At 42.7% G+C, this 68,164-nt stretch overlaps 9 protein-coding genes and 1 non-coding gene across 13 annotated transcripts in view; 4 read left to right on the forward strand and 6 right to left on the reverse strand.

Moving 5' to 3' along the window:
• Positions 1–1,916: 1,916 nt before the first annotated feature.
• LOC127778724 (transcription factor WRKY45-2-like) lies at positions 1,917–5,667 on the reverse strand. The gene is made up of 3 exons (XM_052305343.1): positions 3,825–5,667; positions 3,278–3,385; positions 1,917–2,790 (listed from the first exon to the last, which is right to left on the reverse strand). Exons 1-3 carry the CDS (start codon positions 4,145–4,147, stop codon positions 2,217–2,219), a joined length of 1,005 nt encoding a protein of 334 aa, XP_052161303.1. The 5' UTR covers positions 4,148–5,667; the 3' UTR covers positions 1,917–2,216.
• Positions 5,668–5,792: 125 nt separating this feature from the next.
• LOC127778723 (uncharacterized) lies at positions 5,793–17,989 on the reverse strand. 2 transcript variants are annotated; one of them, XM_052305341.1, is made up of 19 exons: positions 16,878–17,989; positions 16,353–16,559; positions 15,713–15,774; positions 15,131–15,620; positions 14,343–14,543; positions 13,921–14,176; positions 13,116–13,359; positions 12,609–12,769; positions 11,913–12,512; positions 11,535–11,701; positions 11,180–11,393; positions 10,906–11,097; positions 10,303–10,419; positions 9,436–9,681; positions 8,957–9,161; positions 8,464–8,660; positions 7,504–7,655; positions 6,512–6,773; positions 5,793–6,432 (listed from the first exon to the last, which is right to left on the reverse strand). In XM_052305341.1, exons 1-19 carry the CDS (start codon positions 17,684–17,686, stop codon positions 6,154–6,156), a joined length of 5,061 nt encoding a protein of 1,686 aa, XP_052161301.1. In that variant the 5' UTR covers positions 17,687–17,989; the 3' UTR covers positions 5,793–6,153. The 2 variants fall into 2 exon arrangements, with proteins under 2 accessions (XP_052161301.1, XP_052161302.1); XM_052305342.1 differs by lacking the exons at positions 5,793–6,432; positions 6,512–6,773; positions 7,504–7,655 and having other exon boundaries at positions 8,504–8,642.
• Positions 17,990–22,035: 4,046 nt separating this feature from the next.
• LOC127780838 (protein ENHANCED DISEASE RESISTANCE 4-like) lies at positions 22,036–25,575 on the reverse strand. Its single transcript, XM_052307809.1, has 3 exons — positions 25,114–25,575; positions 24,190–24,389; positions 22,036–24,089 (listed from the first exon to the last, which is right to left on the reverse strand). The coding sequence occupies exons 2-3, from the start codon at positions 24,308–24,310 to the stop codon at positions 22,285–22,287; spliced, it is 1,926 nt and encodes a 641-aa protein (XP_052163769.1). The 5' UTR covers positions 24,311–24,389; positions 25,114–25,575; the 3' UTR covers positions 22,036–22,284.
• A 3,471-nt stretch (positions 25,576–29,046) lies between these two features.
• Positions 29,047–32,648, forward strand: LOC127780750 (serine/threonine-protein kinase AtPK2/AtPK19-like). The gene is made up of 7 exons (XM_052307700.1): positions 29,047–29,154; positions 30,311–31,253; positions 31,343–31,425; positions 31,509–31,629; positions 31,711–31,884; positions 31,973–32,077; positions 32,167–32,648. The coding sequence occupies exons 2-7, from the start codon at positions 30,606–30,608 to the stop codon at positions 32,491–32,493; spliced, it is 1,458 nt and encodes a 485-aa protein (XP_052163660.1). The 5' UTR covers positions 29,047–29,154; positions 30,311–30,605; the 3' UTR covers positions 32,494–32,648.
• Positions 32,649–36,316, reverse strand: LOC127780751 (eukaryotic translation initiation factor 2 subunit beta-like). Its single transcript, XM_052307701.1, has 10 exons — positions 36,200–36,316; positions 36,002–36,106; positions 35,341–35,446; positions 35,208–35,263; positions 35,039–35,090; positions 34,867–34,967; positions 34,295–34,440; positions 34,049–34,191; positions 33,797–33,882; positions 32,649–32,958 (listed from the first exon to the last, which is right to left on the reverse strand). Exons 2-10 carry the CDS (start codon positions 36,044–36,046, stop codon positions 32,887–32,889), a joined length of 807 nt encoding a protein of 268 aa, XP_052163661.1. The 5' UTR covers positions 36,047–36,106; positions 36,200–36,316; the 3' UTR covers positions 32,649–32,886.
• Positions 33,573–33,656, reverse strand: LOC127780992 (small nucleolar RNA SNORD34). The gene has a single exon (XR_008018882.1). It is a non-coding gene; the product is annotated as a small nucleolar RNA SNORD34 (small nucleolar RNA).
• Positions 36,317–36,712: 396 nt separating the features above from the next.
• Positions 36,713–41,752, reverse strand: LOC127780749 (probable inactive receptor kinase At5g58300). 3 transcript variants are annotated; one of them, XM_052307699.1, is made up of 4 exons: positions 41,365–41,447; positions 41,206–41,287; positions 38,012–39,374; positions 36,713–37,564 (listed from the first exon to the last, which is right to left on the reverse strand). In XM_052307699.1, exons 3-4 carry the CDS (start codon positions 39,300–39,302, stop codon positions 36,933–36,935), a joined length of 1,923 nt encoding a protein of 640 aa, XP_052163659.1. In that variant the 5' UTR covers positions 39,303–39,374; positions 41,206–41,287; positions 41,365–41,447; the 3' UTR covers positions 36,713–36,932. The 3 variants fall into 3 exon arrangements, with proteins under 3 accessions (XP_052163659.1, XP_052163657.1, XP_052163658.1); XM_052307697.1 differs by lacking the exons at positions 41,206–41,287; positions 41,365–41,447 and adding an exon at positions 41,487–41,752; XM_052307698.1 differs by lacking the exons at positions 41,206–41,287; positions 41,365–41,447 and adding an exon at positions 40,832–41,149.
• A 13,933-nt stretch (positions 41,753–55,685) lies between these two features.
• On the forward strand, positions 55,686–57,563 carry LOC127780609 (acid phosphatase 1-like). The gene is made up of 3 exons (XM_052307538.1): positions 55,686–56,078; positions 56,352–56,558; positions 57,247–57,563. The coding sequence occupies exons 1-3, from the start codon at positions 55,726–55,728 to the stop codon at positions 57,422–57,424; spliced, it is 738 nt and encodes a 245-aa protein (XP_052163498.1). The 5' UTR covers positions 55,686–55,725; the 3' UTR covers positions 57,425–57,563.
• A 2,336-nt stretch (positions 57,564–59,899) lies between these two features.
• LOC127780608 (cytochrome P450 714B1) lies at positions 59,900–65,014 on the forward strand. The gene is made up of 4 exons (XM_052307537.1): positions 59,900–60,385; positions 63,277–63,503; positions 63,656–64,285; positions 64,360–65,014. The coding sequence occupies exons 1-4, from the start codon at positions 60,091–60,093 to the stop codon at positions 64,804–64,806; spliced, it is 1,599 nt and encodes a 532-aa protein (XP_052163497.1). The 5' UTR covers positions 59,900–60,090; the 3' UTR covers positions 64,807–65,014.
• A 1,916-nt stretch (positions 65,015–66,930) lies between these two features.
• Positions 66,931–68,164, forward strand: part of LOC127780610 (probable calcium-binding protein CML24) — a 1,360-nt gene continuing 126 nt past the window's right edge. Inside the window, exons 1-2 of the mRNA XM_052307539.1 lie at positions 66,931–67,744; positions 67,981–68,164. The exon at positions 67,981–68,164 is cut by the window's right edge and continues 126 nt beyond it. Of these exons, the coding sequence (XP_052163499.1) occupies positions 67,100–67,696 (597 nt within the window). The 5' untranslated portion in view covers positions 66,931–67,099 and the 3' untranslated portion in view covers positions 67,697–67,744; positions 67,981–68,164. The remainder of the gene's footprint in view (positions 67,745–67,980) is intronic.

The raw sequence follows: 68,164 nt of genomic DNA on the forward strand, positions 1-68,164 counted from the left end.
AATAAAGTTTGACTGAAAAATAAGTTAAAACGATTTATAATATAAAACGAAAACAAACTGAAGGAGTAATTTTAAGTAGGATGTAAGTCAATAGTCTAAGTCTTCGGGGTGAAAGACTTTGATAGGTGGAAATGGACTTGGATGGATCGGAGGGAGTAGTGGGCCGCTAATACGAAAGTTTGTTGTGACAGCAACTTCTGAATTCTGAAAAAACTAAAAAGCTTTTCCAAACTTTTGTTGTCACGGGGGGGCAACGTGGATATCCATGGGTCCAGGCAAGCATCTATTCAGAGAAAGGCCTTTTAGAGCTTGCAAGAGGTTAGTGGCATGAGTGCACAATCTAAACAAAGCCACATATAAAAAATATTATGTGTAGTTCAAGAAAATTATAAATTATGTGCAGTAGCTTAAAGGGCATAAATTAAAGGCTAACCACGAACTGGATTGATACCAGCCGGCAAAACCATGTACAATAAATAACTACTTCATCAAATAGTTGTTAACTAAACTATGCTTTAAATTAAACTATGCTTTCAAATTAATCTTATCAAAATCTTGCCATTTCCTCTAAGATATAGAAAGGCGTTGTCATTGGCATGATACTAAATCTGTTAAGATTCGATTCACACATGTGCAATAATGCTAATCTAATTCTGCAAATTCAGCAGCAAGCTATACTATGCATACATGATCGTAACTAATTGACAGAGCAGCAACATTCTTGTTCCATATGCCATGCATATGGTAGATTTTTCCCTCGAATCCAAGGAGGAATGACACATATAGAGTTAATTACACTGTGGTCCACCTTTTGTTACTAAAGTTTTATTTTGGGCTATCCTCTAACTCATATTTTCACTTTGGACCTTTGGTGCACTTTTAACCACCCCAAGTCATTTTATGTAGCTGCATCTACTCTATAATGTTGTAAAGAATTGCCCGTGTAAGTTGGAAAAGATTACTGGTTTACAGGTTGCTGATGTGTTTAAAGTTGGAAAAGTCATTTATGTATTCCTAAAAAGTTTATGGGGTGGTCCAAAGTGAAAGAAAGGTAAAGTAACCTAGCCCAAAGTGAAAAAATGTGTTAAAGGGTGGTCCAAAGTGAAACTTTGGTAATAAAAGGTGGCCCTAAACGTAATTTACTCACACATATATATACCATGAAACTTTTCACCATACATCTATGGTGTCACATATGCACATTAATTTATCACTAAGAAAATTCAAACCCACGAAATAAAAAAAAGATAAATTTAGCTGTAAATTCTTTTCCACAACTTTTAAAATCTGTTTGAATAACATTATATTTTGGGGGGTGAGGAACATATGCATGCAAGGGACATCTGGCTCCCTATAAAATGACCACTCTGAACAAAAAAAAAAAGTAACAGCATGAGTTTATTGGAGTTTTTATCTAGACATAAATTTGTTGTCAAGTAATCCCTCCATACTTGTAAAGAAAGTCGTTTTGAACAGCGATACGGTCTCTAAAACATAACTTTGACTTCTTGTTTCTATAAAAGTATTTATTGAAAAGGTGATATACGTATATTTTTATGAAAGTATTTTTCAAGACAAATCTATTCATATAATTTTTACATTTTCAAACTCAACAACTTGAGAGTTATTCATGATTTATATTCCCAAAGTTTGACTTTAAACATTGTTCTAAACGACTTCTTTTATAAGTACAGACGGAGTGTACGTTGAGCACACACACTTCAATTTAAAGTTGGTTTATGCGTAAAATTTCCCCGCTAGCTAGCTAGATTCTTTCTTGCATTTTATATATTGATTGTTATGTTCCAAATCCAATTGGACAAACTAAATTAAATTAGATTAGATCTTTCATCTAGTTATTTTTGGAGCATACCTATATATAGGTAGCGCAAAAGGTAACACGGAGTATATATTACTTTCACTACTATATATTAATTTCATATTATGTTTCAATACTTACAAAATCACATACACACAACTCACTAGTACAGCGATCAACTAATACACATATTTACTACGTACCGTATATATATTGGATTTCCTCCAATAGCAGTACACACATGTACTACAAGTATTGCTAATTTGCTATAGCCTCACAGCAATAGTATTATGCATGCATGCATACAGTTCTGCATGCAAATAGCGGACTTGTTTTTCTTGAATATTAGTAGTAGCAATAATTAGCATGGCAAGAATGTATGCATGCACAGCCCTTGTTAAGGATCGAAGCCAAACATGTCGTCGTCATCCCCAGGAAGATTCCCAAAGGAGCCAGTCATGAACCCGAGGCTGCTGGGAGAGGACGGGAAGCTGCCGGCCATGTCACCTCCGGCGAGCCCTGACGGCCAGTCGTAATCCGCAGGCGCTGAACCCACGATCGACGTCGACGGCGTTGTCACCGCCGATCCCACCACGGCGGAGAGCGGCAGGCTGCTGCTGAGCGCCGCCGCCTCGCTGGCGCACTCCGGGGACAGTACCGGAGAGTGGCAGTTGGCGAAGCTGCAGGACGGCGTCGGATCAACGGCTTCTGCCATCAAACGATGGCGGCTCTGACGAAGAGGGTCGACTCTGCTTGTGCTCGCGCCGCCGCTGGATCCGAAGCTGATGAGGTTCGCGTAGTCTGCAGCGGGAGCTTCGGCCTCGACGACGAACGGGATGGTGGAAGGGTCCCTGCAGGTGTGCTCACCGTAGTAGCTGATGACGAACTCCGACGAGTTAGACTCGGAGGTCTGTACTTGCTTTGTGGCCATACAACCTTGGTCTGGCCTATGCGTGCACCTGTAGTAGCTCCTGCAGAGAGATCAACAACTAGATCTTTAATTAAGGAATGTAAGCTGCAAAATTGCATCGTATGATGCTCCTGAATAGATAACATGTTACAGCAACGATTTGGTGCTAACTATGCTATGTTGCTATCTAATAATAAATACACAGTTCAAGTTGAGCAGTATTTTCCTACTCTTTTTAGTAATTGCAACAACTAACTAATACAGTTCAATTGAATTAAGCACATGTGTATTGGAGTAGTATATATCTAACTATGTGAAGCTAACCATGATCCGGCCGGAACCGGAAGATCGGAACACTATTCTCCAATTAACTGGAGTAGCTAAGCGAGTTGTCCAGTTGCATTGGCAAGTGTTCGATCGGCCGGTACAAGGGCCTTTAATTTCTTGCTGGGTTAATCATCATTAGGTACTAGCTAACTACCATGCACAAGGGCGAAGAATCTGGTCATGTTACTGCAGAATTAGTTGAATAATCTATACGTACATACCTTGGATTATTTGGGGAGTCCTGTATATGTTTCTGCCCGTACTTTCGCCATTGCCTGCCGTCCTCCAGCTCCTTGGTCGTGACCATCCTGACAAAAGGACTTTTCGATCTGCCACATGTTACAGCAGATAGGAGCAACTATCATATCCAGAGACACACACCCAAATCTCCACTAGCATGCTCGGCAGACCACGGTATGTACGTATACAAGAGTGTCATATATATATATAGCTAGTTGCTCATAGCTTTTGGTCTTTTCAATATAAGAAACAGGAAATGATCTTTTGTGAGAGAAGAAAGCTACTGGTAGTAAAAATTCCCCCCTGATCATTGGCACGTAAAGTTAAGATTAAACCCCACTGCTAGACAAGGCAATATACTCCCAACGTACTCTCCAAGTTGCATAAAGGAGGTAGCTAGCATGATGTGTGAATCGCTATCATATATATGGGTAATAGTATTACTACCGCATGTGGTAAGCATAGCTAGCTAGTTGCGCATCCAGTTGCAGATGATTATTGAGAAAAAAGGGTTTTAACTTTCTTCACCTTCTTCTACCGGAGCTGCTCCGCCTGTGCGGCCCGGCCACGGCCTTGGCGCCTTTCTTCTTCCTCCCGCCCGATCCTCTTCTTCCTCCTCCTCCTCCTCCAGGCGACATCACCGACAGCGAGCTGGACTGCAGCCTGCTCATCACCCCGTCTATCAGCTGATTCAGCTGCCTGGTGCTCGCCGCCGCCGCACAGCTCGACGGCGATGTCCCATGTAGCATGCTGTGGAGCATCGCCGCTTGCACGCGCATCTCGAGCAGGTCGTCCATAACTTCATGTGGCTCCGCGCCGCCGTCTCCAACGCCACCATCAGGAGACGCCATGGGAGGAGCCGCTACTATAGCTAATTGCTGCTGCTAGCAGTCTAGTATTACTAGGAAAGCTAGCAAAGTAGGAACTAGATATTCTCAGCTTTGCTACTCTTGTATTGACACCTGCTCATCAGCCGTAGCTAGACTGCTAGAGTAGATAGGTTATTGGGCAGCAGCTGCAGTTTTTATTGGTGTGCTCGGTGGGAAGTTGAGAGGAAAAGTAGACGACGAGGGCGATCGGGAGGGGGGGAAGAGGAAGAACAACTCACCAAAGGTAATGGCTTGGAACATGGAAGGAGGGGCCCAGCTGGATGTGTGTCGCCTGTACGTCATCGCCGTGACGAGGCCGTGAGCTCATGGACGGTCGGTTCATGCTCCATGCACGGCCCGGCTGGTGCTAGTGAACCCCTGAGAAAAAAAATGGCAGTACTGGAAATCGTATATAATTAAGATGATTGTTTAATCACTGGGAAAATGTGGAATGGTCCTAGCTAGCTCCCAACTGTGGTGGAGAAATTCATGCTTGGTTCTTTTCATTTATATATGGTATATGGAATGCATAGTTATATTGCAAGTGCAGCAGTTGTTTAATTTCAAGCCATTGCATGCGTTAGATGCCTATCTTCTTGTAGATCTGATGGCAGACAATTTTTCACTACTACTTGCCTAGTGATGATGCTAGCACTACAGCTGTTATTAGTTGATGTATAGTTGTCACTCATACATTTTCTAAGTGGCATGTTGGCACTTGAATATTAGAAGTTTTCACTTAGCATGCAGTGCAAGCTAACTGAAGGACAAGTAGAAGATATACACGTGTTACCTTTGCTCCTTCACTGGTCATGCATACAAGTCATCACACATCCGGTACAGGACGTTGAGGGATAAGCAATATATCGATCATAGCAACTATAAATCTCTCTCCCCTGCTCCCTGAAAATAATGTTTCTCCATCCATTTTGTGCACTGTACGTGCACACAGCAGCAAATTGTCCAAGTGGAGAGCATCTGCTATCTGCCAAAACAACAACTGCTCAAAGCAATTTTCTTACGAAAACATTTCCATCTAGGTAGGATGACTGGAAACAAGGATAACGGAAACACCCATGGAGACCACCCCACATTAGTTTATTCTAGGGCAAAAGCCCCTGCCTGTAGTTTCATTTCTTATTATATGTGTGGGAAACACTTTCTCCCACGTACTTTTTCGTTCCAAAAAGAATCGGTTTTTAGATGCTTGTAAGACTACTGTAAGTACATATTCAAGGAGAAGCTCTGAACTTAAAAAAAAACGGGGGAAACAATGAAGCAGGAGAAGAGAAAATATTGCCCAGCTGCCTGTCAACTTGCATAGCCGAATAGCACTCGACGCAAGCCGACATGGGAAACACAGGCTTACCACAGGCATAGAAGAATAAATAGGACCCCAACCACTTCCTAAATAATGAAAGTAAATACCCCCCATCGGTAACAGAAACAGTATATGTGTCCATAAATCTATGTATGAAGACAAAGATATAGTGGACCACAAATGACAAAAGAAATGGCACTTCTCGGCATGTGAGTATGTGACAACTGTCTTCCAGTAAGAACAATAGCTTGACCAAAAATGATCTGAACTGATCTTTCATTTACTAAAGCAATGTTCATAAACATGTACACATGTTAAGGATATTTATTACCTATCAAAAATCAAAAGGAAAATAAGACGGCGGGTTTTATACAATGATACACATGCTTCTGTCAGGCTAACTAACTAAATTTCACAGCATCTCCTTAAGTACATACCCGATGCTCGGGGGTGTCCTAAACATTCTATCACTGATGCCAGATTCTAATATAATGATCCGAGAAGCTCCAGACCATGGTATATCCCTACCTTCTGTAATTTTAACATAATTTAGAACTAAGAAGGCAATCGATAAATCCAATTAACTAAAATATCTACAGCATCAATTATTTCAACCTCTTTCATTGCCTCTCCGAGTTCCAGTTGAAAGAATAAGTCAGCTGATAACTTAATGCTGGTTGTCATGTTGCTCCAATAACCTCCTTTCAGCAGCTAAGCCAGCTGCAACAGATGGAGGTAAACTTCTCATATGCCCACCGGCCCCACCGTAATTCTTATTCTCCTGTTCTGAAGGCTGATCAAGTGTTGCCACAGGAAATAAAGACTCAATATCCTTCAGTGTCAAAACAAGCTCATCTTTGAAATTTTTTGATTTACGGTGTATCGTGGAGCAAACAGCTCTGCCCCTGTTTAATTTGTAGATGCTCTCTTCAATAGTATTCTTCACCTAAAAACAATATAATGCTTTAGGAATTTCTCCATGGATGGTTTAAATGAGATGAAGTAGCTCAGGATTTGGTGCTTACAATAAAACGGTGGATAAACGTGCTTTTGTCTTGCCCAACTCTATGGATCCTGCTGATAGCTTGCGCCTCAGCTGCAGGGTTTAACAACGGCTCCACTAATATTACATGTTGTGCTTCCAAAAGATTAAGACCATTTGCACCATGCTGGATAAGCATTAGCAATACTTGAGCAGGTTGCATCTTGGAAAATGACTTCTTTGCTTTCTCTCCACTTATACTACTTGCCAGACCTTTGAACTGGGCAAGCGCTGTTTGCGATTTTCTGTGAAAAGTAACACACTTTCAGTAACCCCATTGTCATTGTCCACAAGATTCAAGCATATAGAAGAGGACCCTCCTTGGTGATAATCATCTAGCAATAGGACTAGAAGCAGAGTAGGGGGAAAAAATCAAGTTTTAACTTAAAGAAATACTCCCACCGTTCAGAAATATAAGGCATATTATGTTTCATCAGGATAAGGCTTTGACTAACAATTGCTTTACTAATATACTCCCTCCATCCCAAAATATATTAACTTCTTGCATTCAAAATTTGTCCCAAAATAAAATAACTCCTCCACCTACTTCTTCTCAACCAATCAAAACCTTCCCCATTGAATTTCTCCACTTACTCCATCTTCTTAACTAATCACGGCATTCTCCCATTTAATTCCACCTATTTCTTAATATATGTGCCCAACCCCAAAATTTCTTATGGGACGGAAGGGAACATTATTTATGCGACACAAAAGCATAATCATAAGTAAGTCTGAATACGAATCTAACAACATCAATTTTGTCACAAAAATTATATCCTAATAGAGTAATTGTTGATCAAATCCTTGTCCTAACAAAACAAAGGAACAAAATACAATTTATATTTTTGAATGGAGAGGAGTATAATCTTGTATGCACTTTGCACTACCTTCAAAAAATGTGTATAAACAGATATACAATATCATTACTCAGCTCAGCATAGTGAGAAAACTCAGCCTTGGTTACGAGTATCTCACCTTCCTCCTTTCATCCGAACATAAGAGATATTGTTAGCGGCAAGGGAGTGCTCTAGCACATCAAGAACATCATTCCAGCTTGAAAAAACAAGTATTTTGGCTGCTCCGTCAGTTGAAGTGATCCTCAAAATCCTTCTTGTCACAGCTTCAATCTTAATTACAATAAATCACCAAAATAAATTAATCAGTTATTGCACCCAACCTGAAGATAGAACTACTAAGGAGCATGAGTTTGGTAGTTTGGTCAGTGATTGCACATGCATTCACATTGCACCAACTTTTATGCTCTGTAGAAAAATTGTGACAATATAGGCAGGTCTGTGCCTATCTTATCAGGGATAAAAAAGCAATTGTATAATTAGGAACTTACTTTGTGTTATGAGCATGGGTCAGAATTTCTTTGGCAGTGGTTTTGTTCACGCTGAACAGTACCACACAGTACGCCATTAATTTAGGTATCAGGATAAATGGTTTTTATATTGTATATTCCCATTAAATTTTTATGGATATACTTGTTTCTATATTTGATAATTGCAAGTACCAAGCAATTTAAGATGACATGAAATCTATCGTATACATGTTATTATATTAAAATAGGGTAAAAATGGATTAATATAATGATGTTGATTGATTTGATTCTGCTATGATTGTATGAGAAATAAACCTAAGAGTTGTATATTAAATACAATTGTACTTTCAATGCAATTTTATTTAGCTCCGCGCAAACGCATGGGAAATTCACCTGGTTAGTTAATTCAAAAGGCAATTACTTGCTTTATGCAAAACAGTAACTATAGCCTTCTATGCAAAACCAGTACAAATAGACATGTGAAGTCTAAACAAAGTTGCTATGCAGTATCTGCCTTCTAAATGTAATATAGCAGGTTGTAACTCAATAAGCAGTAATCAGATATTTGAAATGCAGGACATATAAACAATTACAAGGAAATTAAATAAAACCTTTGTTCCATATGAACCTTGGACAGAAATAGCGCTTTCTGCCAAATCCTCAATTTCTCTATCAGCATTTCCTCTCTGGTTTTCAACTACAAAAGCAACATTTTCAAGATCTGTACGTTGACGGCAAGTAGGGCACATAATCCATTTTTTGCTCCTCCCAAAGTGGGCTGCAGCTTGTTCTGTCATGTAAAGACAACCTGAGAGCAGTGAATAGATAAATTCAGTAAAGATCAAGAGTTTAGTATACATCAGATGAATAAAATTGTCATGGATAGATCAGCATGGAACTTGGAGTTGGAAAATTGAAAGATCAACAGAACCAATCTATAATACAAAACATAGGCACATGTGTTGCATGCTTACAACAGAACAGAAACAGTAGAAACATTAACTACGTGACAAGTTGTTTTTCTTCCACTGAAATAAATTTAAGAAAAATAGCATAAAAGTATAAGTTGTAAATAAAATAGAAGACAACTCTTGGGATACTCACACTTGCAGCAAACGAAATGGCCACATTGGAAAACCATTTTCTGGTCAAAGATCTTCTCCTGACAAATTGGGCATGGTTCATTGATAATATCAGAAGCAGTTTGCCCTGTGGCAGGGATGGAAGTTGCTATAGCAACACTGTTGCCTGACTCGGGCAGTGATTCACCATGCTTGCCCAGTGGTTTCTTGTTGGATAGCACCAATCCCTAAAAGTAAATAAAATACAATGAGAATTTCTAAAATAACAGCTAAGATGGGTTATGGATTCTTATGGGAAAATTAAGAAAGATAATGCCTGATAATAAAGTAGATTCTGTATCGAAAGGAGGCAGTTATATACTTTTATCCAAGTAAATGATGAGAGCTGTCCAGGTGGAAATTATACAGTTGAGCAGTGTTTAGAAATAAATGGAATGTAGAATATGTAAAATAGAATATCAAATTCACGGCAGAGTGCAACCCATGATAGCAAGTATTGACCTTTAAGTATCTGAGTTGGCCTCTTATACGAGCTAAAGATGACAAAGACAAGAATTTTTCACTTGTAAACTGCACATTGTATGGTATAAGCTCTTCTCTAGTAACAATATTGACTGCACTGGGTTCATCATCCTTCTCCTTGAGCTGCAGGCGTGAGAGAGACATCTTGATCTCATCATGGGCACGCAGTAACTGGGTCTGTGCTATTGATAGATTCCTTGCTTGAGAGAATTCCTTGCGCATAGCCTACATTAGCACATAATGGTCAGACAATATCCTATCTCGTGGTATTTTTGAACCTTCACATTTTAGACTAAAACATATGGATCACTTAGTAAACAAAGATTATAAGGTTTGACATGTGGAAAGGTTCCTAATTAGATTCACCTCCATCTTTCCATATGTTCTCTAGACATTACAAATGCAAGTGATCTAACAAGACAATAGTAAATTTTACATTGATGCAGGTTAATGATAACAAAAAGAAGTTCTGCTGCAGGGGGGAAAATACCAAGACACAGTAAAATAGAGATAAGATACTCATGTTTTATCATTCCGACTCAATAATAATGTTTTGTTTGCTTTTAATTTACTACAAAAATCAAGACACAGCAAAATAGAGATAAGATGCTCATGTTTTATCATTCCAACTCAAATAATAATGTTTTATTTGCTTTTAATTTACTACAAAAATCAAGACACAGCAAAATAGAGATAAGATACTCATGTTTTATCATTCCAACTCAAATAATAATGTTTTATCTGCTTTTAATATACTACGGTGATAAAATTTATTTCAGCAACTGCAATTACCAGCTAAAACATGTAAAGAAGAGAAGGCAGTGACATTAAAAATATTTTCTGTACCTCAAAAAGCAGCAAATTCTTTTTAGCAATTTTAGCAGATTGCTCTCCCATTATTGTCTTTGAGTGGGTTAGAATAACCCTTAAGGAAGTCTCAATTCGAGAAGGATGCCTGTAGACCTGTAAACAGCAACCATATAAAAACATAAAAATGGTAGATAAAACATAAATGGATCACTATATATGCACTTTTAATTGCCATAGAAAATCCAAGAAATTTATAAACCATTTCAAAGTAATTTCCGACAAATGAAAAGTTGAACGAAATCATATCTGACACTTGATAATATACAAAAGCGAGTTGATCTATACAGGCAGTAGTGCAGTACAGTCTTTTTTGACAGAAATAAGTCATTAACCATTTCAATTTGATAAATAGAAATAACCTAGTTACAGGAACAGAGTGGTGGGGGCGAAAGTCCAGGAACCAGAAGCAAATAAGATGTGGTCTAACTACCAGATCTCTAGTAGTTTAGACTAAGAAGGGAAGTTTAAGAAACAAAAATATAAGACCCCCAGGCACAGGTATGGATTAGTCAAATGAAAGCCTGAAAGGTGACATCTGCTTAGCTATATTTCAATATAAAAGACATGACAAGATGATACCAGAAAACCTTCTCGAGCAGATCTTGGATTCTTATTGTCGTCACCAGGTTCAGATCCCTCGTTAGTTTTAGTATTACGAAAAAACTGATTCAGCTCATATTTTCGCCTTTGCAAGTCCCTTGCTTCCTCTACTGAGGCAATAACAGAATCATTATTTGATTTCTTAACAAGAAACAGACGTGCTTCATACCCCTACAAGAATTGATGAAATAAATGCATGATCAACAAGCAGAAGTAGGGAGGTACCTCAAAAAACATTAGCATATAAAACTACCTGAAACAGATCATCCAATTCACATTGAATGCATAAAGAACCATTACCATCATAGCAATTTGGACAATATCGCTGACACTCAATGTCTTCATCCTTTGGGCTATCCATTGTTTTGTCAAGTTCTAAAAGTCTGTCCATCACTTGTTGCCTTGAACTTTGCAGAGAATCAATACCAGTTTGAATGGTATACTTCAACCCAGCAATGGTTTGAACCCTAAGCAGAGAACAAGACAACCAAGTTATCCATCAATTGCCATAAAAGGTTTTAATTTATACAACCTCTAAACAATTAAATCACTGCAAACAGGAAGGACAACAAATTGAATGGACAAACTGAACATAATTTTCTGCTGACCTGGAAGACATCCCTGTTGAACCCAAGCCAGTGGTGCTTTTATTGGAAGAAATATCAATCTTCCTAATGAGCTCATCAGCAGAATCCTTGTTCTGTTCAATGCAATCCAAAGCATACAGCCACCAATTCATATTTTGATTCTGTAACTCCATACTGAGAGTTGAGACCTAGAAGCAGAACAGCAGAATTTCATTATATAAATAGTGATGACTTCTACATTCTACAACACTGAAAATACTTAGGTGGAGAGATTATTGTTATAGAGCATTACAAAGGAGACATAGAACATTCCAAAGGGGGAAGCATGGAATAGGAGACGAGAAAATAAATAAGTTAAAATCGCTAGGTGCAACTAAAATATAGCAGTAAAAAAACAACCTCTGTGAATGATGCACTGAAATCTTTCTGTGCTATTAGTAGCTTTGAAGTAAAAACTGACAGATACTTTTCTCTGATTGAATTGCAAGTATTTTTCAAACAACCATCAGCTAAGCATACAGATGACGTGTGGCATCCAGAATCATTCTCTACATCCATCTCTTCACTTCCACATACTTGTGTATTGATGTTTTTGTCTTCCTTGGATGTTTCTGGATTATCAGTCATCAAACTTGACCTGCTATTCTCACAAATTTTCTTTCGCTTTATGCCACACAGACCTGAGTCAGCGGGACTAGTTTCCTTTCTTTTTCGCGCACCATGGACTTCAGAGGTTTGTCCTTTTAGTGGGCATTCTTGCAAATACTCAGAACTAGCTCTGAGCAGCTCCGCAAGATTGTGGTTGATATGAAGATTCAACAAAGGGTCAACACGGAAATCATCAAAATTTTCACAGGCCAAAGCTAGTGCTTCTTTATACAGAGAGATGGCCTCTTGATTATTTTGTTCAATGACAGCAAGTCCAGCAAGACCATTCAGGGCGACAACAATTTTCCTGAGCTCTTCCTCCCCTTCGACTTTTGCTTTCCCAATAAGAACCTGCATAAAAAGGATAAACTAACAACCTTGAGCACATTATCATGTAATTACACTGAAAATTATATGGTAAGGTACATAAAATCATTAGTTGTTTACCTGTAAAATTTCACCCATTGATAAAGGAGTACGCTGCAGGGAGCAGAGACCGAAACTCCCCACTTGCGGGTGGCAACAAGCTTGTCGAAGTTTGAGCAGTGGGACTAGGAGTTTGGCAATGTCATCATTGGAGAGGTACAAATTTGATACAACATTCGAGTCTGAGAGAGAAAGGGAGTGGCGTTAAAGCAGTTTCAGATTTTTTTAAATAAAGGAAATACAGGGTGGTATTGTGGTAACTGTTCAGCAACTAAACCACATGTTTAGCTGTATTTTGATTTTGTATCCAAATAAAATCTTTAAGGAGTTTAAGAGCATTGTAGACATTATTACTTTGTTAGAAAGCAAAGCGTAAATAAAGATGAAAATTTCAGACAGCACATTTTTTTCATTGGCTGGTCATATGAGAGAAAACTAAAACAAGAAAGACAAAGGCAGACACAAAAGTAATGGATGAACATCTTGTCCCCACGGTATCAATCTAGCAAGCAGTAATGTGTGAAGTACCTGATATTGGCTCGCTTTTGTTGGCATCATCTCTGATACGTCTTATAATTTCATGTGCATGGTCCATGCAAGTGGCATGCTGCTTCTGATAGAAATATTCTTCAATTGATGAAAAGATGAGCCACGAAAAGCACTCTTCTTGTGGAGGCAGCTGTAACTCCCGTGAAACATGAATTTTAGAGGAGCGCCACATGATTTCCTTGAAGAACTTGTGTGCATAATTCATAGCTACCATGTCCCCCTTCTGCAGGTCAATTTGATGAAAACACAAGAGAGGGATTAATCAATCCAACCATCAAGAAGAGAATGTTATCAAAGCCCACAATGGCGTAACACAGACAACACAGAAAAAAAATTGGTGCACTAAGCAACGAATTTGCAGTGTCTTTGTTTTTTCAGGGTTTTAAGTTCTTAGTATATGCCCTGTCACATCCTCATTTTAGCCATCCAACCATTAGTACTCCCTTCTCCTCCTCGTTCTCTCTGCATTAATGGAGGCATGATAGTTGTTTAGCCTCTTGTTTGATATGCCTTTGATTTCTAAAACAACAGTCTTTTTGGGATGGAGAGAGTAGTAATTAGCCAAACAGTAAGATCTATAGTAATCCAGAATTAGATTATGTAAATCCATCATTACTACTATGTATATAATATTCAAGTTCTGTTACTATAGATAAAGTGATCAATATTTACACAAGTGGTGAACAACGCAGCGTGACAATCTTCCATTTTCAATAGGTGGCGCAACCTCTAAATTAGGTAGCATGTAATAAATGCCCATAGTTACTGGTAGTAGTCAAGGTACCTCATATGGGTCCCTAATAATATCCACCCACCATCTATATGTGTCAAAAGGATGAGTTTTGAGAAAGCGAAGAAGCCCAAAAAGATCATCAAGCCGGCGTTGTATTGGAGTTCCCGTGATACACCAGCGGTGTTGAGCATTTAGCCTCATTGCCATCTCAGTCACAGAAGTTTTGCTGGACTCTACCATCTGAGCTTCATCCAAACATAGCCGCCACCAGTGGACCCTTGTTAGGACAGTTGGAGTGACAGGGTACCTAGAGAGTTGAAGACAGTTCAGCAGGAGTTAAGACAGCTATTTTCACACTGATGCATCAATGGTATATCTAATGGGCTAACAATGGGCATGATGGGGTACCCGGAACAAATATGTTAGTTTGCCTATCTCAGTTTATACAAACTAGAATAATCAGTAAATGATACCTCTTTTGATATCTCAAAAAACGGCGATCACCATCATGCCGATCAGAATCATGTGATAGATCTTCTTTCAGGACATCATAAGTTGTCAAAACAATGTCAGCTGTGCTTATCTCAGCCATATCACTTTTTTGGGTAGATGTTAAGTCCGTGTTCTTTGCACCTTCATAAATGCAAACTTTCAGAGATCCTGGTCTTGTGTGTCTAAGAGCAAAAGGAGAAACCGGTGAGCATTACAATCATCATTTGCAGAGAGTCATATTAAGTAAGAGTAAATGCCGAACATTTGAAAAAAAAAATCAAGTTTTGCAATTAGCATTCAATAAAAAGCTGGGTGATCATGCTGCCGATATATTGAGGATAATGACCTAGCATTACCTGCTTAAACAAGTCTAGTGAACTAGATTACAAGTTTGGTAACATGCACCACGATTTGCTCAAAATTGGACTTATTCTAGATAAAAGGCATTTTATCACGAGTGTCCTTAATTCTTATAGAAGCATGAGAAGAACTTGAATTCAAGTTTGCTAAACTCTCCAATGCTCAGAATCAAGCAGAGGTAAAGAGGACATTATGTGGCTTACACAGAGAAATCAAAACAAGGAAAATATGTGGCTTACACAGAAATCAAAAGTTCAAAACTATCTTTCTACGTTCTAATTTGGGAGAAATAGGAGCATAAAGAATGGTAATGCAAGAAGTTTCTGATATAGTAATGTGTATATTTAAAACATAGAAAATACTATATCACAATACTGTTCAACTACTGTACAGGTAAAAGAAATCATACCGGATTATCTCAGAGTGCCACTGTGCCAATATTGGTGATGGGCATACTATCAGCGTAGCATTACTAGATATATTAGTTTGGGCGGCTTCAATAAGCTCCAAGCACAATGTGCAAATATATTTTTCTTCTGTCTCTGCAATGCAATACCTGTCTTTCTTCTTCCTTCTATTTTTTGACTTTAGGGTTCCTTTTTCATTGTTTGATGCTTCATCACCATCATCATCATTAACATGCATTTCCTCCTTTGGTGAGTAACCAACACAACTAGCGTGTTGCCAAGCGTCACATATGTCACACTGGATCCATATCCCCTGGTATGCAGAGGTTACACTTGCAGCTCCACAAATGCACTCAACTCTTTCTCTTTTATGCCTCTTTATCTGATCTGCTCCTTTTATATTCGAAGAGACAGAACAGTCTGCTGAATATGGCCTGCGATGTGCAAAAATGCAAGCCAAAAGCTCAACAGTTTTCCCTAAGCCCATTTCATCTGTATTTAATTAAGCACACCAAAAGCATCCTCATTAGTGACAAAAAAATAAATGCATTTGATTTATCTTAACAAACTTAATATCAACATACCAGCCAAAATGCCCCCAGAGACATAAGGTGGAGAAGGTTCTGGATGCATCGAGACATTTCCACTGTGAAGAAACAGATTTGATGAAATTTGAGGATACTCATACAAAGAACGATTTAAAATTCAGATAAATGAAAAGAAAGTGTTTAAGACACATTACATTCTGGATGCAAAAGACACTTCCACTGTGAAGTAACAGATTTGATAAAAATTGAGGATGCTCATAAGAAGATTACAAAATCCCAGTAATGGAAACATTGTATTTAGATAAAAGGATATACAGAGTAAGAAAATAAAATGCAAAACAAACAAAAAATGTGTCTAGGGTAGGTATATAATGTGTTTCCAATTGTCTGAAAAGAACCAAATAGAACCTTGACATCAACTAAGCATAACTGACAACAAACACAAAGCCAACACCATCATACATGAAACCAAATTATCATTTATTTCCTTGCATCCATGATGGCAAAAGCTGATAGATAGTTAACATAATATTGTCTTCATATCAGTCATTATAATTAAATGAAGCAGTGAAAAGGATGGTCAATATAGTGTCACACATAGTAGGGTCTTTACTAGCATTTAAGGAAAACGTAGCAAAATCATGGGAAGTGTATGTGATATGTATTAAACTCTTACTTGAATGGATTGTAGAACATCCTAGATTTCTTGTGCATAAAATCTATGGGAACACAATAAGGTGCAGAATGAACATAATGTTGATTTGGTGATGAAATCATTGTGTTTCCCTTTTCACGTTGAACCATCCAATTCGCTGCACGAAGTTGATAGGTTCTGAGATGAGGAAGCAAATCGGGAAGCTCCTCTTCCAACAGTCCAGCCTCCCTGTCAACAAGTAAAAGAAAAGAAAATCATAAGGTAACAGCAATAAATAGTAGCTACATGTTTTGTACAACTTAAGATAATAGAAAATCATATGCATTTGCCTGAAGACAGAATATGTTTGTAATAAAAATAAAGCATTTATCTCATGTTGGTATAAATGCTTCACACACAACGTCAAAAAAAATGCTTCACACACAACGTCAAAAAAAATGCTTCACACACTTCTTGAAGTGCGCAATTGTGGTTTTAGACCACCCACAACAATTTATTCCTAATAACTTGTGAGATAATGAGATGTATAAATGTAAGGGAACATACATTGAGGGCTTAACGGCTTCGTAGAAAGCAGCAAGATCAAACTGAGAATCCTTCTTTGGGGTAAAATCACCATTAGCACCTCCATTTATAGGCCGGGCAAGACCATCCATCCCATATATTGCAGCCGAGGTCATGACCTCAGGACGAACCCAAGCCATCATATTCATGAAACTCTTCCTCCACGGATGCCTTGTCACCTCCAACAATGATTCGCATGTAGCAAAAGCCTGCTCCATCAACCCCAATCTAACTCTAAATGATGCAACCGACACGGAATCAGCAGACCGAGATACAGCAAAGGCATGAACACGCAATGTCACGAATCTCAATCTAACCAAATGGGCGAGGCCTGATACACCTTCATCGGGACCATCAAAACATCCAGAGAAAACCATACCGGCGATGGCATACTCCAGGATCACACAATCTGAAGGTACCACAGGCCACTGGCCAAGCCGGAAACCCTCCTCCGGCGCGTCGCGCACCCGCAGGCGCAACGAGCACCTCTTCTCCCTCTCTGCCTCGTGCAGAGCCGCTACGTCCAACGCCCCCTCTCCCTCGCCGGAGATCCTCACGTCGCGCATGACCAACTCCGCGAGGTCCCGGCGGTCGCCATCGCTCAAACACCACGTGCTATCATCCACCTCGAAGCACACATCCTCTCTCCTCCTAGCCTCGCCCTTCGCCGCGCGCCTCGATTTGGAGGCGCCGCCGCTGCCGCTAGGGCTCGGCGCGTCGGGCTCCGCGGCAGCGGCAGCGCCGGGGCCTAGGCCTACCGCCCGGGCCGGCCGCGATTTCCTCCTCCCCATGCGCGATCCCAGCAGATTAATCGAGCATCCGATCCGGGTTTTAGCTCTCCGGAAGTAGAATTGGGGGGAGCCTCACGCCCTCACCAAATCAAACCAAAAAAAATCTCCAAAACCTAGCAATAATTCGTGGATTGGAGCTCGCGAGGTCGAGCAGGAATGGTATTCGAGGGATGAGATGATGGGTGGATGAGGCGTCGCTCGAGAGATTGGATGGGGGCGGAGGATTGGAGGAGCTCGCCGCTGTTATCTTCTCGCGAGGGGTTTTAGGACGAACTGAAGAGGAAGGGGGAATGGGGACGAAGGGTAGTCCCGGTAAATTTTTGAAAGTGTCAAGGTTTTTTAGTCTCGATGGTGTTATGTTGTGAAAATGCAAAATTATTAGTGCTAAAAGTGTTAAAGGAAAGAAGGTGGCCTTAAATTGGTGAATAATAATCCTCTAAATACCAAGAATGCCCTTCGCTAATTAAATCAAGAAGCAATCAGCAAGGTTTCGGAGTGCGAGCGGGTTCTAGGGTTCTAGCACTGCAACGGCAGCGGGAGAGAGATGAAAAATCAAATGGATAAAAGTTGTGCACTATTAGCAAGGAAAATAACATTGCCTTGTCTATAATATACATTTGATTCTAATAAAATCTATCACTTCACAACACTTGATTTTGTAAACCCCGGATGTGATACCGGTTTAAAACAGCAGTATATGCATAAATAGACGTCATATACTTTCTTTACAAAATAAAAAAAATGATTTTCTCGCATATCATCTACTTCCTACCTCCGTCTCCCTTCTCCCTTAATGTTATATCTCATCTTTTCATTGAGAAGGTTTTCAATCCATTTTCAACAAAAAAAATCTTAGATGCACAACCTAAAATCAACTTAACACCCTCTTTTCTATTACAAAACATGGTCCTCGTATATTGCCTTGTTTTAGCGGTGATGGTATACTATGAGTCTATCCCAAAAAAACTGAGTCTACAACAAATAACAAAAGAAAGAAGAAAATCACCTTCTTCTCGAACAGAGTATTTGAGAGTCATCTGACTTCAGTGTTTACCCAATAGCTTGAAAATAGGAGAAAGACATAGAGTAAAGAAGGAGAAGTTATAGAGGAGTCGTGATGACGTACATGTTAAGAAAAGGATAAGCAATAAGGTTGTGTTTAGATCCAGGGGTGAAAAGTTTTGGCATGTCACATAGGTGTTGACAAAAAACACGTGGCCTGGGAGATCTGCTTAACTCTAGTGCAGGTCCAAAGCTCGCCTTTGGATGTATTAGCGTGCCAGTTGATTTGATCCTGTAATCAACAAGAAATAGAAGCAAAGAAACCGTAGTTAAATCTATAAATGATAGCCGATCGGCTAGATGCCGATGACATATCATTTATCTTTGGGCCGATGTCATCCATGTATCGATCGGCAGTCATGAATAAGTAAAGAAGAACTAAATCTACTCGATCAGCTGTAGATATTAACAATATATAATCCTTATATCGATATATACTTAAATCAAGTGATTGGGATAGATCGGTCGCCATACCGAGACAGTATAAATCACTTAGATCGAAATATATATTAATAATTGGACTATATACGTTCATAGCATAGCCGATCAGGTAGATCTAGCATGTATCGGCTAATACTCCGATACCACTCTATGTTAAGATGTTAAAGCAAGTAGAATATACTAAACAAAAGCCTAATATACTTAAATGCAGCAAGATCTTAACGCAAAGGGCAGATTTAACATGTCAATCAAGCATATAGGATAAAGAGTAGTTAAATCAGATACGATCGGCTGAAACTCCGATGCTATTCTAATCGGCAACTAGAAGGCAGTCTAGGGATAGATATTCTAAGCACGACTTAATAGATCAAACTTAACTGATGCAGCATTACATATGAAAAGAAGAACAATATCTAGACAATCAAGCCGCTAGAAGTCTCATAGAACGGTAGATGTCTCATATAATCTAGACCAATATCAATATTTAACCTAATCGGCTACCCTCTATTGACAGATATTAACCGACGGTAGGTTAGATGATGATATTGCTAGAGATTATGTAAAACATATGATAACTCGACGAATTACATAAACAAGATTAGAATGTCATAAAGATGGAAGCACTAATCCCGAGAACGCAAGCCGCCATAACAAGTTTACCTCTTGTTGAAGATCGAAACCAATGCAGCTCAACCCGAAAGCAAGAACTCATCGAAATAAAACGAAAGTAAAAAGGGTGGCGATGCGCCGAGATTGTATTAAACGTGTGTGTTTTATTACATAGGGCTCAGGGTCCATTTATACCCGAGGATTACAAGATATGCCCATATCGGACACAACCATTATCTCTAACAAACTCTAAGATACCACAAGTCTTTGCGGTAGACTTTTGCCCACACTTATCTATAAGGAATTCACATAAAATATCCTAGTTAATAGATACAATTGCCTTCCCAGGACTCTATCCATGAGTGGCAATCATCTTGAAGTACATTAACTTGAACCCGATGTCGCGCACAAGTCGTATTGTCGGAATCGGCTATATCGGCTTATTTAGCTCGACTCAGACTCAGCCGATCTTGTCGTAGCCGATCTGGACTTCAGCCGATTCCTGCCCTGTTTTCAAACTCGATCTCCGCTTCCGACTTTGCTTCGATCTAATCTTCTCTCCGATGCTGATGTTACCAAATTTGGTTGTCAACAATAGGATATACGGACACATGTTTGAAGTATTAAACATAGACTAATAACAAAACAAATTACAGATTCCGCCTGTAAACTGCGAGACGAACTTATTAAGCCTAATTAATCTGTCGTTAGCAAATGTCTACTGTAGCACCACATTGTTAAATCATGGAGCAATTGGGCTTAAAAGATTCATCTCGCAATTTACACGTAATTTGTGTAATTAGTTTTTTTACTATATTTAATACTCCATGCATATTTTCAAACATTCGATGTGACGGGGTGAAAAATTTTTGCGTGGGAACTAAACATGGCCTAACACTAGCCTTCTCCCCTGTCCTCTACTGACATTGAGGAGGCGGAGAGTAGTAGAGAGAAAAAAGAAGGCGGAGAGTGGGCTGTGTTTGAGGGTGAGGGGATTGAGAAGATTGGGAAGATACGCAAAACGAGGTGAGCCATTAGCGCATGATTAATTGAGTATTAACTATTTTAAATTTCAAAAATGGACTAATATGAATTTTTAAAGCAACTTTCATATAGAAATTTTTTGCAAAAAAATACACTGTTTAGTAGTTTGGGAAGCGTGCGCGCGGAAAACGAGTGACAATCTCCCCAATCTCTCCCCAATCTTCTTTGAAAGAACGCAGCCTTAAGGGTTTGTTTGAGGAGGAGGGGATTGAGGAGATTGGGAAGATACGCAAAACGAGGTGAGCCATTAGCTCATGATTAATTGATTATTAACTATTTTAAATTTTAAAAATGGATTAATGTGATTTTTTAAAAGAACTTTCCTATAGAAAATTTTTGCAAAAAACGCACCATTTAGTTGTTTGGGAAGCTTGCACACGGAAAACGATGTGCTTTCTCCCTCAAACTCACTGGAACGAACGCTGGCTAAGTACATAGGAGGAAGAGGGATTGGCAGGAGTTTCTATTACTACAGGGATAAATTTCTACTATTACATGTGTCACATGACTCACATGTAGGGTTTAAAAAAAAGTAGATGTAACTCATCCATTTTTTTAAAAAAAAGAGTTGAAGGACATTAAATGTCTAGGTTTGAAGTTCATGATAAATTCCATCATACATCATTTTTTTCCCTCTACTGAGCAGCATTTAAATTATAAAAGCTATTAAACTATATTTATATCCATGTTTTCTAAACCTTTTAAAGAAATTCTCTTTCGCCATAATGACAATGCTGAGTATTCACACTTGAAACACAAACAAACAAATAAACAAGAGTGGTGATGGCGGACAAGATTAAGAAATGGCATCTATAATGGCACTCCTTAACTTACTTATCATATCCATTGCCATCAAGGAGTTGGAGAGAGGTAGAGAGGAAAGTGGAGTGGGAGAAAATATATTCTAGGAAGAATATGGATGTGCTTAGTTATTTAGAAGCCAACGCTAAAAAACAAAATTGCGATGAAAAAAATATCATAAAATCAAATTTTAAAATTTAAATTCTGGTATCTGTTTATAAGCTATGAGGCAAACGATGTAACCTTAGAGTTTTAAAGAGAACGATGATAATTTGTCCGATTAAATATTCCTATCTAGGTTTAGAGTTCGTAATAAATTTGTCCATAAATCAAACTTTCCCCTTCCTGTAGCATCACTGGAGTTCAAATTGTAACGCAGATATTTAACCATATTTATGTTGTGTACTTAAAGTTTTACCAAAAGAAAGTTCCTTTTCACCGGGATCGTAAAGTGTTGTATTTACATTTAGATGCAGCACCATTACACCCGAAAATGAACAAAACAAACAACCTGTTGATCCACCAATATGGAACCTACCTAAATGAATCCGAATGAAATTCACTCTACCTATAAGAATTCCAACGACTGAAAATTCTGTCAAAATTCCAGCACCTGAATCTATCTCTAGTTCTCTACACTACTATGACTTGATCCTGATTGCTCCCATTCCAGTCGTCCCCTTGCTGTTGAGTATCCCCGGCAATGGCCAACCGGACCCTCTCAGCCTCGACCTCTTCAGCGCGCCGCTGCAATCCTCGTCTGAGTCATCGTCGCCGCCGTCGTCGTCGAGGTCGACGCAGACGCCTTTCCCTTTCCGGTCGTACAGCGCGGCGGCCTCCGGCGTCGTCCTCTCGGAGAAGCTCTCGTACAGGTCAGGCGAGTGCTGCCGGAACAGCAGGTCTCTCGCCGAGCCGTACCCCATCAGCCGGTGCAGGCTGGAGCCATGCTGCTGCGTCGCCGCCGCCGCCATCTCGTCGACGGTGTTGAACGACGAGTTCCTCGACACGTGCAGCGGCTGCTCGTCCTCCGTGGAGTAGCTCACGTCGACGTGGCCGAAGTCGTCCAGGAACGCGAACTTGTCGCCTCGCCGCCCGTGGCCGCGCGGCGCCGCCGGTGAGCCGTCGGCGCTGTACTGATCGCCGTGCTTCTTCCTGTCGGGGTCCCGGTAGGAGTAGCTGAGGACGGCGGAGCACGAGCCGCAACGCAGCTTGCGCACCGTCTTGGTCGAGACGGCGAAGTCGGCGGGCACCTGGACCAGCTTGAAGCAGCTGGAGCAGATGATGAACGGCGCGCCCTTGAGCACCGGCCGGCAATGGTTCCTGGGTGGCGCCCGCCGCTTGACGACCTCCTTTGCCGCCGCCGCCGCCGGCCGCCGCGGCGCAGGAGATTCTTGCGTTCTTGGCCTGCAGCAATGTTGTCCCCGGCAGCTGGTGCACGCTTGCTTGCCATGGTGAGGGGGGCAGCAACCGTGATGGCATGACGGCCCATGGCGCGCGTCGTGGCAGCACGGGTGATCAGCCCTGCACCGGCGGTAGCGCCGCGACGGCAAGCCACGTGGTGGAGGTGGAGCAGCGAGCTGACCAGGCTTGCCTGCACGAGCTATGTAGCCGGGACGGTGGACAGCTGCGTGACGCGCTCTGATGGCTTGGATGCTCGCCGCCGCCGCCATGGCCGCGTCGCGAGGAGCGTAGCCTTCTTGCCTGGGAAGACGAGGAGGGCGCGCGGGCGTCCTCGGCTTGTTCAGTTCAGGAGATTTACTGAAAAGTTCAGAGAGGTCGTCTTTCAGGTTGTCCACTGTCTTCAGGATCCTCTTCTGAAGCGGCGCCAAGCTTTCTGGTGATCGACGCGCATGGCCATGAGGAGGACTCGTCGCCGGATCATCCTCCCGTTTCAACACAGCCGGTGCAGGTTGTGAGTCTGGGGTTTGAACTGAACTTGGTGGAAGCTCGACGACATCGCGGCGTGGAGATTGGGATGTTTCCTCTGAACTTTTCTTGCCTTCAGCATCAGATTCAGTCTGGTCGCTTCGTTGAACATCTTGCAGTTCGGTGTTACTGTCTTCTCTTCTCTCTGATAATTGCACCTTGCCTTCAGATGCTCTGTCACTGCACTGTGCATCAGCTGCAGTAGCTGCATCTCCTCTAGTGAGATCTTCAGAATTGCCAACAGCTTGCTGACTGGTACTCTGAACATGCTCTTCCTCCTCAGCTGGCACCACTCGCTCTGGCTCAGGAGCATTGTTCCTCGCCGACACGAGATCATCAGTCTCGCGTCGGCTTGTCATGTCAGCTCCTTGCTGCCCACTGCTGATTTGAGCTTCAGGAGTGGATCCACTGGTGCTTGCAACATCACTGGAGCCCAGGTGCTTGCTGTGAGGAGGCAGGCCACTCCCCAAAGAGGAGGGAGCACTGATCACCTCCTGTGAGTTGCCGGTGCGGTTTTTCGCTGCGTAAAAAAAGCAACAAATCCGTCAGAGACTGACCAAAAGGCAAAAATCCAAGATCAAATTCTCGATCATGAGCAGTCATGGAGCTTGAATTCTTACCTCGGAGGGTAGTGCCGCATCCACCGCATTGGTACACCGGCGCGCCGGTGGGCTCCTGAAGAACACTGAAGCATTTGGGACACCTCACATGGCGAACCACTCTGGCGTCTGAGATTGCCATGAGCCGACAAGGCCACAGAACATCACTCGCATGCAGCAAAAGGTGTATCCGGCAGGTGCTAACCGATCAAGCTCGATGTCTGTGTTGGGAGACAGTTACAAGAAAAATACTCGTCAGTGTTCTGCTTCATCGAATCTGCAGTTTCTGACGGAAGAAGAGAGGAAATCCAGGAAATTTGTACTACTTGTGTGGAATTTTGTTGACTGATAATATATACTAATACATAGAACTTAGTTTACATGCGAATACAATAGTAAAGGAAAATGCCCGGTAAGCCTTAAGCACGTAAGCATCAAGAAGCGACATGTATGTTTGAACTGTTCGTCGAGGGCATGATGTAATTTTCTAAATTTAAAAACTAGTGGTGTATCAGAACTCTGATGATGTCATTAGTCCTAATTAACACAATAACTATAGCTACTAGTAGTAGTGGAGTACTATACAAGACGAAGTACAGGATTTAGACAGAATCTTCCTCAACAGAAAGTCACGGTTTTTGTGTGTGACCACGCACACAATGTGTAAGCCACAGCAAATGAACGAACAGAACAGAAAGAGCCGGCTATTGGACACTACAAGCTGGTAGAAGATGCTTGCCCATTTCCAGTTAATTTCCAAAACCCTTAGTAATCCTAGGTACGTTATCTTTCGCATGATGAAAAACAATTAAGAAACCAAAAAACATTTCTGAAACCTTAAGAGAGAAAAAAAAAAGAACTTGCTGAGCTGATGCCTAAAAACTTGAAGTAGATGAAGAAAGCAGAGGAGGAAGAAGACAGTCGGGTACAGGAGCACCCACTCACCTATCTTTTGTTTTTTTTGGTTTCTCGCTTTCCCCTTCAGTTCCAGACGCTTCTCCTAGCTCCTGCTTCGATCTCTCCTGTTCCCAATCCTCAGAAACTACTCAATCCGATCCTCAAGCTCCAAATTTCCAAAATCAATCCTCAGAAGCTCCACGCTTCTCCTGCTCCAACTCCAATTCTTCCGGCTCTCTCTCAGATGCAGAGAGAAAGAGAGAGAGAGAGAGAGAGAGAGAGAGAGAGAGAGAGAGAGAGAGAGAGGGAGGGAGAAGAGACAGCTCCAATTCTTGGCAGTTATGGGTGCAGTGACGCCAGGAGAAACGATGCTGATATATATAAATAAAAATGGGAGCGTCGTGTGAAGAGGAAGGAGGAAGAAGCAGCTGAGGAAGCAAGAAATGGTGGGGTTTGGGGTGATGTAAAAATGAAGCGGCGTGGTGGAGAAATATTTATATGCGATGGGGTGGAGAAGAAGGCTGACCGCTTCCGCGATAGCGAGTGGCTGGCTTTGGACTCCTCCTCCTCTTGGAGAAGAAGAGGAGGGCAGGGAGGGCCAGGTCGTTTGGTGCGACCGTGTCGCCGACGCCAGTCGCGGGTGCCACCGCGTCGTCATATCCAGCGCCCGCCCGCCGCTGCCTGCTGCTGCTGTGGCCTACTGGCTCGCTCGCTCGCTGTGGACTTCTGGATGCCACCGTGGCTACTGGCGCGCGTGTAGAGCGAGGGTTTTCTGGATGCCTCATGACGCGTGTGGTAGGGTAGCGGGAGCGGTTGCCGTCACGCGGCCACACGGCACGCGGCGCGGATGGGGAAGGGATCGTGCGTGCGCTGCCTTGTATCGTCTTTTTCTATGCCCTTTTCTCTGGCTCGTGTAATCGTACGTGTTGGCGGCTGCAGACGAGGAGTAAGACCATCCACAATGGGTAGCCTCAGGGTGTGCTCCTGTTCACGGCGTCCGCCTCCCGTCCGCACACCGTGCCCTTGGAGGAGGGGGACGGGTGGCTCTGGCTCCTCCAATCTCCTTTTCCTGAGGCACGGCTCGAAGGAACCCGTTGTGGCGACCTCGGTGCCCCATCCCCCGCCTCCTTCCCCTGTATTTTCCCTTCTTGCCCCCCCCCCCCCTCTCTCACTTGGGCGTGGTGACGGAGCCGGCGCGGCCTCGTCGGTGTGGTGGACGGCGACGAGAGAGAGAAGCGGCGCCGGCCAGATCTAGCCCATCGGCAGCCAGATCTGGAGAGAGAGGCGGCAGCTTGGACGCCGTCGGCCACCGCCCTGTGCTCCTGCTCCCGCTCCCACGCTCGCGCGCCGTCCAGCCTCCCACCGCTCGCCGTCGGCCACATCGCCCCTTGCGCCGCTCGCCCGTCGACCAGCTCTCCGGCACGCGCGGAGACGGGCGGCGGCAGCCGAAGGGTGCAGAGGGAGCAGCGACGAGAGAGAAGGAGGGAGGCGGCCCTCCTCATCGCCTCGCGGCCGCCGGCGACGAGAGAGAGGCGAGCGGCGAGAGGGAGACAGAGAGGCGGGCGGCGGCGGTGGCTGGGGAGAGAGGGAGATGGATGCAGGGCTGGGGATGGCGAGGAGGGAGGCGGCGGCGGTGGCTGGGGAGGGCGAAGAGGAAAGCGGCAGCGGCGAGCGGCAGGGGAAGAGAGGAGGGAGGTGGCGGCGGCAAGCTGGGAGGAGGCGGCGACGAATGGGCGACGAGGATAGCGAGAAGAAGAAGCTAGAAGCCAAAAGTGGGGGAGGAAGAAAAGAGAAGGAAAAAAAAAGAATGGGCTGGGGAGGGGTATTTGGGGATTTTTCACCTGGGACTCCATTGGACCAAGACACCCATTGTGGGCTATAGTACCCTCACCGGGTTGTTTCAGATTTTGAGGAACCCATCCAGGTATACCTTCCATTACGAATTGAGTTTTCTACGAGTGTCCTCAGTTAGTGAGAACACTCTAAGAGTGTCACATTGTAGATGCGAGTACTCCTACTTTATTCTCCTATTTCAAACAGGTCAAGAAAATAAAATTGGTTAGTACGAGAACTATTTATTTGCAACAAATTGTACTAGTGTGTACCAACTGGAGTCCGGAATCGTGTGCATAGCACAGACAAAGCAAGTTTTGCAGACACACGCAATCATTAAAAAAAAAAAAACGCCGCGGCCAAACAGAACAGCAATAACCGCATGAAGCATGTTCCTTGCTTAAACAAAGAAGAAAAGCTCAAGCATGCCGTTTCACATCCATACGTGGAGCAAGCGAGCTAGAGAGACCAACCCACTTTCAATGGGCAGCGATCACTTACACGAGGAAAATAAAAAGGCAACGATATGTGTATGATGGTCTTTGACCTCGTGCAGAGCTAGCTAGCTCTATCTATCTCTTGGCATCGTACCTGTGTACTATAGGACTATCTACGTGTGTGCGCAGTGCGCATAGAAAACGAAGTGCCGTTGATAGTTTTGGTCGTGATGTTGTTGCCGCATGCCGGTGCGACAAATATCACATAGGAGGATCAGGAAGGCATGGACCGATGGACGGTTCGGCCAAATGAATGAGCCGATAGCCACAGCGTTCGGCTATCATGATCATGAAACGAAAAAGGCGTTTCTTGGCTGCAGGTAGGCACCGTCGGTGTACACATGGCAGCTAGAGCGGCTCGTTCTCGTACGGCCTCGTACTAGTACGCAACGTACGTTTGGCCGCGGGCGGCGCCGGTGCCGGCCGCCTCTGCGACTGCACCGTGCGACTGTGCGAGTCTCACCAACCTGCAGCTATCGACCTACTTCTCCTTACCAACCGGTTCGCGCGCGGCATGGCACGAGGAAAAATAGTTTTAATTACTTGTTTACTAGTATCTTTTCTAAAAGAAAAGGAAGATAGATTAATGTGCAACATTTATATAAATTATAACAAACATATAAATTAGAATTTAATAGTATATGTATATTCATCTTTTTTATAACCTGTAAATGCCAAATTTAAACTTATACTTCCTCCGTCCCAAAATATAAGGGATTCTGGGTGGATGTGATACTTCTTAGTACTACGAATCTGATTAAGAAACCTGTTAAGATTCGTAGTGCTAGGATATGTCACATCCACCCAAAATCCCTTATATTATGTGGCGGAGGGAGTATGTTTTTACAATAATATATTAGTACATACTAGTAATATACTCCTTCCGTATTTTAATGTATGACGCCGTTGACTTTTCGACCAACGTTTGATCATTCGTTTTATTTAAAATTTTTGTGTGAATATGAAAATATTTATGTCATGCTTAAAGAACATTTGATGACGAATCAAGTCACAATAAAATAAATGATAATTATATAAATTTTTTAAATAAGACGAATGGTCAAACGTTGAAAAAAAGTTAACTGCGTCATATATTAAAATATGGAGGGAATATTTCTTAAAATTAAGTACACGAGTGTACGTTCACTGAGTTTTCCTACTCCTATATGCTTTCCTAGCGAATACGCCTATCATGATAGAGGTGAAAGTGAAACGTGAGCGGGGCCCAAAGATGCTGGGCTTGGCGACTCGGTTTTCCGGCTCGGAAGTGACGGTTTTTTACGCGCCAATTCTCTCGCGCGGATCACAGAAACACGCGGGCAGATAGAGAAGAGAAAGAGACCCGGCTGCGACGAGTCTAACTGCCAACCTGGCAGCACTTCCAGCAAGCGGAAGAGGGTCGGTCATATTTATCCCATAATATGGCTAATTTTTTTTAGAAAAAAAGGGAAATGAGTAAACGACCTGGCGGCGCGGTTAGTCGGGCCCACCACCCACCCACTGGAGAGTGGGCCCTCCCTCCCGCAAACACGTTGCAGCTGGACGCGGCGTTCACACCAACTCAACGTGCGCCAATTCGGAAGGAGCACCCATCTTTCCCCTTTCTCCTTCTCCTCCTCCTGCTCCCAGCCGCTCACTCGAACCCCCCCCCCCCCCCCCCACCTTCCTCGCCGCCGCTGCCCCGAGGGCGCGGGAGATAACCTCGCCGGAGCACCGCCACCGCCGCTGTCGATCTTCTTCCCCGAGGCAAAGCCAGGAGGTCTCTACCTCTCTCTCTCTCTCTTTCTGAATTCGTCGCCCCGTTTCTCAGCTTGCTTTAATTTGTGTGAAATTTGAGTTGATCGATATTGCTTCGTGTTTCGGTTTCTTGATGTGGATTTGGTCCTTTAGGATGATTCTTCTCCTTTTTTTTTTGTCAGTGGAAATGTTGTGCTTTCCTCCCGCATCTCATGTGCTTCTCCTGAATGAATCCTAGGGTTGATTTGTCGAGCCAGGTTTTCCAGTTTTCCATTTTTGTTTTGAGCAATCGGTTAAATTCAGGTCGGAAGGGAGCTCCCCTACCGCCGATTCCTCAAGCTTCTTACATTGAACAAATGATTTCGATGTGGAGATGTGGTTGGGAGAGGGAGAAGAGCTTGTGCCTTTTAGACTGAGCTTTGCATGCTTAATGGGAATATCAATTGGATGAAAATGATCCCTGATCGGGACACCATTCTCGGTTGATTTTTTGTTCAGGCGTTCAGCAAAATGCTGGTAGCGAACTATTGTTTATGAATTATGAGATTAACTAGGGATTAGTGTGTACAATTATCAGTAACAGGAGGCGTTGACCATCATAGTGTAGCTACGATTATAGTAGATTCTTGAGCTAATTTTTAGGCTGAATGCATAGTCCCTGCTTTATTAGAGGTAGGACATTGGTTGAAGCAGGGCGGAAGCTTTTTACTCTAGAAATTTAGAGGTAGACTTTATGAATCTAAAGGTCAACTGGAACCCAAAGGTTTAGGTTGTAAAGTTAGATGCTCTTTGATTGCTTTTCTATGACTCTGATATGTGCATTCTGATAGACTGCAACGGCCAGCTGACTGGCATTTTTTACTTTGAAACATATTTCTAATAGATACTGTGATTGATTGTGATTTTGCTTTATTGTGCCATTCAGAACTAAATGCAATATTTAGCATCAGATATCTGCATATGTATAATTCCAAACAAAGTAAAAACTGAAAGGAAAAATGTTCCCAAAAGAATTCAGAATAACTTTCTAAACTTCCCATGCAAATGATTTTTTTCCCCTGTAAATTAACTAGTTCCACAAAAAAGAATCCCTGTCTAGCCCTTATAAAACCTATTGTTCAGTATGTTCTCTCTTTCCTATAGAGATAAGACTAACACCATATTCATTTTGCTTCCAGGCTAGACAAACTCAGCTTCATGAGTTCAAGTTCAGGAAAAGCACTGGCATCCAGCATCTCCTATTCAGCAGGAAAGAGCAGCATTTTCTTGCTCTGCCTCTTTGCAGGATACTTGGGAATTCCTGGCCGAAAATTCCACTTGCTCAAGACCGTTTGCAGCACTGCATCTCCTTCCATCATTGGAAGTTGTGGAGGGAACCTTCTTTAGACTACTTTAGCACAAGTCTTCAGTTTCTATTAGTGTGGAAGCTTGGCCTGCAAAACCAGCAACCTTAGCTACGTAGTAGGCCTTTGGATGATGGTTTCTTCTCAGACATCCTCTCTGACAAGAACTATCGCACAGGACCCCGAGCTCTTCACAGCAAAAATAATTCTCCCAATGGGTCCCCCGGATGTTATCTCTGAAAATGATGAGTTTGATTTCTCTGATGTTTTTGGCACCACTCCAGTTCAGACGCCAACAGGCATTTCGGTAGCTGGTCCAGACAGTCCTGCACCTTTGGCTGAGTCCAATGAGGGGGTTTACAACGATCCTATTGTCATCATCAAGCGATCTCATTCTCTTGTTGGTCCAACATCACTTGTTAGCCAGTCCCTGCGACTTAGCAATCTCACTCTAAATAAAACAGAGGGGTCATCAGAACCTGCAGAAGAAAAGGAAAGGAACCTAGGGCAGCTCAGTGATGAAGAGTTTGACAATGCCACAACAGAAAATGAAGGTATTGGGCTTGATGACTTTGAAATCTTGAAGCTTGTAGGCCAAGGGGCATTTGGGAAAGTCTTTCAGGTGAGAAAGAAAGGTACTTCAGAGATATACGCGATGAAAGTTATGAGGAAGGATAAGATCTTGGAAAAGAACCATGCGGAGTACATGAAAGCCGAAAGAGATATATTAACAAAAGTTGACCATCCTTTTGTAGTGCAGCTCAGGTACTCCTTTCAGGTACGTGTGTACATCAATGTTCATCAATGTTCTTATCTCTATGTTGGAATCACTTTTAGTGATATCTTAGTACCTATGTTTGAATACAGACAAAATATCGACTTTATCTTGTCCTGGACTTCATAAATGGGGGACATCTCTTCTTCCAGCTCTACAAGCAAGGATTGTTCAGGTGACTGTATACTTCTAGCTAGTACTTTTGTCTGTCAAAAGAAAATGTTTCCGGCCCTATAACTCAACCGTTTTGTTTAACAGGGAGGAACTTGCACGGATCTATACTGCTGAAATTGTATCTGCTGTAGCTCACCTTCACGACAACGGGATTATGCATAGAGATCTCAAGCCTGAAAATATCCTTTTGGATGCTGATGGCCATGTAAGAATGCCTTCTTCAACAATCTCCTCCTGCTACTTCTTTTCCATTTTGCTGATATCTTTTTTGTTGCCTCATTTCAAGGCCATGCTCACTGACTTTGGCCTTGCCAAAGAATTTAATGAGAATACAAGATCAAACTCGATGTGTGGAACGGTTGAGTATATGGCCCCAGAGATTATTCTTGGTCGGGGGCATGATAAGGCAGCTGACTGGTGGAGTGTTGGAATCCTCCTCTTTGAAATGCTCACGGGAAAGGTGTGCTGCCAACTTGCATGAGAGGGTAATCTTCCCATTTGCATTCATTCATTGCTAAATAATCCTTACTCTTTGCAACACGCTGCAGCCTCCGTTTGTTGGGAACAGGGATAAAGTTCAGCAGAAGATAGTGAAAGAGAAGCTGAAGCTTCCATCGTTTTTGTCCAGTGAAGCTCATTCCCTCTTGAAAGGAGTAAGTTTCTCAATGCATTCGATCACAGTATCAAATTCCTATGTTGTGTTTCTTATCTGAAAAAGATGGCAATCCGTTGTCCATTTCAGCTGCTCCACAAAGAAGGTGGCAAGCGGCTAGGAAGCGGTCCGGGCGGCAGCGATGAGATAAAGAGGCACAAATGGCTCAAACCGATCAACTGGAGGAAGCTGGAGGCCCGGCAGATCCAGCCGAGCTTCCGACCCAACGTGCGCGGGCTCACCTGCATCGCCAACTTCGACGAGTGCTGGACCAGCATGCCGGTGCTGGACTCGCCGGTGGCCACCCCTGTCGCCGGCGGCGCCGGCCACAGCAGCTTCGCCGGGTTCACCTACGTCAGGCCGGCTCCGTTCCTCCAGGATGGCAAGCCTCCCTCTTCCTCTAGGCTGAAAGACTAGCTAGCAGCCAGTGCGAGTGAAGAAACGGATGAACCAAGAAGGGGAAAGAGGCGAAGGGTAGGAAGTTACTACTAAAATATCTGTAAAAGGACAACTGGTCCATGTGAATGCACTTCCGGAGCTAATCTACCCAGGAGATATGATCCATTTGCTCAGACCCTGAAACTGATACCCAATTTCAATCACAAGTTCACAACACACAACCTAGTTTGCTTGGTCGTGTTGTTGCATTCGCGGTCAAAATCACCCTATGATAGACTAAATGCCATCGGCATTTACATGACCAAAACTAGGTCCAAAACTGGCCACACAAGAGTACAAGATAGAGCAAAATCATTTCTCACACAATATAGCAGCTCACTGAATAGACAAATCCAAAGCTTCGACTTATGTTCAGGCCTTCCGCCGACCAACTTGTGCGACAAATCCAACCTTGATTGGAGCAACAGACCTCGACGATCCACACTAGACAGAATAGGCAAATGTTGATTCAGTGGCAAGCAAAATAACGAGAGAATATTCGGTTTTCATCCAACAAATGTTTTAAAATGTTTCAGTGGCAAAGTGTTTTTTAGTCCTCCCTCTAATTCTACTATCTGTTGTACTCTCCTTAAACCCCGTGACTTTGAGCAATGAAATTCAGGTGGGGAATCTCTCCCCTCCGGTGACTTGTTAAAAAAATGTTTTAAAATGAAGATTGCCTTAGAAGTCAGAACTTTGCAGATAATATCATATTCCTTTACTCAAACAATGTAGGCTAGGCAAACTATTATGCAGCTCATCATAGGCTAACAAGCAAAGAGTGAAAGTTGACAGCAGCTAGCAGGTACAAAGAATGAGGGTAACAAATTGTTTTCTGTGCACTATAGAAAATTCAGATGCTCGCAGGTCTGTTTCTGTAGTCAAACAGAAAGCAAGAATATACTTATGTACAGAGGAGATTGGCGAAAAAACTACTACCTCCTATCCAGATTCATTGTATTAGGATGTGTCACATCCACCCAAAATCCCTTATATTATAGGATGGAGGGAGCAGTAAACAATAGGAGATAATAGATGTCACAAATTTGCAACGTTGTTTAAGCCTCAGTTGTTGCTTTTTTATCATGAATTTGTTTGTCAAACAATGTAGGCAATAATGTTGCAACTCATCATTGGCAGAACCAAAGGGAATAGATGGTAAAATGAAATTTTAAAAAACAAAAGGCAATTAACTAATGTTTTCACAGAGGAGTGATCGCTCATGCCGAAGCAAACTGGATGTAACTGAACATGCACAAGCCGATAATCAGACGGCATTTACCTGTTCGCAGCGAAGGAAGAACAGACGATTTTCCTTGGATAGAATGGTATCAGGGCTTTTGCAACCATTGCAAATGACGTACTCATCTGAAAGGTTTAAAGACGCAATAAGTTGCATATAACCCTTGAAATCGTAAGTCAACTAACACTAACAAAACAGTAAACAACAAACGTACAACTTATGATAGTTTACCACACATGAAAAAGGGGAAGCTCATCTGTTCAACCAAGGGAATGAAGTAGGATAACTTACTGATATATCTCCGCAGGATTGCTTCGAAGTTTTTCGGAGCAAATCTTCCTTTGATCACCAACCTTTGCTGCCCATCAAGTGATCCACTTGTCCCCATTTCAGCAAGCAAAAACATCATCACATGCTCAGGTTGCCTATGCATCCTGGTAAATAATTTCCGGTTAGTTCATCACAGCTTTATCCATTGTAAGAGCATTCAATAGAATATCAAATACAAAATACAATCCAAATGGTGAAAAAGCGCACGTTTTGCACAAGTCCATAAAATTCACAAAAACTGTCTTCTTCGTGCCCTCTCGAAGAACCTGTGGCGGCCTCATGACAGTTCTGCGTCTGTCTCCAGCAAGATCTGGATTGTTTTCACGCAGAATATTGAACACTCTGCCCAGAAGCTGCAACAAAAATACCCAAATCAGGTTTTCACACGCACTACAGTAATTTGGTCATTCTGTGCTAGTTCTGGATGACAGTTGTTTCTGTTTCACAATGTTGTTTGAGACTAAAGGATATTGAGTTGCATGCTAGTTCAGTATAGAATTAGACCCACAGAGCCAGAGGAAAAAGTAAGTAAAATTAATAAAGATTATCCAAAGCAAATTTTAATGCTCTCAAAACATCGCGTGACAGCAGTACATGAACAATACATTGGAACAAATAGGTGTGGTTGTAAGAGCATGAAAACAGTCAAAACACAAAATTATGGTGCATGCAAAGCTTTGGAAAATTTACCAAAAGATTACTGAATAATGTGTTGTCTGCACAAGGAAATAATGAAAAGAGGAAAATAAATGGGGAGAAATATATAATAGTAGAAGCACCTCATCATAATTGTAGTCCCTATCAGTTCCCTCCCACGGGTACCTAGGGGCACCTCCAAGCACAATTCCTTCCCCTTCTTCCTCCTCTACAACTTGGTCATCTGGAAAGCAGGAGTCAGTAAGGACAAAGAATAAACTGTCAAGAGTAAGTAATCAAGGATTAATCCTATACCTAAAATGTCCTCCCCATCACCAATGTCATTAATAGACAAATCAAGATCCACCTGAAATTTTCAGTAATGTGAAGCTCAATTCAATCTGTACCTCTCAAACACACACAAATAATACAAAATGTTGATCTCACAGGTTCAAGCACAAATAATACAAAATGTTAATCTCACAGGTTTCTTCTTCTTCTTTTTCATCCCAGTGAAGTTGAGCTCACCAGGCTCTGTGACTAAGGAATAAAATGGTACAAATTAGCAAAGATATTCCCGTGGCATAATATTTTTTTCTACGCTACATTAAGAATACCTGTCAGGTTTTCTGTCTTCTCTGCCAGCTTGTCCACCTCATCAGAAGGATCTTGGATAACAGCCTTCTTCTTTTTCTTCTTCTTGGTTGGGTCAAAAGGAGTAAGCTGTAGAATATGAACAATGCAAATAAATAAACGGAGCAACGGAGAAGACGTGGAAAATCTATAGAAGTTTTACACAACCATCAGTAAGAAATATAAGATATAGCACTTAATAACTTCTCAGACAACGTAATCTATCACAACTTTTTTAATATTTACTCCATGAAGAAGGGGAAAGAAGCTGAGGAGTAAGCACGAGCCTCTGGACAGGCAGAACATGATATAATGCTGTTCGTTCGTCAAATATATAATCACTTATCACGAAACCAGAGTCAAAATGCGCCCCTTATATCATGCTATGTTGTTGCAATGCGTTGTTCATATGCTACGAATCCCTCGCCCATGCGTTCTGAAATGGGAACTACACATAAACCAAGTGACCAACCCCTGATGCTAGTGTCTCTAGCCTCTAGAATGAATCAAGTCCAAACCCTAATTCCAATCGACAGCAAACTTCTAGCTCGAAACCCTCCGAATGGAACCGCTCTTAACGAAACCCCAAATCCGCATGAACAGCACCGAACCGATTAGGGGCGATTGGGGAACACGTTGCCTCACCTCGGAGACCTCCTCCCGCTTCTCCGCGTGCTCCTCGTCCGCCATGGTTGCCGCCCGCCAAGCCTCACCTCACCTCACCTCCTCCGCCGGTCGCGATCGAATCCCCTGCAAGGCACGAACACGACGGCAGAAGGATCAGATCCAACCGAAGGAAGAAAGCGCGCGGCGCCGACGATCCTATCGATGCGCGACTCGCACCCTGAGCTCTCGCCGGAGGAGAGCGCGGCGGCGACGGCGGCGGCGGCGTGGATTCGGGTGGTAGGGTTTTTCCCGGAGGAATCCTTGCGCCTTTAGCTTTACTACTGGTCTCGCCCGTGCAAAATTATGGGAACACAGGGGCTCTAGTGAGAAAAGTCACTCCGTGTGATCAATCCTGGCCGTCTAAATTTGATCCAACGGTTCGCTGTCAATGGTGGCGATCCAAGTTGAGCGTGGAGCTTTGTACAGTGGGAAAATTTTTGGGAAAATGGGAGGGGCTTAAGAGAAATAGTTCACTTTGGATCGAACGAATGCAAGATTCTACACTGATTTGAAAGGAAGGGTGTGTTTAGTTCACGTTAAAATTGGAAATTTGGTTAAAATTGAAATGATGTGATGAAAAAGTTGAAAGTTTATGTGTATAAGAAAATTTTGATGTGATGGAAAAGTTGAAAGTTTGAAGAAAAAGTTTGGAACTAAACTCGGCCGAAATAATGAAATCACACCACAAAATGCACAATTCCAACAATCAAAATTCCCAGAGAAAAAAAATCCTACACTTGTCAAGAATCAAGAATTCAAGACTCATAAGTTCCAATCAGAATATGCTCAGCTTTCTGAGGCTGCATCTAATGTCGACCATGTTTAGCATGAACTCAATCACAAATTAGCTAAGAATCAAATGATCTGCAACTCGCAGCTTGGTGAGGCATATGAACACAGGAGCACATAACTAAACCGATGGTGGATTGGAGTCCTTCATCTTTTCATCAGAGGAAGCTCGGCTCTCTGAAGCAGAATGGCGCAGTCCCTCGATCATCCTGATCACATCCTCCATCGATGGGCGTCGATCTGGAGACCTTGATGTGCAAGCCATTGCTATCTGGAGCATCTGAACAAGCTCCTCCTCGATGTTTTGCTGCTTGATCAGCTCGACGTCGAACACCTCGGCTGTCCACTCCTCTCTGACCACCGAGTGCACCCATCTTGGTAGGTCGACGACATCGTCATTGCCCTGCGACTGGAGTGGAGCTTTACCGGTAAGCATCTCCATGAGGAGGACGCCGAAGCTGTAGACGTCGGATTTCTGGGTGATCTTGCGGTTCTCGATGGTCTCAGGAGCGCGATAACCGACCACAACGCGAGATGCATTGGCTGGAACACTCATCAGGGCACTTAGACCATAGTCTGAAACATAAGAACTGTAATCTTGATCGAGGAGGATATTTGTAGACTTAATATTGCCATGGGTGAGCTTGGCGCCACCTTCTGCATGAACGTGTGCAATGCCGTATGCTGTTCCAAGGATTATCTTCACTCTGGTGCTCCAGTCTAATGGTGTCTTTTCAGTAACACCCCTGATACCTGCCGAATGTTCATCAGCAAATCAGTACAAAATACTACCAACTGAAAGTTAACTATTCACATTTATTTAACACAAGTTTCATTTCTGAGTATGAGCATTTTTTTAGTGTGCAGGAGGGCTGTACAACTTTCTATTGATACAAGAAAATATGATTAGACTCCCTACCTGAATAAAACACTTAAGCTAGCTACAGAAGGAATATGGATGCAGCTTTAGGCAAGTTCAGCTGTAGTGAAAAATTAAAATCACTAATATCCTGTGTTAGTTTAAACTTTATTAACATCGCATGGATATATCAGTTTACAAATTTTAAACTTAATCAGTGTAGGCGTTCACCTTTTAACTAATGTGGGACTCTTCTTATGTTTACTCATTAGCCACCGCAGCTATGAGTCTATACATGTACCAGTGTCTTGCAAAAAAGGATGAAAGGAAGAAAAGCATACCATGTAACTTGGTTGAGAAACTGCCATTGGTGAGATAATCGTAGACGATGAGCTTCTCGTCCTTAGAATAGTAGTAAGCACGAAGTGGGACTAAGTTTGCATGTTTACCTAACCTACCAATTAGTTCCATCTGTTGCTCAAACTCTTTTTTTCCTGCCACAACATCTTTTAGTCTCTTGACAACAACAACGGTACCATCCTCAAGTATAGCTTTGTAAGCAGTTCCATAACTTCCCTTGCCAAGGACTTCTGCAGAAGCTCTCAGTAGATCCTCCAAATCGAAGGTATAGGAGCAACCCTCCAAGAAAACCAACTTGTTTTTCTCGGCGATCTGAACGCCACTACTGAACTCCTGTTTTGGCTTCTCACTTCTGACACCAGTGCCCTTACCCTTGTAGTCCACACCACTCTCTTTCTTGCCTTTCCTCTTTGAATTACACACAACCAACACAACCACAACAAACATCAGTACTGCGAAGCCCCCAACAGCAACTGCAATTATGAATCCGGCGCCAAACTTTTTCTCATGATGCGCTGACATTGGAGTTGGTGCTGATGAAGGGGATGCTGGTGAAGGCGTCGGTGAATCAGGAAGCAAGCATTTAGCTAGAGGTGGCCCACATAATCCAGGATTCCCCAAGAATGAGCCATTTGGAAATGTTTGAAGCGACTGAGGAATTTGGCCTTTCAAATCATTGTTGCTCAGATTCAATAGTCTCAGACTTGGAAGCTTGAGATCAGGGATGGATCCAGAGAGAGAATTTTCTTGTAAATTCAGGACTGATAACTGAGAAAGGTTTTGTAAGCTTATAGGAATTTCACCGGTAAAGGAATTGTAGGAGAGGTCCACTACGCTGAGGTTAGGATTCAAAAAGGAAGGCAAATCTCCTGAAAAGTTATTGTGCTGAAGGTATATGGATCGTAAGGAAGGAAGCGTAGTCACATCAGATGGAAGGCTTCCAGCTAAACGATTAGACCGTAAGCTCAGAACTTGGAGAGAGTCAAGCTTTCCAAGAATGTTTGGAGGAATTGCTCCAATGAGACCAGCACCTGGTACCCTTAATTCAAATATGTGTGACTGATCTCCTGAGCATTTTACGCCATGCCAAGAACACAATGATGTGCTTTGACTCCAGTTGAGCCTGTTGCCACGATACACTGCAGAGGCAAAGTCTAGAAGGGCTTGCTTTTCAGAGGCTAAGTCTGCTACAGACAAGGGATTGAACAACAAAAGTGACAACTGCAGTGAGAGCAGAAGAGACAAAGGATTTCTAATACTGAGATGATCCATTTGATGAATCTCCAAATCAGGGAACTAGACGAGCAGCATCTTCGTTTGTTTATGTCAGATAAGTAGCCGATCCTGTTGAAATAAAAGTAGCGAGCATTCAGTGATAACAGTTAAAACAACTGCACTAAGATTTCAATCGTAGCTCCAAATAAGAACCGCATTTCATCAGAAGATAGCAAATAAAGGTTACCAATCATTCCTTGTATGCTTCTAAAGTGCCCAAAAGGGAACAGAGAGCTTATGTGAATCAAGCATGAATGTGTAAAACATGGTGGAGCAGCATAAACATGCTTTTCTTTCTAGTGCGTGACATATTGACAGACAAAAGATCCAGGACACTTTGGAAAAGAAGTAAATTGCATCACTATGTAATAATTACAGATTTCCCATTCCAAACATGTGTAGCTTGCATCTTTCAGTGGTAAGATTTACATGAGGCCCGGTTTTACTATCTCTCTAGGGGGAACCAGAAACCAGGCATTTAGATTAGAGTACTAAGCAAGTCATGGTTCTCAATGACTCTGTGCCAATGTCAAGAACATGAACATGAAATTGACACATGGTCAAAAATTCCACCCTCAAAGGATGGCGCCCATTAAAGTCTGAAGACAAGAAAACATGCCCTAAAAAATTGTGGGCAGAAAGTAATGGGGAAGAAGGAAAAAGAATAGGAAAATGATACGGTCAGCACACAAAAGCCAAAAGCATAACCAAAGCAGGGAGAAAAGATGAGGGCAAGAACAAAGCTGAACCCATCATAAGTTCATAACCCCACAAAGATGAGCATATCACATCATGTATTTACTGTTTGCTACTTGCTTAGATGAAATACTAGTAAACTAGCCTAGATGAGCCTAGCATCAGGCATAGAATGCTTACACTGGCAACGCTACCGAACCGAACTAATTTATCATGCAACAGCTTTCTGCATTCTTAGGACCAAAATGGAGCAACTTTCTGGGCGCCAAATGCGGCATTTGAGCAACTTGATTAGAGAAGCCACTAGGCAAATTTGAAACGAAAAGAGGAAGCAATAAAGGCAAAACCGAAGCTAATGGAAGATTGAATATGGGAAGGTGGCAACGACTGATAGATTTCTAGTAGGAGTTATGTGGGAAACTGCTGCACATGGCAATGTGGGTGCAGATTTACTACATTGTTTACTGACTACAAGATCTGGAGCAGTACATGATTTCTTCATCTGCACTTAAAGAGAACCCAATTTATTAATCACGGACGACAAATGAATAATGTGCAGTGCTCCAAAGTCCAAAGCCCAAGCTCAGAGGTCAGCATCCAGTTGTTTGCAAGGATCCACACATTTCTAACTTGTACTAGCATCCAACCCCAAATGAAAACTCAGCATTCAGACCGGAATTCCAGGAAGCCAGGCGCCCAGACTTATGTATACCGTATAGATCAAGTAACTCAATTCTGAACTTTTTTTTTTTTTGCGGGGAAACTCAATTCTGAACTAGAGCAGGAACATCGTAAAGAGAAATTACAACATTATTATTGCCTCTGGTTACCTTGCTAGATCCGCCACGCAAGCAAGTATGCAACGAGAACAAGAGCTGGAGCTCAAGAAAAGATCCAGTCTCTGAACATTTCGAGCTAGGAAAAACAGCAAGATTGAAACAAAAAAGAGTAAATTTAATGGAATAATATTGCGGATAAGTCTCCTCTATTATTTGTCCGTTCCGTAGCACAGACAAAGGAAATAGGAGTTCTAGCTTCTAGGACGGAAAAGAATGTTATCCATCAAATTCACCTGAAACGGCGGCGTGCAGTGTAACTGAGCAGTGAGCATCAATCAGCTAGAAATAGGACGAATGTTGCAAGAATTCCTAGAAGGAAAATTAAGTAAAATTGGGTTTCGACGAAGTAAATGAATGAAGAAAACCTGGAAGGACGAGCAAAGAATCGATCTTTCCACCCCAAAAATGGTACGGTCCCGCTCATAATTACTCGCACGAAGTGCACAGCTGAAACTCGAAATGTAAGGGCATAATCCGAAACGGTCGCCGCTAAAAAAAAAAAACGTTTCCCCCCTGAAAAATACCTTGTCAATCTGAAGAAGAACTCGTAACAACGCGACCTGAAACTGAAAGAACTCTACGGGAGCAGGGCGGCAACCAAACCAGAATAGCAGGAGATGAATGCGAAGGAGGAGCGTCGGGGTACCTCCACGGCGGCGGCGGCTCGTCGCCGGTCTGTACAGTACAGCACAGCCCACGGAGTCCCGTGAAATGCGCGCCTGCAGTTGCGGTCGCTAGGGCGGCGCTCCCGCTTCCCTCGGCACGGCAGTAGCTGGGGTAGTTGATCCAACCCACACACACCCCTCCCTTCGCGGTCGCAGCAGAGTAGTGTGGTAGAAAGCGAGAGACCGAGACCGAGAGCGTGTGTGAAGTGTGAAGAGAGAGGACTTCGCTTGCGGCCAGCACAGGAGAGAGAGACGGAAAGGAGGCGCATTTATGGCGAGGAATGAAACGAGGCCAGCAAGGCAGTAGTATGGATCCACCACTGTACTCTCTTGCTTACAAATCACTCTCCCCTCTTTTGTAGCAGTAGCAGTAGTAGTACTACTGATAAATGCAAGTGTAAATGCTGTTTTGTTTTGTTTTCCCCTTCTTTTTCGGTTCTACTTTATGGTTGTGATTAGTTAACACTGAAGTTTAGAAGTTTGGTTAAAATTGATACAATGTGACAAAAATATTGTGTGGGTATGAAAGGTTTGATGTGATAGAAAGTTAGAAGTTTGAAAAAAAAAACTTAGAACTAAACAGGGCCTATGTAACAAATGGAAATGGAAATGGAAAAAAATAAATTTAAGGGTTTGTTTTTTACTCCAACTTCGTAATTTTCTAATCATTTTCATGCGTATGTTTTCCGAACTATTAACAATATATTTTAAAAGAAATCTATAAAAAATTGCTTTAGAAATTATATTAATCAATTTTTCATTTTTTAAACTGATACTTAATTAATTATTTGTTATCAGTGCTTTGTTTTATGCGCTGAACTCAACAAGGCTGTCGTAAGAAGAACTACGCTTAGTTTTGATGGGTTATTTGACTTTTCTGGTAATATTCGACAGTATAAATGAATAAATTTATTTACAAAGTTGAAATCTTTGTTTAATAAATGTGTTTTATAAACTTTATATATAAATTGTTTAAAAAAATATACGTTTTAGTAGACTTGGAAAGAGTGCCCGTGATTAAAATGGGGTCTTTGAGTAACTTTGCATTTCAAGAATGAAAAACAGCCCGGTACAAGTACATCAAGTCGAGAAATGATTGAAATTGGTGGTGGGGTTTTTTTTTTTTCTATAAGTGGGCAAAAGTATTACTAGTATACCATTGGCAAAAAAAAACGCAAGTATCAAATAGGATTATGATTTGTATATCGTTCAATCTACACCATCGATGTCATCCGAGATCCGACTGCTACAGCTATCATTGGAGAGTAGTATCTGAGAATAAACACAGATGAACAAACATCTCTGGACTTGATCTATTCTCTCCCGTGTAGCAGATTGCAACGGTTAGAGTAATTGCGAAATAGCAATGCATGTCGTGCAACGTACAGATGCCTCTAGTAATGAGATGGTCCCTGCAATAAGTAAGGGCTCCTTATGGACAAAGTAAAAAAAACTAAAACTAGAGGATTGTTTTATTGAAATCCCACGAAAAAATTTTCTAGTTGTGTATTTGGAACAAAAGAATAGGTATTTAAGATTCCTACTAAAATCCTATGTAATGGCTTTATTTATGGAAATTTTTAGGATTTCTGGACCTCGTGAGAAACTTTCGTTATATCTATATTTCTCCCTGAATCATATGCTTTTCCTATGAAGCATCCAAACAATAAGTTCTAACAATTCATGTGTTTTAGAATATCCAAAGATTCATCTAAACATGCCATTTCGATTCCTTTGTTTTTCTGTTACTATGTTTTTCATCTACTAGTTCCTTTGGAGAATTGGAGGCATGCCCACTTATGCAATTTTGTTCAACTGTCGTTGCAGGATCTTGCTGGAGCGGTGCCTTAGAAAAGAAACATGACAAGGATCTACTGAGTTGTCACTGTCTCAACCCGACAATAATAGAGGTACAGTGTCAGTACGGTAGACCGAATTTCAGTTCAACAAAGCATTACTTGTTCTTAAAAAAAAAGAAACAAAGCATTACTGCTACTACCTCCGTCCCAAATCCACGGTTTTGCACTTTTTATATTCAATGTTTGACCATCCGTTTTATTTTTTAAAAATATGAATGGTATTTTTATTATTATTAGATGATAAAATATGAATAGTATGTTATGGGTGACTGTTTTTTAAAATTCGTTATCATATTTTTTTAAAATAAGATGGACGATTGAACTTTGGACACGGGAACCCACAACTGCTCTTAGGCTGTCTTTAGTTCACGCTAAAATTGAAAAATTGGCTGAAATTGGAAAAAAAGGTCATAAATTTATGTGTATAGAAAAGTTTTGATGTGATGGAAAATTTTGAAGTTTGAAAAAAAAAGCTTGTAACTGAACACGGTGTTAAATTGGGAGGGAGGCAGGAGTACTAGTATATATACTATAACTCCTCCTGTCCCATTTTAAACGTAGCTATAAATTTTCGTATTCAACTTTAATCGTCCGCCTTATTTATTTTTTAAAAAAAACTAAAAAAACATAAGTTACACATAAAGTACTATTCATGTTTCATCATCTAACAACAATAAAATATTAACCATAAAAAATTAAAATAAAACAGAAAATTAAAATTGGATGGGAAAACTTATTGTTGTGCTTAAAATGGGACGGTGGAGTACTATGTTACAGATGTGTTGGTTGGCTCCATCAGTGTGTTGTCATCTCTTCACGGTTTTTGTCAATTCGTAAAAATTATTCTATTTTTATTCTTTTTCCTAATATTGGTTGTATTAGTATGCTCTTAGGAGAGTTTGCAACAGGTTCAAAATGTCCGCCCCCCCCCCCCCCCCCCCCTCAAAACAAAATATGTTTCGTCCAACAAAATTTCTTGTGTGAATTATATAAATTTATTTAAATTCGAATTTGTACAATTTTTAAAAATCGTTCCAAAATTTCGGTCCCGGTGGATTTGCACGTACTGAAATAGTAAACCATGGTTTTGAGAGACAACATAATGATTGTGTGCATTGAGAAGGGAATTCTAGATGTAATGCCGTCATGGAAAAAATGTATAGTCTCACGTTCTTAGCAAACGAACCTACTAATTCGCTATCTTTTATATTCAGGTTATGACACAAGCACCCACCTAACCATGTTCTATATCTACTTTGACTAAATGCCAATGCGTTTTTTTATTCCATACACATGCCTTTCACTAGCGTGAACGGTAGTCAAATTTGATACTAGCACACGGGTGTGAGAATTTTATTAAGAATAAATGTTTTAACGCTACTGCTATCTAGTATTTCCTCTCACAGCGAGGTCAGTTGGGTTTAACCACTTTTCCGTTCAAAAAAAAAGGGTTTAACCACTTTGAAAAGTTTCTGTCAATTTGAAAGAAATATTTTTATTTTTTTCCTATTATTGGTTGTATTAGCATGCTCTGGTGAGGGTTTGTAATTTTGGTTCAAGTTTTTTCGGAACCCTCCACCCCCTACCCCCAAAAAAGTCAATTATTTTCCATTTTGTGAATTTCGCTAAATTTATTTAAATTTGATTTTTTCCTTCAAATTTTAAAGAATGCATTCTAAAAATTTGATCCGGTGGATTTGTGCGTACCGAAATAGTATATCATGGCTATGAGAAACAACATAATGATTGTGTGCACTGAGAAGGGAATTTCGGATGTCATGAAAAAGTATATATATTCTCACGTTTTTAGCAAACGAACCTAAGTACTCCCTCTGTTTCATATTGTAAGTCATTTAACTTTTTTAGTCAAAGTTTTTTAGGATTAATTAAATTTATAAAAAATAGCAACATGTACAATACCAAATTAGTTTCATTAAATCTAACATTGAATATATTTTAATAGTATATTTATTTTATTAAAAATATTATTATATTTTTTACAAACTCGGTCAAACCAATAAAATGTTTGACTGTAAAAAAATCAAACGACTTATAATATGAAACGGATGGAGTAATTCACTATTTTTTATTCAGGTTATGACACAAGCACCCACTAACCATGTTTGTCTTCTATATCTACTTTGACTAAATGCCATTACGTTTTATATTCCATACACATGCCTTTCACTCGCGTGAACGGCAGTCAAATTCGAGCAGCACACAGGTATGAGAATTTTGCTGTGAAGAAATGTTTTCACCAGTACTATTATCTATTTCCTCTCACGGCGTGGTCAATGGGTTTAACCACTTTGACAGAGAAATGGCTTGGACTAGCTTCTTGGACAAGATGTGCTTAATCACGAATCTTGTTTTATTGCAAGCCATGTCGCTTTTGTCCTGTCCTGGAGGTGATGGAAACGATTTTTGATCCAATTATCGCAAGGTGACGTCGAATTCAGGTCGCCGTCATTGCTGTGACTGAAAAATAACAAAACATGTCTGATGTCCCTGCAATCCTGCATAGACTTTTCAGAGAAAAAGAACTTGCGTTAGGAAACAAAGAGGAAATTGATGTGTATTGTGCTTGACTGTTCTTCTGGAATCTGCACCGAAAAAAGCGGTTTAACGCTGTATGGTTGGAAGCAGAAGTTGAGCCAACAGGCAACAGCCAGCCAGTGATTGGATCAATGCAGAAATGCAGCAGTGGGCAGTATAGGCACATGCAATTGGCGTCTGCTGACAGTGTGGAATCTTCTGCTTCTGCAGCCAGGGTCTACTACTTACTAATCCAGAGTTTGTTATACTACTATTAGGTTTGTGTTTATCTCAGCTTTGTTTATCATTTCCATGATTCCATCGTCAGGGTTCAGTTCATTGTGGGGCAGCTACCTAAGCTAGCAGTTTCATCAGAAGATCAGCAGAAGAAAACAAGTCACAGGCTGCTACAAGCCAAGAACCTGCAGGTATAAGGCCATTGGAAGATGTGGTCAACACAAGGCTAACAATATTATTATCCCAATTGGCCACTGTCTTGTAGCTGGTTCAGTGTCAATGCAGCCAAAAGCATGCTTGCAAGAAACAGCATACGGCCTCCATCTTGAAAGACACTTTTCTCTCAAAAGGAATTATTAATATGTAGCATATAATATCTGCAGCTGCAAGCGTAGTGCCGGTACGTATGCTGCTTGCATTGTCATCTTGCAGCTGTCTGGCATGTAGGTCGATCCGTATGCTCATATTTTGTGATATACTGATATGTGCTGCTCATGTGATGCAGTGGACCACTGGTACATGCTAGGTACGTATGTACGTGTATTATGTCGTCTGTAGTACATAACATGACAGTTATTCAGTTAACCATCATTATTTTTACCAGGCCTAATCGCACGGAATAGTACCACAAGAGCAGAGCCAGCCACCGAGTGAGAGTGGTCCGACGACCAGTAATTAATTTTTGGCTTTGTTAGTTAGGCTGTGTTTAGTTCCACGTTAAAATTATAAGTTTGAAAAAATTAAAACAATATGACAGAAAAGTTAAAAATTTGTGTACGTAGAAAGGTTTAATGTGACGAAAAAGCTGAAAGTTCGAAGAAAAAAATTTAAAATCTAAACAGGGCCTTAGTTTCATTAGCGGTGGAGTAGGTACTGCGGGCTGCATCGCTAGTGTTGAACGATAATACTGTAAGTACGGAGTATTATTCAATCTGCAACAGGATGTTGTTGTGTTGCTGGTAGAATCACATCGCCCATTATTGCACTGTCAGTAATGCGTTTCTGTTGAGATTATAGGCATATAATGATTTAATCTATTCCATAAATAAATCATGACATTACAGATGAAAACTAGCATGAACGCATCATTAGATCTACACATGTAAACTACACAGTATAACATGAACAGATCAAATATGCGCAACATATTGAACACGTACCGAGGTGACGGAAAGACCGGCTGCTTGGTCGAAACTTTTCGCAGGCGTCTACGAAGGCACGAAACACGCGAGCGAAGAGGAAGACGAGCCGTCGCGAATGAACTGGGAGCAGTCGCGCGAAGCGCTTCCCAAAAACCTTATTGCCGCCTTCTCCCGGTGCAGGATGTCGAAGGCAGAGGTTCCGGAGACCTGCTCTCCCGATCGCCGGTGCACGCCGGCGAGCGAGATGGAGTAGTCTACGAGCGACGGTGCAGTACAGAGTAGGAGGTAAACCCTAGATTGATTTCGCGCGTGTTCCGTGAAGACGGCAGGTCGGTTTATATAGAGAAGGGTCGCTTGATAAGGGCGCCCGCACGATCTCTACTGCGCGTAACCGAACCGGATAAGTCGCGCGTAACTTATCCGGACTCCACGCCGTTTGCACGCACCGAATTTTTCGGAACGTTTCCAAAACAAAAACGAATCCGAATTTGCAGCAAAACAAAACTGTAAAAGGAGGCTGCATCTGTGCAAGGGTGAGAAGCCAATTTTTCGGACCATTCGACGCGTACGTCGTGCACGCGCGCCGCCTGCCCTGCCCTGCCCAGGCGAGGCGAGCGAGCGCGCGCGTGTTTCCCCTCTTCTCTCCACCACACATGCTTCAAGTGGCTAGGAGGGCATCCTCCCTTTTAAGGAGGTCCCCCTCTCCTAGAATAAGCAAGGTGGTACTAAACTCCACATGCATGCCATCCCATGAGGTGGGCTTTTGTGATTTTCCAAAGAATTAATCTTCGAGTGGGCTAAGGCCCATTCATTAATTCCAACAATCCCCCACCAAATCTCAAAATCCCACTGAGATTTGCCTTTTCCAATGTACTGTTTATATACCAGCGGTTCGATGGAGACCGATTAAGAAATCTTCGCCTTCTTTCTGAGTATAGCCCTTAACAACAAGCCGAGCCTTGTACTTTTCAATAGTACCGTCAGGCCTAAGCTTCTTCTTGAACACCCACTTGCACCCCACAGGTTTACACCCATAGGGTCGCTCTGTCACCTCCCAAGTCCCGTTAGCGATAATGGAATCCATTTCACTACGGACAGCCTCCTTCCAGTAGTCTGCATCAGGAGATGCATATGCTTCTGAAATTGACTTAGGAGTGTCATCCACGAGGTACACAGTGAAATCATCACCAAAAGAGTTAGCCGTCCTTTGTCTCTTACTCTTTCGAGGAGCTTCACTGACATCCTCCTCAGAGACATGTTCATGTGTATATTCAGTTTGTTCTGGTGGTGTGATTGAACTGGGAATTATTTCAGAGGGTTGGTTCGAACCACTATGTGTATCCTTCATTGGGAAAAAGCTCTCAAAGAAGGTAGCATCACGAGATTCCATAATTGTACCAACATGCATGTCCGGTACCTCGGATTTAACTATTAAAAATCTATAGGCAATGCTATGATGAGCATATCCCAGAAAGACACAGTCCACAGTCTTGGGTCCAAGTTTGCGCTTTTTCGTTATTGGTACATTGACTTTCGCCAAGCACCCCCATGTGCGCAAATAAGAAAGTGATGGTTTTCTCCCAATCCATATCTCATATGGTGTTTTGTCCTTATTTCTGTTAGGAACTCTGTTTAACACATGATTTGAGGTCAACAATGCCTTCCCCCACCATGCCTTAGGCAGTCCCGCGGTGTCCAACATGGCATTCACCAAGTCAGTCAGTGTGCGGTTCTTCCTTTCAGCAATCCCATTAGACTCGGGAGAATAGGGAGGCGTCCTCTCATGTATGATGCCATGTTCCTCACAGAATAAGTCAAACTCGTTCGAGAAAAACTCTCCACCACGATCAGACCTAAGCCTTTTTATCTTTCTGTCAAGTTGATTTTCAACTTCTGCCTTATAAATTTTAAAATAGTCTAGAGCCTCGTCTTTCGTTTTCAATAAATACACATAGCAAAATTTAGTAGCATCATCAATCAACGTCATGAAATATCGTTTTCCACCCTTCGTCAACACCCCATTCATTTTACAAAGATCTGAATGTAGGAGTTCTAGTGGTGCCAAGTTTCTCTCCTCGGCAGCCTTGTGAGGCTTGCGAGGTTGCTTCGATTGCATACAACTATGGCACTTAGAACCTTTGACAATGGAAAACTTAGGAATTAAACACATGTTGGAAAGCCGAGACATCAAGCCAAAATTAATATGACATAAACGTGAGTGCCAAACATTAGCCTCATCATCCACACTGCCACAAATATGGTTCACAGACTTATTGCAGAAATCAGAAAGGGAAAAGCGGAACAGGCCTCCGCACTCATAACCTTTACCAATAAAATATCCATGTATAGACACGACTACTTTATTAGACTCAAAAACCAACTTAAATCCGTCTCTAGTCAGACGGGAGCCACTAACAAGATTCCTGTCGATAGAAGGGACATGCTGCACGTTCTTCAGCTGCACGATCTTTCCCGAAGTAAACTTCAGATCTACCGTGCCAACACCATGAACAGAAGCATGTGACCCATTCCCCATTAGGACGGTGGAACCCCGTGCGACCTGATAAGAAGAAAACAATAAGATGTCAGCACAAACATGTACATTGGCCCCAGTGTCAACCCACCAATTAGTAGACTGATTAACTGAAAAAACAGTAGGTAGATTACCATACCCGCTTCCATCTCCAGTGTTGCCAATAGTCACATTAGCAGACTTAGAAGTCTGCCCTGCAGGTGCCTTCATTCCCTTGCGCTGTGGACACTTCCTAGCCAGATGACCAACTTGGCCACACACAAAGCAAGTCCTCTCATCCTGATTAGGATTGTTGTTGTTCTTTTTCTGCTTCTTGAAGTTGGTGGTCTGCTGAGCTTTGTATTTTCCCTTGCTCTTGTTCTGGGCCTTGTGCACAACATTGGCACTGGACTGCCCACCATCGCCCTTAGACGCGGCATCCTTTTCCCGAGCTTTCTCCTCATCAACATCAAGAGACGCTATCAACCCCTCAACGGAGTATTCCTGTCTCTTGTGTTTGAGTGCAGTACCGAAACTTCTCCAAGATGGAGGTAATTTCGCAATAATGCACCCGGCCACAAATTTGTCGGGTAAGACACACTTAAGGAGTTCGAGTTCCTTAGCCATGGTTTGTATCTCATGAGCCTGTTTGACTACAGAACGGTTGTCAGCCATCTTGTAGTCATGAAACTGCTCCATGATATAAAGATCATTGCTAGCATCAGTAGCACCGAATTTAGTATTCAGTGCATCCCACAACTCCTTAGCGTCGGTCATATGCATATACACCTCGACCAGACGATCGCCAAGAACGCTAAGAATGCATCCCACAAAGAGAGTAGTGGCTTCCTCGAATTGCTTCTGCTGTTCAGCAGTAAGAACTCCTTCAGATTTGCCAGTACTCACCCAGAAGCATTTCATAGCTGTCAGCCACAGAGTGACCCTGATCTGCCATCTCTTAAAATGCACACCGGTGAATTTATCCGGCCTCAGTGCATCGGCAAAACCAGCCATAGTAAAATCACAGTGCCTATAATAATGTTTTTGGATTGTTGAGATTATAGGCATATAATGATTTAATCTATTCCATAAATAAATCATGACATTACAGATGAAAACTAGCATGAACGCATCATTAGATCTACACATGTAAACTACACAGTATAACATGAACAGATCAAATATGCGCAATATTGAACACGTACCGAGGTGACGGAAAGACCGGCTGCTTGGTCGAAACTTTTCGCAAGCGTCTACGAAGGCACGAAACACGCGAGCGAAGAGGAAGGCGAGCCGTCGCGAACGAACTGAGAGCAGTCGCGCGAAGCGCTTCCCAAAAACCTTATTGCCGCCTTCTCCCGGTGCAGGACGTCGAAGGCAGAGGTTCCGGAGACCTGCTCTCCCGATCGCCGGTGCACGCCGGCGAGCGAGATGGAGTAGTCTACGAGCGACGGTGCAGTACAGAGTAGGAGGCAAACCCTAAATTGATTTCGCGCGTGTTCCGTGAAGACGGCAGGTCGGTTTATATAGAGAAGGGTCGCTTGATCAGGGCGCCCGCACGATCTCTACTGCGCGTAACCGAACCGGATAAGTCGCGCGTAACTTATCCAGACTCCACGCCGTTTGCACGCACCGAATTTTTCAGAACGTTTCCAAAACAAAAACGAATCCGAACCGGATAAGTCGCGCGTAACTTATCCGGACTCCACGCCGTTTGCACGCACCGAATTTTTCAGAACGTTTCCAAAACAAAAACGAATCCGAATTTGCAGCAAAACAAAACTGCAAAAGGAGGCTGCATCTGCGCAAGGGTGAGAAGCCAATTTTTCGGACCATTCGACGCGTACGTCGTGCACGCGCGCCGCCTGCCTAGGCCAGGCGAGCGAGCGAGCGCGTGTGTTTCCCCTCTTCTCTCCACCACACATGCTTCAAGCGGCTAGGAGGGCATCCTCCCTTTTAAGGAGGTCCCCCTCTCCTAGAATAAGCAAGGTGGTACTAAACTCCACATGCATGCCATCCCATGAGGTGGGCTTTTGTGATTTTCCAAAGAATTAATCTTCGAGTGGGCTAAGGCCCATTCATTAATTCCGACAGTTTCATCCACACTACAGTGAAAACGGGAAGGAGGTGAGGTAAAAAGATGGGAGTGAGGACGTGCTACGCTGAGGCTCCACTTCCGTTACGATCTCGTCGAAATGTGATAAAAGGGCGCGTGCGGGCCGGATCTAGATTGGACGCCGTTGCGCTGCGGCAAGCCGGCAACGGGCCGTGTGCGTGGCCTGGCCCAACAAGTGAAAGCAGTAGAATCAGGCCTGCTGGTACCAGATGGATGGGCTCACATCACATTAGGCTTGCTCGCTTGTACCTACTTCCTCCATTCAATCATTTTCTACATTTATATTGTTGTTAATAAATCTATATATATATATATATATATATATATATATATATATATAATGTTAGAATGACTTATATTATGAAACGGAGGGAGTACATTGCAAGCAGTAGAAATTGTGAAATTGTGTGCGTTTGCTGCTGTGCAGGCGTGCAGCCGCAACGATCTCTCCCTTTAAAAAGAAGGGATTTGCAGAAAAGAAAACAAGAGAATATTCTATCCTTTTTTTCCTCCAAAACCTTTAACTTTCTGACCGTTTGATCGCTTCAATAATTTTGCAAAGGAGGAGACAGGAGTCGAGCTCCAAGTCCAGACCTAGTAGGTACAGGCATATCGCAGTAGCCAACTGGCCACACGCTTAGTTATGTTCGATCACGTACCACTTACAGTATATATAAATTATAGTGCATTCGAACTATATTAATGTGATTACACTTTAGTTAAACTTTAATTATGTTTGAAATTTGAAAGTTTTTCATAAAAAAATTATCGAAAGTTGCGTAGATACTCCCTACAAGAAGAAGAAAAAAGAGGGGAAAAAAAAGGCAGCCTGCGTGCCATTGTAAAGCTTGGAGACCAAAAACTGGAGCTGTTGGATCATGTCTCAGGCCGGCCCCTACCCAACTTTTTGTCATCAACCAACTTTTTTCCTTCCTCACAATCAATGAATCAAAGCCACCTGCAATTTCCCTGTTAATTACTCCCTCCATTGCTCCTTTATGCTCGCCCGGCGAGCCGGGGGATGCTTCTTTTGCTACCTTGTCTGCATGCTGTTCCTGGATATAACGGCAGCAATATATGCACAGATGTTCTTCTTCCCCAACACTGGCATCCGTCCGTTCAGCTAAAATGTCTTCTCTGTGTGGCTGCCATCCTCTGAAGATTCTGATTAAACAAGTCGTTCTCGCCATGGCAATCTCTGTACACATGCCTCCGTCTCAAGGCAGCAACAGCCAACAACCTAACAACAGTGCTCTTCCTTTACCTCCTCGATGGACCAGTGACCACCAACAAACAACAACTTGGATCGATCCATTCTGCCTAGCTAGAATATTGCTAGCTATAGCTACTAGCTTTTGGTCCTTCACTGCATCTGCATGCATGATCTATGTCATCTGTTTGCAATAACAGCCATGATCGATCTCCACGACCATAATGTATCGGATCTAGGAGGCGCATTATCGCTGACACAAACGCCATATGGACATCGATCAATTGATTAACAAACTCCCTGCCTGTCTGCCGGCCAGTATGCCATTGCAAGTGTAGCTTGGATAGTGGCTTCTTTTGTTCATGGTTCAGTTCATTCTTATTTGGTATTCAAGATTTGCTCCGGTCCATAAAAAAATACCTTGAGATAACGGTACCTCACAGTAGTAAATCGTTCTCGATCGTTGGATCTAACTGGACAGGATGCGTATTGGTAGATCCAACGATCAGAAACGACTTAGTACCTCACGGTACTGATACCTTGTGGTTTTTTTTTGTTGGACCAGAGTAAATCTATTGGTTTTCCCTTTTGCTGCTCAGTGGTAGCACCTCCAGTAAGCACCACCGAATCTCTTTTTTTCCCAGTGGAAAACTAATGCAGGGTTTGACCTCTAGCTAGCCATAGCTGCTACACTCCTGTCACAAAACCCAAAGTTTTCCCATCGATCGTGGGCCAGTTGACGACGCATGCGCACTACAACAAAACAACCCAAAGGAGACATCTTATTTGTAAGATAGAGACGTTTTATTTCGTCTCGCACAGATAACTAAGCGTCACAGATAACTAAGACGCTTTTATAAAGCGTCGTAGGATCGTCTCTGTTTGCACCGTCTCAGAATTATGGAGACGCTTTTTAAAGCGTACCTATATTATTTAAGACGTTGCTAGGGACGTGTAAATTGCATCTCTACAAAATATAGAGACACTTTTATATAGGCACGCACATCTTAATATATTTGATATTAATGCTTTCATCTGGGCTCGAACACAGCACCTGCAGGTTGCAAAGTTCATGCACTAACCAAGTCAATAACGTGACAATCTTGAAGGTAAATAGATAGTTTTTTTTTATATTGCAACTCTGCAAACATGCGTCCTGTAGCGGTACTCTTCTTTTTTAATCTAAGACTGAATATTAAATATTTATTTTTTTCCAAATAATTATAATATTATTATAATGGTATTTGATGATGACGATTAGGAGCAGTGTGTTTATTTTCTTCTTTTTCTATATAAATAATTATATATTATCTAATAGCGATGACACGGATATAATAAAAACGTCTCAAAACTCATTTCTACACATGAGACGTTCCAAAAACGTCTCAATATTCGTCTCTAAACGATTTAATTTTGTGCTAACATGTAAAGCGTCTTAAACTATGTCCTCAACTAATAAAGCGTCTCAAACATCGTCCCTATTTCAATTTCACTTATAAAAAAGAGACGACTTATAGAATGACTTAAGTGAAACGTCTTAAAACAATGGTTTTGTTGTAGTGTGCAGGATCAGACACAATCTCAATCGTTCTCCTTGTTGGATCATTCATGCGGATTAGTACATGTGTGCTTACACAATTTACACGCACGATACGATACATGCATCAGCGACGAGCAGCAGACAGGAAGACAGCGGCAAAAAGGGAGACGCGACTTTTGCTCTATTCCTAGTACGTTGCACGAAGCTTCATCCCCCTTTGCTCGATCGATCGATCTATAGCCATCTAGGAGAAAATGTCAACTTGCAAATCTTAACATGGCGACTACAACTAGCCTTCTCCTTCCTTTAAGCTCGTATTGCTGCTGCTAGGATGGTCCAATGGGCACCCACTCCACTCTAGTAGCCACTGCATGCTTTAATTTATCAGAGCAAATTAATGGACCCTGCATACATCAGCTGCACACATCCTCCCTCTTCTATCAAGCATTTTCTTATGGTAAAATATACTAATCCCATGCTCAATTGATGTATTTTTGGGATGAACTAGCTGATCTATGTAACTGTAATCGATCTGCTGGTTAATTAATTTCAGTTTCATGCTTGTACAGATTAATATGGTAATTAGCGTTTTCCAGGGTGAACTTGTACAGATTAATATGGTAATTAGCGTTTTCCAGGGTGAACTGAAGAGGCGTATGTACAGCATGCGCAGTTGCTGATTGGGGCTGCATGCCTCAGTCGATTGAGTCCACGTTTGTCACGTAATGCGAAGTGCAAAGCGCAAATGGCGCATGCAGTGGCAAACAAACGCATGAGGACGGCGTGGGTGAGGCGGATTCACTCAGTAGCTTAGACTTAATCCAAAAGAAAACGAAGCCGATTTAATCTGGACGATATCTTTGCGCTAATTCGTCGCTGAGATCATGCACACACGCTTTGTTTAATCCAGCAGCTAGCATCGCTCGCTTTTTGCACAGGGAATTGTCGACCAAAAGGCAGCACGGGATTAAAGCGCGCGTACGTGAGCGCGCGCGCGCGTCGCCCATAAAATCCATGCACCCTTCCTCTTGATCTCGATCTCTCCATCTCGCTGTCTGCGAGCGACGACATGGCCGCTCTCGCCGTGCTGCTGCTGGTGGTTGCGGCGGCGGTGGAGGGCGGCGCGGCGTGGTCGTTCTGGCCGCCGGCGGCCGGCGACGAGCCGTACTGCCTCAGCTGGCGGGTGATGGTGGAGGCCAACAACGCCAAGAACTGGCCCACCGTGCCGCCGCCGTGCGTCGGCTACGTCTGGAGATACATGGCATGGGGGCAGTACGCCCGCGACGTGGCCGCCGTCGCCGACCAGATCGCCGCCTACGCCGCCCAGCTCGCCGCCGGCGACGACGGCCTCGACGCCTGGGTGTTCGACGTCGACGACACCTGCCTGTCTAACCTCTTCTACTACCAGGCAAAGCAATTCGGGTACAGATCGAGATTGTCATCACTGATCAGACTAGCTAACATACGTGCAGATGCTGTTTAGATTAATGCCATTTTCAACCATACTATTTTTTTTAAAGTTATCGAAAAAATATCTACGTTTAGTTTGTTGCCAAATTTAGTAAATACACAAGAAATTCTGTTAAAATTTTGACAATACTCATAAGGTTTATTTTGGCTATAATATGAATTGGCCCGTAATCTAGTTGTAACAGTCAATTAATTACTTGATGATCGATCGATGTGTCGATGCAGGGCGTATGATCCGGTGGCGTTCAAGGAGTGGGCGAGCAAGGCGATCTGCCCGGGGGTACCTGGCATAGCGCAGCTGTTCCAGACGCTCAGAGGCAGAGGATTCAGAGTCTTCATCCTCTCCGGCCGAGACCAGCAGACTCTCGCCTCCAGCACCGCCGCCAACCTCGCCGCCGCCGGCTTCGCCGGCTACGACCGGCTCATCATGAGGTAGACACAATAATATATAAAAACATTATCATAAATTAAACATAATTGGGCCTAAATTAATATCCATATTGGTCCTAACTTAGTAGTACTGGATCGAACGGCCCAGTATAAAAATCAAGGCCCATGTTCCATATTTGGCAAACGGGGGTAAGCGTCAGTCACCAATCAGCCAGCCTAAAAGGGGACAGACATGTTCCATGGTGTGTGTACGTCGCACTGGACGAGATCGATCGTGCCAGTTTCTCGTCCTCATGGCCACGGCACATTTCGTGCAAGATCATGATAATGGAATAAGAAAACAGGGCGCTGGATAATTAGCATATATTCTCAACTGCAGACAACTAGTACTAGAAGATATAGCTGATTGCTAATTTGCTTTCGACGGCACAGTGCGTCAAAGGATATATTTTGTAAGTACATCGAATTTGTGTGGACTGCAATCTGGAGTAGCTCGCAGTTTCGATGCTTTGCACCTACGTGTGCCAATCTCAGCAGCAGCTGTAGGTAGCCTCTCACCGTCTGCAGGCTTACTAAAAATTAATTTTTAAAGTTGATGACAGAGTTATTTTTTAGTCTATTTTCAGTATTGACTTTTAAACTAAATACACAATTTTAGTGGTTTTGTTTATTTTGAGAATAATAAGTTGAACGATCAGGATACGGTCAAAATTAAATCTATTGTATGCAGAAGCGCGGAGTACCGGGGAATGAGCGCGGTGGTGTTCAAGTCGGCGATGAGAATGCAGCTGATGGAGGAGGGGTACAGGATACGCGGCAATGTGGGTGACCAATGGAGCGATCTGCAGGGTGACTTCGTTGGCGACCGTGTCTTCAAAGTGCCCAACCCAATGTACTTTGTTCCATGATAACATGAAACTCCAATCGCTCATCATACATGTGTCACCCAGCTGCTGAAGTGTTCGCGCGTACTTTGTTAACAGAGTATATACTGTAACTATATATACATGTGTAACTATTTCTTTTATAGAAAAAAATGATTGAGTATATTACTTAGCAGGTGATGTATACGTAGCTGCTGCACTATCAGTCTATCACTACTTGTGTACGCATGCAAGATGCATGGCAATAGCCAAACAGAAAGAAGCAGAGTCATCTTTCTTCTCTGAAACCACTCGTACAGAAACCAGTGATATCTCTCGCGGAATCCTCCGATCCTTCTCCTCGTAGATCATCACACTTTTCAAGTTAACAAACAACCATGTGTTGATAACCAAATTTGAGACAAGTTATAGCAAGTTTGAACCAAATTGAAAAAATATTGGAACTTTTCAGCGAAGACCATTATAACCGCTATTATCTGACCAATTAGATCGGACAATGCACTGCGATCAGACCGTAGGTGTCCAGACGATCAGACCTTCAGCATAAAGTCCAAGTCTAATTTAGATACTTCTCGTGGTTTCCTTATTTTACATAGAGATTTCTCGAGTACTAATTGACTTCTAAGCCTAAATGGATGTGGGAAATACCTTGAAAAACAAGTGTGCCACTCCTATAAATATAAGGGGGCCAAGGCCGATTGAAACAACAACTAAAAATCGTCAAAATCAATTTAGTAGCCAAACCCTGTATATTCTACATTTCTCTCCTTGCTACCTATCCCAAGTCTATTATCATCAAATCCCCCAATTGTTTGTCGTATATGGTCTCTATGACATTAGATGACATCGTAACTAGCCTACGGAGTCTAGAACAAACTGGTGCGTGTTTACCCTAACGGGATTTCTCCCAGGTGTTCGTTCGGTGACTTCTACACACTCGCTACAGTGGCGCATCTCCGGGTGCCGCTGCGGTTGCATATAACATGCTCAAGGTGCAGCGGCACAATTTTGCGTCGACACAGTGCGTAAAAAAATAACACGGAAACATGCTCTATCTCTAATACTTTTAAAAGCGGAGTCGTTATCCTCCTCCAAAACCATCACACTTTCTCAAGTAAGCAAAATAAATGTGGCTAAAAAACATCCTCACAAATCCGATGATTTCTCTACCGCGGACTCGTCCTTTTCCAATTCTCCCGAATCATCATATTTTATCAAAGAAAAAAAAAACCATGCCTTGAAAAACCACCTACGCAAAAACCGGTGATCGATTAAAAAACGATGTTCCCACTCGAAAATTGACTAAAAGAATTGGGTAGAAAAAAATAAAACCCATAAAACCGTTCGTTTTCCTCTTAACTATTGTAATTCATGTACATGATGCTGGTTAAAAAGTACTAGAATAACGTTTTCAGATGCGGTCCAATTTGTACCAATTGGGGCGAAAATCAATATCTACTGATTAGATGTTCTAACTAACGAATCAACACACATAGCTTCATTAGAACGCCACGCGATAAGTTATTTATTTTTTTCAGTCCGTAAATTATACTTACTGTCAGTACAGTAAATTTTTCAAGTTAAAGGCCACAATTATACTTACCCTTCGACATGCGGATTTACAAATGAAGCTCCCAGTTAGCTAATCCGCCACGTACGAACACACTCCCTCTGTAAACATGCAAAAAAAAATATTGATAGACTAGCATATACTACCTCCGTTTTCTAATACAAGTGATTTTAACATTTTATTTGCATTGTTTGACCATTCGTCTTATTAAAAAATTTAAAATTATTATTATTTTATTTGCGACTTGCTTTATTATCCAAAGTATTTCAAGCACAACTTTTTGGTTTTTATATTTGCACAATTTTTTTTAATAAGACGAGTGGTCAAACAGTACAAGCAAAATGTCACAATCTCTTATATTAGGGGACGGAGGGAGTATATATCTAGTTATTTATATCGGGGGATCTAGAAAAAGTGTTACGTGGAGCTAGTTAAATAAACTAGATAAAACATAAGCCTCTATTTTCACAGATATATGACAAATAATTATAGAGGGGCCTCAAAGGGGGCTCTTATGTTCCTAACATCGGTAGTGGGGGCTCAAGGTCCCTTAGACCCTATGGTAGATCTGTCCCCATCTATAATGGCTGAAGAATATCATCTGTAACGACCCTTAGACCCTATGATAGATCTGTCCCTATCTATAATGGCTGAAGAATATCATCTGTAACGATTAACAGTTATATATGTGACATATCATCTGTAAAGGATGAAGATTGAGATGCTCATCCATAACGGCCGTCTATACCACTCATTACAGATGAGTGAGTCCGTAACGGTTCTCCGTAACCCGTTACAGATGACCTGACACATGGTCGAGAATCTGTGTGCTAGTGGTACGTACTTTCCAAGTCGACCCGAGGTGGGCCCGGGCGTGATATTTGTCTCTTCCCCGCGGCGAAACGGCCGGCCTCGCCGCACGTACGTTTACTCCCAGCCTCCTAAAGTTGGCATTTCATCGATCGAACTCTAGCTGTACCTCCTGCCTGCCCTGCCCTGCACTGCTCGATCGTACACAGTTTCATTCCATCTCCACCAGCTAAAAGCCAGCCAGCCAAGCTCTCTCTCTTCCATCTTGCACACATCAACGTCAGAAAAATCATCAGATCGAGATATCGACATGGTGGTGGTGGTGGCGGCGGCCATGGCGGCGGCGAGCTTGTGCTGCGGCGTGGCGGCGTACCTCTACTACGTCCTGTGGCTGGCGCCGGAGAGGCTCCGAGCTCACCTGAGAAGACAAGGGATCGGCGGCCCAATCCCGTCCTTCCCTTACGGCAACCTCGCCGACATGAGGAGCCACGCCGCCGCCGCCGCCGCCGGCAAGGCTACCGGAGAAGGACGACAAGAAGGCGCCATCGTGCACGACTACCGGCAGGCCGTCTTCCCCTTCTACGAGAATTGGAGAAAACAATACGGTACGTGTATGCATATGCACATATCGATCGATCAACTATCATCGTCCCTGCTAGCTGCTGTTTGATCGGTTGCATGCTACTACTGCTCTGCCCATGCTGTGTGATCTTCGTCTTCCTGCCTCTACATAAAACAGAACTCGCCCTGATTTAGAACAAGAAAAGAATAATAACAGAATTGCTAGGTTTCTTGCGACATTTTTATTGAAAGAAATTAAACTTTTGATTTTTGGACCGTTATAACTGCTATGAGATTCATGTAGGAAATTAGTTTAAAAAATCTCAGAAAAAAGTTATAATGTGATTGTACCTTTGCTATATTTGATTTTTTTTAAAAAAAATTGCGCCAGAGTTTTAAGATAGTTTTTTTTTCTGCGGGGAAAAGGAGATATATTAAATGAATGATGAAATTAAAACTGTTTCCTAGCCAAACATTTGACAAGGATTCACATCTAGCTTTATTTGCTAACAAACGACTAATCCCATTTTGGCTGCGATGGATCTTCATTAGCTTAATCTCCCTGCTCCCAGAAAGGAGAGTTAATTAGGTCATGTCTGTGTAAGGAAGAAGAATCTGCCCGGTGGTAAAGGAGTAATCAACGGCTGTAATCAATCGATTTAATTACTAATAATCGTTAATAAAGCGAGAATATTTCATATTATAGTTATTATATCCCCCATATCTTACTAATCATTTCCAACTTTCGGTAATTAATGGATTTAAATATATATAGTGAAGATTTGGTTCTTTCTACAAAGTAAATAGTGGAGTACTACTACTACATATGAAAAGTTTCCGAGTACGTATACTATATGTCCGTTCATTAATGGAGCAACAAAAGCATATGCATGCTGATAGGTAAGTTTATTTGTCCCTCGTTTTTGCATGCTGACTGTAAATACTGCATATATGAAAAGTCAAATTTATTTCTTAATCTATGCAAGTAGAATTTAAACATGCATTTAAGTATAACGATACTACTATATCATATATTTATCTATATTATTAAATATTTTCTTATGACTTACTAAGTGATATGCAGCAAACAAGGAGCCGTCTCCTATAGGGTAGTTGTCGATTTCGAACATTCATCTTAATTGAAAAAGTTATAAAATTTTTTTTAAAAAAACAAGTCCCTCATAAAGTGTTATTCATGTTTTATCATCTAATAATAATAATAATAAAATTAATTATAAAAAAATTAAATAAAACGGATGGTCAAACGTTGGAAAAAAAAACCAACAACTACATTTAGAATAAGACAGAGGAAGTAATTGATACCAGTAGTATAATATAGGGCCTGTTTAGATCCCCTAGCAAAATTTTATACCTTATCACATCGAATGTTTGTACAAATGCATGAAGTATTAAATATAAACGAAAAAATAACTAATTGCACTGATTACGTGTAAATTGCGAGACGAATCTTTAAAACCTAATTGCGCCATAATTTGACAACGTTGTGCTACAGTAAACATTTGCTAATGACGGATTAATTAGGCTTAACAAATTCGTCTCGCGGTTTACAGACGGATTCTTGTTATTAGACTACGTTTAATATTTTAAATGTGTTCGTATATCCGATATGATACGTTACTTTACGCCCTTCGATCTAAACACAGCCATAGCATTATTGGACCGTCAGAATCAGGGCAGTCTCTGTGGTGTTTTGTACTATGTGTCTGGGTTTGTTTCATTTAATTGCACCGAGTTCCATCGACGAGCTAGCGATAGAGAGATTTACCATGGTATGTCATTACCACGGGAAAGTTGTGTCCTTTTCAGGAATCGTAGCTTGCCAGCGTTGCACGCACAGCCAGCCACTGTACGACTGTCTAGATAGCCGGCCGATTGCACGACGTGATCGATCGAAATATATTTTCCTCGTCGATTGATAGCGAAGTTCATGTAACTAGCAAACAGCAGCACGATCTCAGCTCACATGAACCAGCAAATTATAAACATGCCCCTAGTATGAAGCAAATTAAGGCCGTGTTTAGTTTCAAAGTTTTTCTTCAAACTTTAAATTTTTCTATCACATTAAAACGTTTTTATACACACAAATTTTTAACTTTTCCATCACATCGTTCCAATTTCAATCAAACTTTTAATTTAGTATCAACTATAAACAGCCTAAACGGCTCCTAGCATACTTGTGGTGTACTCCTGTTCATAAATGACCTGCGCGCACTGCAGCTAGTGCAGGTGTGTGACTTTGATGTGGACTTGATCCGTCCTCCCGATCCGCTAGCGTCAATGGATGAGCTACCCAGCTTTCATGACAGCTAGTGTAGCAGTGAGCCATGCAACCGTGCTCTGTGTCTGTCATGTTGTGAATAGTCGTCCAAGCAAACTAAGGGGGTGTTTAGATGGGGCTAAAATTTTTTAGCCCATGTCATATCGGATGTTTGGGCGCTAATTTAGAGTATTAAACATAGACTAATAAAAAAACTAATTTTATAAATGAGAGCTAATCCACGAGACGATTTTTTTAAGCCTAATTAATCCATAATTATCAAAAGTTTACTGTAACATCACATTGTCAAAATCATGGCGTAATTAGACTCAAAAGATTCATCTCGCGAATTAGTCCAACCTTATGTAATGGGTTTTGTAATTAGTGTATGTTTAATACTCTAAATTAGTGTCCAAACATCCGATGTGACAGGGACTTGGAATAAGTCCCTGGAAAACAAACAGCCCATAATATAGCTTCTCATATTACAAATCGTTTTGATTTTTTTTCCTAGTCCAATTTCTTTTGAGTTCTTTCAGTAAAGGGAACGAAGAATATATCGTGTAGTTTCAATTTCCAAGCACATGTTTAGATCAGAGGGACAGTTTGAAAGCTTTGTAACCGACTGCTGCATCTTAATTTTGATCTTGGTGTTAGGCCCTGTATTCACATATTCAGTAGGGAACATGGTGTTCCTGCACGTGAGCCGGCCGGACATAGTCCGGGAGCTGAGCCTGTGCGTGTCGCTGGACCTCGGCAAGAGCTCGTACATGAAGGCCACGCACCAGCCTCTCTTCGGCGAGGGCATCCTCAAGTCCAACGGCAACGCCTGGGCTCACCAGAGAAAGCTCATTGCCCCCGAGTTCTTCCCCGACAAGGTCAAGGTCGGTGTATCTTCTCAAGGACAGTAAAATCGCTAGCTCGTTAATTAATCTTCCAAACAACATCTGCAAGCTTAGTTTGCACATGATCGATCGATCTGATATAATTTCACTAACAAATTAGTGTCTCTTAATTTGCAAATGTGATCATGTAGGGTATGGTCGATCTGATGGTGGACTCGGCACAGGTCCTAGTCAGTTCATGGGAAGACAGGATTGACAGAAGTGGCGGGAATGCACTGGACCTGATGATCGACGATGACATCAGGGCATACTCTGCTGATGTGATCTCCAGGACATGCTTCGGTAGCAGCTACGTGAAAGGCAAGCAGATCTTCGACATGATCAGGGAGCTGCAGAAGACGGTGTCCACCAAGAAGCAGAACCTGCTCGCCGAGATGACCGGGCTCAGCTTCCTCTTCCCGACGGCGAGCGGCCGCGCGGCGTGGCGGCTCAACGGGCGTGTCCGCGCGCTGATACTCGACCTCGTCGGGGAGAACGGGGAGGAGGACGGTGACAACCTCCTCAGCGCGATGCTCCGCAGCGCCAGAGGCGGCGGCAGTGGCGGCGGCGAGGTCGCCGCCGCGGCCGAGGACTTCGTCGTGGACAACTGCAAGAACATCTACTTCGCCGGGTACGAGAGCACGGCGGTCACCGCCGCGTGGAGCTTGATGCTGCTCGCGCTTCACCCTGAGTGGCAGGACCGGGTGCGACACGAGGTGCAGGCGGCGTGCTGCGGCGGCGGCCGGGCGCCGGACTTCCCGGCGCTGCAGAAGATGAAGAACGTACGCCGCCGCCACGCCACAAACATCAAGCTATTGACATTGAAGCTGATCTGATCGTGCTGTTTAATTTGCAGCTGACGATGGTGATCCAGGAGACGCTGCGGCTGTACCCGGCGGGCGCGGTGGTGTCGCGGCAGGCGCTGCGGGAGCTCAGCCTCGGCGGCGTGCGCGTGCCGAGGGGCGTCAACATCTACGTCCCGGTCTCGACGCTGCACCTGGACGCGGAGCTGTGGGGCGGTGCCGGCGCGGCGGGGTTCGACCCGGCGCGCTTCGCCGACGCCCGGCCGCCGCTGCACGCGTACCTGCCGTTCGGCGCCGGCGCGCGCACCTGCCTCGGCCAGACCTTCGCCATGGCCGAGCTCAAGGTGCTCCTCTCGCTCGTGCTCTGCAGGTTCGAGGTGGCGCTGTCGCCGGAGTACGTGCACTCGCCGGCGCACAAGCTCATCGTGGAGGCCGAGCACGGCGTGCGCCTTGTGCTCAAGAAAGTGCGGTCCAACTGTAATTGGGCTGGATTTGATTAGTAAATTTTGGCCTTTGTGCGCAGGGGACTACCTATACATTTATCGACAAATTTTCTACTAAAAATTTGACATATGTAATTACAGTACAATCGTAGTGTAATTACACTGTAGCTTGCATGTAATTACACTGTAACTTACATATAACTACAGTGTAACTTGTATTTAAGTTTCACGTAATTTTAAATTGTTAGATCTATTACAAGATTTGTTCTGGTGAGGAAGAATAAAAATCACAGCACACACAAGTGAAAGGATTTGTTCCCACGACCTCTATTTTACTGAAATAACATGTTACCGAGAGATTCTTGAAAGTTACATACAAGTTACATTATAGTTACAGTGTAATTACATGTAAGTTATAGTGTAATTATACTACGATTATACTGTAATTACATCTGACAAATTTTTAGAGGAAAATTTATCGACAAATATATAGCAAATTCGTGTGCGCAGGGGCTTTCAGCCCATTTAAATTATAGGCCGAAATACAGGCCTGTCCATGTGTGTAGGCCGGGATTTTAGTTCAAAGTTCGGCCCATATGCTAACAAGGCCTACTTTACAGCGGATAATATGCAGTGTAATTGGCAAACCTAGAAACTATCGATGAATGAAAATAGACGTATGAGATTTATCCATGTCACAATTAGTAAAACATTCACTCCTAAAATTAACTATTATGAAGTAGTAGAACAAAAGTTTTACTGATGATGACGTAAATAAATTTCGCACGTCTATTTTTTATCTAATGATAGTTTTAGGTTTGGACTATATTTTTGTACTTTACAAGCTAAACTTTGCTCTAAGGACGTTTGATAATCATTATAGCTCCCGAATGTCGTGACAAACATAATTTTGACGCGTCGGGCAGGGTTAGTTGAGCATTGAGTGCTTGTCATGGAGAAAATGACAGCGACATTAGCTAAACAAAGCTAATGACTCAGGGTTCAGGTGGCCCACATTCTTCTCACGGGTTGAGCTTCATTTAGTCGCATGCACGTAGACCACTAGACCTCCAGTAATTGGCTTAGCACAGTGTTAGGGCAAGTTAAAAATGACAAATAGAGCAAGACTAATAAGCGAGGGATTAGCCAGTACATGTCGATTCAATCTGACATGGAAGAGGAAAAGCAGATATATGAGAGAAGGAAGCTAGTTGTACAGCCAAGTAGCCAACAGCCACCCACTCGGCATGAGCGTCTAGGCGCGCTGACAACTTAATCCACATTAAGAGAAGATTAAGAGAAAATGAGGTATAGTGCAAACCGGTTCTACGAGTATGGCCTCGATCACAACTAATGAAGATGAAGATTAAGTTTTAATTATTATAAACTTAACAAATATATTTTTAAATATAGCATAAGCTTTAGAACTGATAGCAGGCTCATCTATTATATTGGGTGATTAGGGTGAAAGCGGTTGGTTATGATGTGGGACTGCCCAGCATTTGCTCCTCAAGCTTTAAACAAGGAATACTTGGTTGCATTCTGAAAGAAAAAGAGGTCAACTGCAGCAGGTCACGCGGCAGGCAGAGATTCTACGACAAAGCATCGCTTTACTACTGGAGTATGCAGGTTTTCAGCAGCACTTGCGTTTTTTCTTTTGAGAACGGAGCAAAGTTGTATGTGCTGCCATTTCTCGGTTACAGGCAAGGAAATGCATAGAAGTTGCATTGCTCTGTCTTTGTCTCTGCTCTGCCCCGCGCAATTAACTCTGCTCCCTTTTTTTCCTTGCTTAATTCTCGACTGTTTGTGTAATTACATAAGACAAAATTGCTAGTAGATCCAAGCTTAATGGCAGCACGTGAGATACTATTGTACCCCAATCAAACCTAACACATCTCAACAAAATCCCATTTGAAGGAAGGCACATAATAACAGCGTGTTTGGAGGGTTTTGATCAAGTGGCCAATGCAGAAGTAGTTGGCAGATGGTGGCTACTGGCTAGAATTCGGCGATCTAACCTGAAAACGAACTGAAATGCGCATGTGAAGGGAGTAGTTTGAGCGAGTGTGATTGTTCTTGCAACAAAGAAAGCAAAGGTAATTAAGGTCGATGGAATTTCTCAGATTAAATGGCGCTTTAAAATGGAGATGGGTATGGTAGGCAATCAATTTCCCGGGGGAAAAAGAAGAAGAAAAGAAACTGACATGTCGCTAAAAAAACTGCTCCGCCTCCGCGTCCCCCGGCCGCACGCGTCGCGCTCTGTGCTGCTATAAACGACGAGAGCCTCGCCGCGCACTCGACGCGCATCTTCCGAAATAGAGAAATTGCCACGGATCGAGGGCGACCGATAATGGAAGGCGAGCAGCAGCAGCAGCAGCAGCAGCAGCAGAGCGTCGCGGCGGTGAGGCCGTCGCTGGGGAAGGCGCCGTCGCCGTCGTTCCGGCTCCGGAACGGCAGCCTCAACGCGGTGCGCCTCCGCAGGGTGTTCGACCTGTTCGACCGCAACGGCGACGGCGAGATCACCGTGGACGAGCTGGCGCAGGCGCTGGACGCGCTTGGCCTCGAGGCCGACCGCGCCGACCTGGCCGCCACCGTCGGCGCCCACGTCCCCGACGGCGCGGCGGGGCTCCGGTTCGAGGACTTCGAGTCCCTCCACCGCGCCCTCGGCGACGCGCTCTTCGGCTCGCTGGACGTCCCCGAGGACGGCGGCGGCGGCGGCGGCGACGAGGAGATGAAGGAGGCGTTCAAGGTGTTCGACGTGGATGGCGACGGGTTCATCTCCGCCTCCGAGCTGCAGGAGGTGCTGAAGAAGCTCGGGATGCCGGAGGCCCGCAGCCTGGCCAACGTGCGGGAGATGATCTGCAACGTCGACCGCGACAGCGACGGCCGCGTCGACTTCGGCGAGTTCAAGTGCATGATGCAGGGGATCACCGTCTTTGGCGCCTGACCACTTCTTCCATCCAGGGTAGCCATGGCATCCGCTCACCCTCACCTAGTAAGTTTCCTCACTGAAGAAGTCCCTCCAAACATTTTTTCAAGTAGAAATTATGAGCGTGTTAGAGATTGAATACGGAACATCGGGGTTGAAACCACACGCCCTTTACGACTACACTAATAAGTTTCCTCACTAGTTTTTGATGAAGATAAAAGCTTCCATTGAATTTTCGAGTCAAGTTCAATTCACACCGATTTGCTAGTATGAAATTCAACATTTTTCACTGTGTACTGCAGGCTTCTGAAGTTCTGAAAACAAAGACGTAAGAGAAGGCACTAGCCAATACTAGATCGCAGCCAAGATCAGTAGGTTCGGTGTAATCTTTTTAAGCTTAAGGCAAGGCAATTCCACTTTTGTTGCAGCTACGACCTTATCCCTGTTAGTGCCTGTTTTGTGCATCGGAATGCAGTGCAGGGCCTG

The sequence above is a fragment of the Oryza glaberrima genome, chromosome 7 (genome assembly GCF_000147395.1).
Source record: "Oryza glaberrima chromosome 7, OglaRS2, whole genome shotgun sequence".
Taxonomy (NCBI): Eukaryota; Viridiplantae; Streptophyta; class Magnoliopsida; order Poales; family Poaceae; genus Oryza; species Oryza glaberrima.

Bases quoted from the DNA above. Each gene is read 5' to 3' on its own strand.
- LOC127778724 (XM_052305343.1), bottom strand. From the start codon at position 4,147: ATGGCGTCTCCTGATGGTGGCGTTGGAGACGGCGGCGCGGAGCCACAT. The intron at 3,386-3,824 runs GTGAAGAAAGTT...AACATGTGGCAG, and splicing joins AGCAGCTCCGGTAGAAGAAG to ATCGAAAAGTCCTTTTGTCA. The intron at 2,791-3,277 runs GTATGTACGTAT...ATCTCTCTGCAG, and splicing joins GACTCCCCAAATAATCCAAG to GAGCTACTACAGGTGCACGC.
- LOC127778723 (XM_052305341.1), bottom strand. From the start codon at position 17,686: ATGGGGAGGAGGAAATCGCGGCCGGCCCGGGCGGTAGGCCTAGGCCCC. The intron at 16,560-16,877 runs GTATGTTCCCTT...ACTTGTTGACAG, and splicing joins GAAGCCGTTAAGCCCTCAAT to GGAGGCTGGACTGTTGGAAG. The intron at 7,656-8,463 runs GTTTTATTTAAT...ATTGTAATTAAG, and splicing joins AAGGTTCATATGGAACAAAG to ATTGAAGCTGTGACAAGAAG.
- LOC127780838 (XM_052307809.1), bottom strand. From the start codon at position 24,310: ATGGCAATCTCAGACGCCAGAGTGGTTCGCCATGTGAGGTGTCCCAAA. The intron at 24,090-24,189 runs GTAAGAATTCAA...TTTTTTACGCAG, and splicing joins ATGCGGCACTACCCTCCGAG to CGAAAAACCGCACCGGCAAC.
- LOC127780750 (XM_052307700.1), top strand. From the start codon at position 30,606: ATGATGGTTTCTTCTCAGACATCCTCTCTGACAAGAACTATCGCACAG. The intron at 31,885-31,972 runs GTGTGCTGCCAA...AACACGCTGCAG, and splicing joins TTGAAATGCTCACGGGAAAG to CCTCCGTTTGTTGGGAACAG. The intron at 32,078-32,166 runs GTAAGTTTCTCA...TGTCCATTTCAG, and splicing joins CTCATTCCCTCTTGAAAGGA to CTGCTCCACAAAGAAGGTGG.
- LOC127780751 (XM_052307701.1), bottom strand. From the start codon at position 36,046: ATGGCGGACGAGGAGCACGCGGAGAAGCGGGAGGAGGTCTCCGAG. The intron at 34,192-34,294 runs GTGCGCTTTTTC...ATTATTTACCAG, and splicing joins TTTATGGACTTGTGCAAAAC to GATGCATAGGCAACCTGAGC. The intron at 32,959-33,796 runs GTAAATGCCGTC...TATTCTGTCTAG, and splicing joins TCTTCCTTCGCTGCGAACAG to TGTGGATCGTCGAGGTCTGT.
- LOC127780749 (XM_052307697.1), bottom strand. From the start codon at position 39,302: ATGGATCATCTCAGTATTAGAAATCCTTTGTCTCTTCTGCTCTCACTG. The intron at 37,565-38,011 runs GTATGCTTTTCT...AACATTCGGCAG, and splicing joins TTTCTCAACCAAGTTACATG to GTATCAGGGGTGTTACTGAA.
- LOC127780609 (XM_052307538.1), top strand. From the start codon at position 55,726: ATGGCCGCTCTCGCCGTGCTGCTGCTGGTGGTTGCGGCGGCGGTGGAG. The intron at 56,079-56,351 runs GTACAGATCGAG...GTGTCGATGCAG, and splicing joins TACCAGGCAAAGCAATTCGG to GGCGTATGATCCGGTGGCGT. The intron at 56,559-57,246 runs GTAGACACAATA...TATTGTATGCAG, and splicing joins TACGACCGGCTCATCATGAG to AAGCGCGGAGTACCGGGGAA.
- LOC127780608 (XM_052307537.1), top strand. From the start codon at position 60,091: ATGGTGGTGGTGGTGGCGGCGGCCATGGCGGCGGCGAGCTTGTGCTGC. The intron at 60,386-63,276 runs GTACGTGTATGC...TCTTGGTGTTAG, and splicing joins GAATTGGAGAAAACAATACG to GCCCTGTATTCACATATTCA. The intron at 64,286-64,359 runs GTACGCCGCCGC...TTTAATTTGCAG, and splicing joins CGCTGCAGAAGATGAAGAAC to CTGACGATGGTGATCCAGGA.